This window comes from Mastacembelus armatus, chromosome 9, assembly GCF_900324485.2.
Source record: "Mastacembelus armatus chromosome 9, fMasArm1.2, whole genome shotgun sequence".
NCBI lineage: Eukaryota > Metazoa > Chordata > Actinopteri > Synbranchiformes > Mastacembelidae > Mastacembelus > Mastacembelus armatus.
The window spans coordinates 4,432,767-4,504,855 of NC_046641.1; the positions used below are offsets into that span (position 1 = coordinate 4,432,767).

General features: G+C 41.5%; 2 protein-coding genes across 3 annotated transcripts in view; one reads left to right on the forward strand and one right to left on the reverse strand.

The window, feature by feature from the left end:
* Window positions 1-17,187: 17,187 nt before the first annotated feature.
* hk2 (hexokinase 2) lies at window positions 17,188-56,181 on the forward strand. Of its 2 annotated transcripts, none has more exons than XM_026321209.1 (18): window positions 17,188-17,471; window positions 20,009-20,171; window positions 21,373-21,521; window positions 32,264-32,383; window positions 34,478-34,573; window positions 35,414-35,513; window positions 37,882-38,065; window positions 39,246-39,407; window positions 40,323-40,556; window positions 41,832-42,136; window positions 43,748-43,896; window positions 45,134-45,253; window positions 45,509-45,604; window positions 46,463-46,562; window positions 46,746-46,929; window positions 48,518-48,673; window positions 54,906-55,142; window positions 55,297-56,181. In XM_026321209.1, exons 1-18 carry the CDS (start codon window positions 17,409-17,411, stop codon window positions 55,439-55,441), a joined length of 2,763 nt encoding a protein of 920 aa, XP_026176994.1. In that variant the 5' UTR covers window positions 17,188-17,408; the 3' UTR covers window positions 55,442-56,181. The 2 variants fall into 2 exon arrangements, with proteins under 2 accessions (XP_026176994.1, XP_026176995.1); XM_026321210.1 differs by having other exon boundaries at window positions 39,246-39,398.
* A 13,093-nt stretch (window positions 56,182-69,274) lies between these two features.
* The window catches only part of npffr1l2 (neuropeptide FF receptor 1 like 2), a 24,512-nt gene continuing 21,697 nt past the window's right edge, over window positions 69,275-72,089 (reverse strand). Inside the window, exons 2-3 of the mRNA XM_026321889.1 lie at window positions 71,078-71,177; window positions 69,275-70,445 (exon numbers count right to left, since the gene is read on the reverse strand). Of these exons, the coding sequence (XP_026177674.1) occupies window positions 69,485-70,445; window positions 71,078-71,177 (1,061 nt within the window). The 3' untranslated portion in view covers window positions 69,275-69,484. The remainder of the gene's footprint in view (window positions 70,446-71,077; window positions 71,178-72,089) is intronic.

Genomic DNA, 72,089 nt, shown 5'->3' on the forward strand with positions numbered 1-72,089 from the left:
CACAGTACATATGTATCGATGATTTCCATGGGAGTGATCCTCTCTGCAAATACATGTGCACAATCAAAATGCACCAGATGGTGCAGCTATTTATAGAAACTCTAAAATGCAGGGCTAATGGATTTCTTCCATTGTTCAGACAGCGCACCGGCAAAACTGATGCTGAAAACACTGAAATTGCCCCAGAGTTTTCAGCTACTGCCTGAAAAACTGTCCTGGCCTTATCATTTACAGGGAATGATTAACATCATTAGGATTTATCCACTGGCCACAATAACAATAATAATATCTGTACAAATGTCAGCATATCCAATAGTTATAAAGACATATAAATAAAAGCAAAGAAATGTCAACTACTGTGGGTGAATTATGTATTTGAACTTGGGGAGATGTCCTGTGTTTGTTTGATCCTTCTTCAGCTTTTATGTTACCATAATGACATGTCAAACCGCATAGACATTGATACCAAATTCAGCATCGCACATTTTCATCTGAAAATACTTCACATCTGATTTTGTAGATTAAAATCAGTATTTATATTCAGATTTTTTTCAATTAATTTTCCTTTCATTATTATTTCTTAACAATAATGATTTATACAAGATGTTTTAATGCCAAGGTAAAGCTGTAGTACATCAGTAACATACATAAGGGGATTGTAGTTGTCCATTACTCCTTTCTTTTAAAGTAGCAAAGCATAAAAACTAAAAGCTCACTTTAGTCTCACTAAGTATGTGCAGTACTATGGTGTATGAAGTGCTTTTAAAATAAATGGAAACTTATAGGAAACCAATGTAAGGGCTTCAAAACAGCTCATGGTCAGCTCTCTGTTGTTTATTTTATTTATTTATTTAATTTTTTGCATATTCCATAGAGCAGAGCTTTATATTCATTCAGTCTCCTGGATATAAAAACATGCATTAGTCTCTCTTCATCACTCAGAATGAGAAAATAGAAAAGTTGTATTTTTAAGATGGTAAAAAAACAGAGTTGGTGACACACTCCCCAGGAGCCTTATGTTCAAAACAAAGATATCACCAATATTTCTCTGCTGAGGTCTCAAGGTTGGTTGTTGTTTAAAATTTATGCTTCCTAAAAAGTAATTTGCTTTGATTTCTGTTTCATTATCAATATATACCTCAAAGTTTCAGTTTCTATCTCTAATTTGAATGCTGTGCTTATATTGATAGACCCAAAGAAAATTCAAGAGAAAATATATCTCTTCTGTTCTCCAAAATGCAAAATGCAAGCTAGAAGCAGTTTGCTATCCATCTAACTAGTTATTACTGAGCATAATTCATAAATGTCTTCATCTCACTCATCTTTATAATGTATCTATGCTCTGTTTGAAAGGACTACATTGTTAACAAGTACCCTATTGGGACTTGATGAGCAAGGCAAGCTGCCTACTCTTGTCTGGAAATGTGGTTAATCCAGTTGCTATTTTTTATAGTTAGTGCCTTAACTGATTACAGCTTAACGTCTCATTGTAGGTTCAGATTCAGCATGAAGAAGAAGGCAGGAGCAGCCCTGAGTGCTACATATGTGCTGTAACTTGTAAACCATTATAACAATAGTTGATGAAGTAAGTCTCCATGTGAATGAAGCATGTGTCTGCTTTGTACTGTCCTGGTAATTTGTACACGCTGAAGAAAAAATGAATCCCATAGATGTCACTGTATAATTTGCATTTACAAATTTGCACCTTAACAGGTGTAGGAACAGGAATCACTCTAACACTCTAACACTAATAAAAGACTACACATTAGTTAGCTTGCAGGGAAACCTAAATTTCAGAAGTCATTGAGACTTCCTGGTTCTCACGGAAAGTACACACTGCTTTCACATTGTGAATTAGACTGGTTGAAATTGCACTTATTTTTCTAAGCTATCTCAGGATGTTATATATAGGGATGCTTGAGTAATTGTGTTTTCAGAAGTTTCTTTTACATCTTTGCTATTTATTTGTTCATTGTTGTGATTCATGGCCTATTATGCAAAATAATTGCCAAAGTCTGTTTGAGATTTGAATTGGATTATCTATGGCCATTGAAATAAAATGAACCAATGAAAACTGGTATATTTTTATTTTTATGTCAGTGTTGTTATTCATTCATTCATCCATCCATCATCTATACCCACTTATTCCTTAACCAGGGTCACAGGATCTGCTGCAGCCTATCCCAGCTCTCTTTGTTTGAAAGGCAGGGGTACACCCTGGACAGGTCACCAGTCCATCATAGGGAGGCATTTACTTTCCCTGTTTCTCTGTCAAGTTAATTCCCCTTTTCCTTTGTTAATGCCCAAATAACATAAGCAAATGTGGGTAAACTGAGAAAATTAATTGTAAAAGACTGCAGAAAGCCGGTGGGGAACTCAAGATATAAGGGCAGAGAGTGACTGGTTCTAGCCAGGGAGGCTGACAGGTAAAACTGGGCTATTGACCAGCAGCAGACTGGAGAAATGGGCTGAGCAGGCAGATAACAAGACACAAGTGTGTCCATTCAAGGGAATAATGACCAGGTAAACATAGATACAACACGACACAGACCAGAAAACCAGAGGTTAAAAAAAATAAATAAATAAAAGCCAAAAAAAGACATTTGATTGAGATTATGATAATCTCTTATATATACATTTCCCCCTTCAGTTCTTAAATAAGACATGATCTCTATGAGAGGTCCTCGTCATACTGCAAGTGGCAGGTAGACTAAAACCAGTGATACCACTAATAAGACTGGTAGAGTATGACCTGGACCAGGAGGTCCTCTAGGCCAGTGGTTCCCAATCCTGGTCCTCAAGGACCCCTGTCCGGCTTGTGTCCAACTATCCCTGCACGTCCTGCTTCTGATTGGCTGAACACACCTGCTTCATATAATCAGCTGTATGTATGGAAGGGATAGCTGGAAAATAAGCAGGGCAGGGGTCCTTGAGAACTAGGGTTGAGAACAATTGCTCTAGGTCATGGAGAGACCAGTGTCCTATGTGGTCCTATTGAACTCGACTGACAATAACAAAGGCCCCTTGTGAGTTAATGTGTGAAGAGGTCATGCATTATGTAATACCTCAGCAATTAATAGAGTTAACGGTTTGAGTCATACATAAATTACTGTTCATTAGGGCTGCCATCATGGATCTTTAAGGGTATGGTGTACAAGTACCTGTTAGTTTCTTTTGGGTGTTTTTTCTTGAGCATTATATGACTTGATGGAGTCATCCTATAGTAATGAGGTTGCAGTGGGTTTGATGTCTTAAGGTTAAGAAGAAGTAATGAATTAATGTTAATCTGTAAATAATCAGCAGGCATCAGTTGAATCAATGTCTCTCTAAAACTGAGCAATATCTTCATGAATAGACAGCTGTATTAAACTACATTCATTTTAGATAGGTGCACATAATAAAAATGAACTTATAAATAAGTTTATATAGCAATAAATCATATTATACAATAAGTGTAATCAGTGGAACAACCTTAAACTGAGAACAGTTTGAAGCAATAAAGCTAAATAACTTAAATTCTTATTAGTTCCAGGCCAGTCTGCCTGACTGGTGGCCTGAATCTATGGCATCATTTCCAGGTGGTATTTCTGGAAGTGTCTAAGCTGTCCTAATCTCAGTCAGGTTGCCTGTCTTACTTAAATATATGTCATTACTTATACATAACAATGAATAATTGTAATGGGCCTCAGGTAAGTGAATTTTGTTTTAGAACTTCTACTAATTCTATGTTTTGTAAATTTGATGTGCAATGCACTGAAGTTTTTGCAGCAGACCAGTTAGATCCACAGTGTCAGATTACCCTTCTGTCTCTGTGTTTACTCAATCTCCTTTTCACTTCTAGGGTTGCAGAGCAGACAAATTTAGAAATGCATTTCCTGTGTATCTGTGAGCACCAGTAGGTCAGAGTTTATGTTAAATTTTGACTTGGTGAATAGGATTTTTTGAATAGATTCAGTGACACATAATGTTCAGAAATGGCAAAGTTAGTTCTCTAATGTATATCATTACCTTCTGTCAGGAGCTGCGTAGAGACGCTGGGTGGAAGGAGGAGGAGCAGGACCCAAATGCAGGACAAAGTTATTTTATTAGTCCTGGGATCTCCAGGACAAACTCAAACACGAAACTAGGTACCGGATGAGACGGCAGAAAACAAGGAGAGACCGGGTGGGACGGTCGTCATAAAAAACACACACTAGCTCCGATTATAGGGACTACGGTTAGGTTGATACTTGGCAATGCTTCAGCAACACCCAAAAGGGTACAGGTGGTATAAATAAGGAGAAGTGACAGGCAATTGGGCACAGGTGAAAACTCTCAGTCATTACCCTGTGAAGCTGCTGGGGACCCATGCAGAGGGAAACAGGAAGTCTTTCCAGTCTAAAGGTCCCCAGCTGGAAGTCCCAAAAGGGGACTCATGACACCTTCTTAATATCTTATTTTGATACCAGGCAACAAAGTGTATTGCAACTCTCATACACTAAGTTTGTGATTGCTTTGTTAATAAATTATTTATTAAACACATTAGAAACCTGACATTTATTCCCTTTCTAGGACATGTGCAGAACAGTTTCATTAAACAGAAAAGTAATGTTGCAATACCAGCTCAATACCCTTTCCAGGGTGCTCAAGGGCTCATGGGAGTTTGCCCAACCAGTTCACATGTGCTTCGTGGACCTGGAGAAGGCATTCAACCATGTCCCTTGTGGCATCCTGTGGGAGGTGCTCCAGGAGTATGGGATCCAGGGCCCTTTGCTAAGGGCTATTTGGTCTCTGTACGACCCGAGCAGGAGCCTGGTTCACATTGCCTGCAGTAAGTCAGACCTGTTCCCAGTGCATGTTGGACTCCAGCAAGGTTGCCCTTTGTCACTGATTCAGTTCATTATTTTTATGGACAGAATTTCTAGGCACAGCCAGGGGCAGGAAGGAGTCCAGTTCGGGGACCACAGGACTGCATCTTTGCTCTTTGCAGATGTTGTCTTGCTGGCTTCATCGAGCCAGGACCTTCAGCGTGCACTGGGGTGGTTTGCAACCAAGTGTTAAGTGGCTGGGATGAGAATGAGCACCTTCAAGTCCGAGGACATGGTCCTCAACTGGACAAAGGTGGCCTGCCATCTCCAGGTCAGGGAATAGACCATATCTCAGGTGGAGGAGTTCAAGTATCTTGGGATCTTGTTCACGAGTGAGGGAGGGATGGAACGTGATCGGTGCATCGGCAGCAGAAATGTGGTCATTGTACCGGTCCGTTGTGGTGCACAAGGAGCTCAGCTGAAAGGTGAAGCTCTTGATTTACCATTAAATCCTCTTTCCTACCCTTACCTATGGTCATGAACTGTGGGTCATGACCGAAAGGACAAGATCTCTGAAATGAGCTTTCTTTGCAGGGTGCCAGAGAGCTTCCTTAGAGATAGGGTGAGGAACTCGATCACCCGAGAGGAGCTCGGATAAGAGCCGCTGCTTCTCCATATCGAGAGGAGCCAGCTGAGGTGGCTTAGGCATGTATGGAGGACATTGCATTAGTCAGAAACACTTAAAAAAGCTGCTGATCAGCCTATTCGCTATGGTGGGTCACTGGTTGCCTTTTGAGTACCAGGGAAAACAGCTTAACCACACAGCACTTTGCTGAGATCTAATGTGGCCCTATTAATAATAATAATAATAATACATTTTATTTCATGGCGCCTTTCAAAGTCTCAAGGTCACCTTACAGATAGAAAAGGAAGCATACAGCATGATATACATAGAGTGCATTAAAACAACAGTAACAAGATTACATAAACGGCGGGAGAGAATGTAAAGGCAAAAGCGTGGATTATCTAGGAAGTGGGCGAAGTACAGTAAAAGTAAATTGAAATACAGAAACCCAGATGACAGAACAACAAATATGAAACAGTATGAGACAATATGAAATAGGCAGAGGGTGGTAGGACATCACGGGCTGCTTTGAGAAGTTAAGAGAGTTAGGTGGAAAACGCTATACGGAACAGATATGTTTTGAGTGATGATTTAAAAGTTGATAAGTCCGGAGACGACCGGATGCAATGAGGGAGAATGTTCCAAAGGCGGGGCGCAGTGTGGCTGAAGGATCTAGCGCCCATGGTGGCCAGGCGCGCTGTAGGGGTGCAGAGGAGAGTGGAACTGGAGGAGCGGAGAGGACGAGGCGGAGAATAGATATGAAGTAGTTCAGTGATGTATGGTGGGGCAATAGAGTGGAGGGCTTTGTAGGTGAGAAGGAGGATTTTATAGTTTATACGGAAGGACACAGGGAGCCAGTGAAGTTGTTTAAGGACAGGGGTGATATGATGTGAGGATGGAGTTCTGGTGATGATTCGGGCAGCAGAGTTCTGGACAAGTTGAAGTTTGCGAAGTGATTTGAGAGGTAGACCAGTGAGGAGTGAGTTACAGTAATCCAAACGAGAGGTGACAAAGGCGTTAATGAGTATTGCCGTGCTATCGGTGGTGAGTGAGGAACGGATGCGGTTTATGTTACGGAGATGGGAGTAGGCCGACCGGGTAGTGGTATTGATATGCTGAGTGAAGGAGAGAGTACCGTCTAGGATGACACCCAGGCTTTTAACTTGGGGGGAAGGGGGGACAGTATTGTTGTCAATTTGAATGGAGAAGGTGCTGGTTTTAGAAAGGGTGGATCTGGTGCCCACGAGGAGAATTTCAGTTTTGTCAGGGTTGAGTTTCAAAAAGTTATGGGTGAACCAGGATTTGATATTATGTAAGCATGTAAGGAGGGAGGGAGGGGGGAGGGTAGAAGATGGAGCAGCAGAGAGGTCGAGCTGGGTGTCGTCTGCATAACAGTGGAAATTGATGTTATGTTGCCTAAGGATATTTCCGAGAGGAAGGAGATAAATAATAAAGAGGAGGGGCCCCAGGACAGAGCCCTGAGGCACGCCACAACTGACAGTAGAGGGCTGGGAGTGGAAGTTCTGGAGATGGACGGACTGGGTGCGGTCAGATAGGTAGGAGGTGAACCATGAGAGGACCGAGCCGGCTATGCCGATGGAAGCAAGGCGATGGAGGAGAATATTGTGTGAGATGGTGTCAAAAGCTGCAGTTAGGTCAAGGAAGATGAGGATGGAGACAAGGCCAGAGTCTGCGGCTACTAGGAGGTCGTTGGTGATTTTGACCAGGGCAGTTTCAGTGCTGTGAAGTTGGCGGAAACCAGATTGAAAGTGTTCGTATAGGCTATTGGCGGAAAGGTGGGTATGGACCTGGTGGTGAACAACTTTTTCCAGGATTTTGGAGAGGAACGGGAGATTGGAGATAGGGCAGAAGTTGTTAAGGTCGGCAGGATCGAGACCAGGTTTTTTTAGAATTGGTGAGATGATGGCTGTCTTGAGTGATGGGGGTACGATGCCAGAACTGAGGGAAGTGTGAATAATGTGGGTAAGATGAGGAAGGAGAGAGGGGAGACAGAGCTTGACGAGGTTGGTTGGTAGGGGGTCAAGTTTGCAGGTTGAGGGTTTGGATTTGAGGATCAGGGAAGAGATAACCGTGGTGGGTGGAATGATAAAACTCGAAAGCAGGGAGGATACTGGTAGAGAGGGAAGGGTACAGTGGAGGCAGTTCGCAGTGTCACAGATGGGGGGAAATTGCTGGTGTATATTTTCGATTTTTGATGAGAAGAAATCCAGGAAGTTATTGCACAAGGTGGTGGAGAGTGAAGGGAAGAGAGGAGTATCGGGAGGGCCCAATAAATTTTTGACAGTGGAGAAGAGGGAACGCGTGGAGCCAGAGGCGGATACAATAAGCGAGGCATAGAAGTCAGATTTTGTTTGAGTAATGGTTTGCTTGTACTTCAGTATGTGGTTTAGGTATAAGTCCTTGTGGGTGGATGAACCGGTTTTTTTGAAGAGACGTTCAAGGCGACGGGCTTGGGTTTTGAGGAGGCGGAGTTCGGGTGTGTACCATGGAGCAGAGTGCGTAAAGGATACAGATCTAGTTTTGAGTGGGGCGAAGGTGTTGAGTAGATTTCGTAGCTCACAGTTGAAATTGGATAACATGTTGGAGAGGGACGGTGTGTAATTAGTACATGAAAGGTTGTTGAGAGCAGCAGTGAAGGAGGGGAGGTCGATGTTCTTTAAGTTACGGAAGGTGATGGTGCGGGAGAGGTGGGTTTTGAAGAGAGGTAGTTTGGAGTTAAAGCAGACTAGTTTGTGGTCGGAGAAGAAGGTGTCGAGGGTAGAACATGATTGAACTGTGACGCCAGAGCAGCAGACTAAGTCGAGGGTGTGGCCTAGAGAATGTGTTGGGGAGGTGATGTATTGTTGGAGCCCAAAGCTGTCCAGACAGGAAATTAGGTCTTTTGTAGCGGTGTTGTTGGGATTGTCGAAGTGGATGTTAAAATCACCAAGAAGAATTATGTTGGCTGACAGAGAGATGAGGTCAGCTAAGAGGTCAGACAGTTCGTCCAAGAAGGTCGGGTTAGGTTTTGGTGGGCGGTAGATAGTGGCCAAGAAGGTTGGTGTGTGACCATGAATACGTGCTATGAGAGCTTCAAAGGACTGGAAGGTGATAGTGGGGTGGATGGATATTTTGTATTTAAGGTTGTACAGTATGGCGAGGCCGCCACCGCGTCCCGAGAGGCATGGATGGGTGAGATATGTGAAGCCAGGAGGAATAGATTGATTAAGTTCAGTGAAGTCGTTGGGCTGCTGCCAGGTTTCAGTTAAGCACAGGATGTCGAGATTGTGTTTAAGAATAATGTCAAAGATGAGGGATGCTTTTTGAGAGAGGGCGCGAACGTTAAGAAGCCCAAAATGAGTGTTGTGGAAAGGTGTCGAGTCCATGTTTCTGGGGATGTTAGCTATTGTCAGAAGCCTTAAAACAAGTATACTTCTTTCAGCTGCCTGACTGAAGATGATGTGCATTATAGAAAGAAGCTCAAATATGGTGTACCAGTGTCAATGAAGAGAATGAGAGATTGTTTGAGATCCACTCTGGCTGTATTTGCAGAGCATTAACCCAAGCTACATCATCACGTAACTACACTACACTGCAGGGTGCAGCTCAGAATCAAAGGATCAGCAATGTTGTTTCCAGGCACTGTTTCCATCCATCCATCCATCATCTATACCTGCTTATTCCTTAACCAGGGTCACAGGGATCTGCTGGAGCCTATCCCAGCTCTCTTTCAGGTGGAAGGCAGGGGTACACCCTGGACAGGTCACCAGTCCATCACAGGACCATATATAGACACACAAAGACAGACAACCTCACACACTCACACTCACTCCTATGGACAATTTAGAGTCACCAATCAACCTGACATACATGTTTTTGGACTGTGGGAGGAAACCAGAGTACCTGGAGAAAACCCACACAAGCACAGGGAGAACATGCAAACTGGTTGCAAACCCAGGACCTTCATGCTGTGAGACAACAGTGCTAACCACTCAGCCACCATGTTGCCCATGGCACTGTTTCCTCTTGCACAAATACTATTTCATGTTGGTGAGTATTTCACATACTTTTTAGATTAAACTTGTGTACTATTAAAGAAGAAAATTGTTATGTTTTTGACTGAGGTCCACTCTATGTCAACTCAGAACCTTTTTATAAGACATGTTTTTTAGTTTTTGCTAAAGACCTGTTTCATCCAGAGTTGCAGAATAATTCACATCTAACAAATAGGCAGCACTACTAAAACATTGCAACACTTTACGGTTTTGCTAGTAACCCATAGGTTGTGTGGTTTTATGTAAGTACTTCTTTTTAAACTGATCCACATTTTGTTAGAGGAAAGAAATTTTCTCTTGAATAGTGCTGAGATGGACTCAGTTTGTCAAAAGTGTAGGGCTGAAAAAAATATGAAGGGCACCACATATATTTAACCGGCTCCATTAGTAGAAAATTATACACATTTAGCAAAAAAGGCTACATCCTCAGTTAGTAACGTTTTATTGAGAGTTCCACTGAAGTGAGTGTCACTGTAATGACCAGAGACCACTAAGTGGCTCAAATACAGACAACAGTTAGAACCCATAGTCCAAAATTGTAGTTTTATTAAGGGGCACATACCCTGCAGTAACCCCAGGCAAATACTTGAACAGTCCAAAAAGGTAAAGACGTGTCAAAAACTAGTAGGGTCAGACACAAAAGAGAACAGTTATTTACACAAGTGCCGTTATGCTCAACTAAGTAGTATGAGTATGAATACAAACTGTCAAAAAGGAAGGTCTGCTGGGAGTGTACTCAGGTGAGTAATGAGTTAATGCAGCAGGTTCAGCAACATGGATATTTCATCTTCTTAACTTAAAGGGCTCCTCAGATTCAGATTCCTTCTATTGACATTTACATACACAAAAATGGAATTAGTTTCTCACCAACATCTCAGTGCTTCACACTGCTCAATGTTTTTCTCCCATAAACTGCACCTATAGGGCACTTCACATTTTATGTTCACTGACAGTAAGGTGTTTTTATTGACAGGGCACCTTACTTTTTTTTTCTATATGTTTTTCACAGAACTTCCAGGTCTGCTCATTACAAAAGCAAGCACCTCAAAGTGCACTGGATTACATCTTGTTTGTTTAAAGGTCGCTTTATCTTTATACAGGGCACTAGTATTTTCTTCCCCTGAAAGGGGGCACAGGAGCAAATCAGAGGGCATATTATCTGGGTTGTTCTACAATACGGGAAGATAAGATGGTATTCTATTGGGGTTTTATCATGATGAGGGCAAATTATAGATAATTCTATGACTTTTGTGCAACTCACTTTTGTGGTGTTGGCATCTAATGTGACATATTTTACAGTATAGCTCATTCTGGTTTTTACTAAATTGCATGGATTTTGGATGGTATTGCCTCATGATTTTGTTATCATTTGTTTAATTAGTTTTGGGCTTGGGAATGCAAACCTACAAATCTGTAAACCTGAATTAAAATGGCTGTGTAATAAGCACAAAATTGATTAATGTCTTATACAAAGTCTATCTACAGATACAGTTTATGTGAAAATAATTTCAAAATTGCTAAAAGCTCTTCATGTCATGATCTTTGGTGAGTAGTGCTTTGGGTCATGGATTTCTCCACTCAAAGAACCAGGAATCAATGCAAAGTTCAATAAAGTATTTATTTACAGAGATCAAATATTGAATGATCGATATTGAGTCTATGTGGAAGCTCAGCCCAAGGAAGACAGGGGTAATCTTCGGTCCGACCTTCCTTGGCGTCAGAGTCCCTTCAATGGTAGTAGTACTTAACAGAGTCAGAGAACTCCGTGGATGACGTCACTGTAGCTCCCTCGATGTCCTCTCCCTACGTTCTTCATGAAACTTGGAGAGGAAGGAAGTGATGAGCCGTCAGTGTGAAGCTTTGTTTCGCCGAGGTTAGCACACCTGGTTTTGTAGGTCTGGAAGGAGCGAAAACGTCCCTTCTTCCCCCCGATCCACCTCCGTCGGTTAACGTGGCGTGGAGACGCTGGGTCGGTAAGAAGACAGGAATCGCTGAGTCTCTCCTCTCACTCTTCTCCAAAACTCCTCTCCCAGGGAAAGCGGGATTCCGTCCTTTCTCCGAGGAAAATCGGTGCGTCACTGAAAACAATAGCACTGTGATCTGTTAGCAATGTCAACAGACAACCTGGCAGCTTGTTGCTGCCCGGTGTCTGCCATTTAAGCAGAGAGTCTGCACAGGTGCAAAGCGTTAGGCTAATTAGTCAATCTCATGCGAGTAAGGTACTGCAGCCTTCTTGTCCTTTCAGAATAAGACTCCCTCTCCGGGAGTCTTATTCTGGAATCGTCACAGTACCCCCCCCTCAATGGTCGGCTCCCGACGACCCACCCGGTTGATCCGGATGTGCCTGGTGAAACTGACGCACCAGTCCCTTATCGAGTATGTCCCGTCTGGCGACCCAGGACCGTTCCTCAGGACCGTACCCCTCCCAATCCACCAGGTACTGCAAGCCCCTCCCTCTCTTCCGAGACTTCAACAGACCCTTTACCGTGAATACTGGTTCTCCGTCGAGTATACGGGGTGGCGGAGGGCCCGGGGTTGGCAGAGACAGTGGGCTTGAGACCACCGGTTTTATCCTGGAGACATGGAACGTAGGATGGATCTTTAGATGAGATGGCAATTTGAGTCTCACCGCTGCCGGGTTGATGATCTTTGTGATGGAGGATGGGCCAATAAAGCGGGGGGTGAGTTTGGGTGACGCCGCCTTCAGGGGAATATCACGTGTGGATAGCCACACTCGCTGGCCCACCTTATACGCCGGTGCCGCTCTCCTCCGTCTGTTTGCCTGCGCAGAATAAGAGGACACAGACCTTATTAGTTGCTGCCTGGCTTTACGCCAGGCAAGGTGGCAACGGCGCACTGCTGCTGCTGCGGATGGAACAGTCGTCTCCCGGTCCTGATTCTCAAACACCGGAGGTTGAAAACCCGAAACCACCTGGAAAGGTGAAAGGCCGGTGGCAGCTGACGGGAGACTGTTATGTGCATACTCAACCCATGTTAGGTTACTGACCCACGATTCCGGATGGTTGGCACACAAGGTCCTGAGGCCGCTTTCCAGCTCCTGATTCAGTCTCTCAGTCTGGCCATTAGACTGGGGATGGAAACCCGAGGAGAGACTTAACGAGATGTCCAGTAACTTGCAAAACTCCCTCCAAAACCTCGCCACGAACTGGGGACCCCTATCTGACACGATGTCCTGGGGAAATCCGTGTAACCGGAAGACATGGTCTGCCAAGATTCGGGCCATCTCCGGTGCAGACGGAAGCTGAGGAAGGGGCACAAAATGGACCATCTTCGAGAATCGGTCACAGACTGTTAGAACAGTGGTCATACCTTGGGACCTGGGAAGACCGGTGACGAAATCCAACGCAATGTGGGACCAGGGACGTCTGGGAATCGGCAATGGGTGTAGTAGCCCGGCTGGTGACTGGTGGGACGCCTTCATCCGAGCACAGACAGTACAGGCGTTTACGTACGTGATAGTGTCCTTCCGAACCGATGGCCACCAAAACCGCTGCCTCATCACCTCCAAGGTCCTCGACACCCCAGGGTGGACGTGAAGATGGGAGTCGTGACAAAGCGCCAGAACCTTCGTTCGGAAACGGGCCGGGACAAAAAGGCAGCCATTGGGGCAGGCGGTAGGTCTGGTGTCGCCCGTGGCCCGCATGATGTCCCTCTCTAGGGTCAACCGCGCCGCTCCTAGGCGGGCCGTAGTGGGCAGGGTGAACTTAGGTTCCTCCTCCGCATCAGCTAGTGCATGTAACCGGGACAGTGCGTCTGCCTTGTTGTTCTGGGTCCCCGGGCGAAAAGATAGTTTGAAGTCGAACCTTTCGAAGAATATTGCCCATCGGGCCTGGCGCGAGTTTAGCCTCTTGGCCGTCCTTAGGTACTCCAGGTTCTTATGATCCGTTAGGACCGTAAAAGGATGCTTCGCCCCCTCCAGCCAATGGCGCCACTCCTCCAGCGCCAGCTTCACCGCCAGCAGTTCCTTGTTGCCCACATCGTAGTTTCGTTCATGAGGACTCAACTTCTTGGAGAAGAAGGCGCAGGGATGAACTAAAGAATCCGCAGGGTCCCTCTGCGAGATCACCGCTCCTACTCCTGTGTCCGACGCATCCACCTCTACCAAGAAGGGTAAGTCTATATTTGGGAACTTCAGGACGGGGGCGGTGGTAAACAGTTCCTTGAGCTTGTCAAATGTCTCCTGGGCGTCTGGAGTCCATCCAAACCGTACCTTGGAGGAGGTGAGACGGTGTAGGGGTGCTGCCACCCCACTGTAGTTCTTGATGAAGCGCCGGTAGAAGTTTGCGAATCCCAGGAAACTCTGTAGCTGTTTTCTAGAGGCGGGTACTGGCCACTCTCTAACTGCTCGAACCTTATCCGGATCCATTGTGATCTCTCCCGGTCGGATCACGAACCCAAGAAACGAGGTCAGCGTGGTGTGAAATTCACACTTCTCTAACTTGACGTATAGCCGATTCTGCAACAAGCGCCGCAGAACCGCCCGTACGTGCTGGGAATGTTCGGTCTCAGACCTGGAGAACACAAGGATATCATCCAAATATACAAAGACAAATCGATTAATCATGTCTCCAAGCACATCATTCACCAGGTTTTGGAAAACTGCAGGGGCGTTAGTGAGGCCGAATGGCATCACCAAATATTCATAATGGCCCGAGGGGGTATTGAAAGCGGTCTTCCATTCATCCTTTAACCGCTCATTTAGTCCTAAATAAAAATGGTCATATAGAGAGGGCGCTCCCCAAGGGCTCTCCTCCGCCAACATTTGGAACTGGATGATATATCTTCGGAGAGAACCGTTACCTTGCTTTAGCCGAGCCAGGCGAGTGGTAGCCTCGACCTCTGGTCGGACCGGATCGAATATCTGTAAGAGATGCTCACTGAAGCTAGCGAACGATGTGCAGCAGGTAGCTCGGCGTCTCCATGCAGCCGTTCCCCATTTAGCGGCTTCGCCCCCCAATAGTGAAAGAGCATAAGCGACCTTGGTTTGTTCAGTAGGGAAACTTGACGGTCGCATAGAAAAGTTTATCTCACACTGAGTCAAAAAGGTACGGCACTCTCCTATCTCTCCGTTATAACGAACAGGCGTAGCCAACTTCAACTCCCCTCCTTCGCTAAAACGAGTTGTAGTCTGAGACTCAGGGAGCGGGGTTGCTGCAGGTTCCGGGCGAGGGAGGCGTTGTAGCAGCTGAGTCAGCTGGTCCGTCATCCGATCCACCGATTGGGAAATCCTTCCCAATTTCTCCTCATGACTTACTATGGCGGATTCTACTCCAGATCTCCATGGGTCCTGGGTGGAGGATCCGCGACCCAACCTTTGGCCAGGTTGTTCTGTCATGATCTTTGGTGAGTAGTGCTTTGGGTCACGGATTTCTCCACTCAAAGAACCAGGAATCAATGCAAAGTTCAATAAAGTATTTATTTACAGAGATCAAATATTGAATGATCGATATTGAGTCTATGTGGAAGCTCAGCCCAAGGAAGACAGGGGTAATCTTCGGTCCGACCTTCCTTGGCGTCAGAGTCCCTTCAATGGTAGTAGTACTTAACAGAGTCAGAGAACTCCGTGGATGACGTCACTGTAGCTCCCTCGATGTCCTCTCCCTACGTTCTTCATGAAACTTGGAGAGGAAGGAAGTGATGAGCCGTCAGTGTGAAGCTTTGTTTCGCCGAGGTTAGCACACCTGGTTTTGTAGGTCTGGAAGGAGCGAAAACGTCCCTTCTTCCCCCCGATCCACCTCCGTCGGTTAACGTGGCGTGGAGACGCTGGGTCGGTAAGAAGACAGGAATCGCTGAGTCTCTCCTCTCACTCTTCTCCAAAACTCCTCTCCCAGGGAAAGCGGGATTCCGTCCTTTCTCCGAGGAAAATCGGTGCGTCACTGAAAACAATAGCACTGTGATCTGTTAGCAATGTCAACAGACAACCTGGCAGCTTGTTGCTGCCCGGTGTCTGCCATTTAAGCAGAGAGTCTGCACAGGTGCAAAGCGTTAGGCTAATTAGTCAATCTCATGCGAGTAAGGTACTGCAGCCTTCTTGTCCTTTCAGAATAAGACTCCCTCTCCGGGAGTCTTATTCTGGAATCGTCACACTTCAGTTGCATATGCATTTTAAATCTATACGGTGATAGATTGTTTTCCAGAAGAGCAACATTTCTTTCTATTATTTCACTAGGGCCACAGGAAGCTCTCACCAGCAGAAGCAGCCCTAGAAAACTGGTACATTGTGCTGCTACTTGAAGGCATGTGCAGCATCTGTTTCTGTCAGTCTGTCAAAGGTTGTTGCTGTTGCCTGGCTATAAGATTCAAACTACCCTAAAAATAACAAATTAGACCTAACATGAAAGACTTTGCACAAGAGAAGAATATAAAAGTATCTGGTATGTATGAAGTTCAATGCATTTGTCTAAACATGCATACAGATGACAAATGAAAGAAAAAACTTACAGTACAGTGCCTTAATAAGGTGTTGGACTATCACATGCTGCCAAATATTCCCTTGTTCTGTGTTTTTATGATGATGATGGAAAGCGCTAACACATTGTTTCAAAATCTCCTATAAGTGTTCAGTTGGGATGTAATCTGGTGACTGTGAAGGCTGCAGCATATGACTCACATAACTGTCATACTCATAAAACCATTCAGTGACCCCTCACGCTTTATGGATGGGAGCAACCATCAGGGTGAAATGATTCATCATAGGACAAAGCCAATCACTCAGAACAACTCTGTGTGATTTTCAGTGACCCTTCCCTCTAAGGGGACAAGTGGACCCAAACCATGCAGACAAAATGCCCCCCTGAGAATTTTGACACAGCGCTACTGTAACCCCTCATTGTATGGGTCAAGTATTCATGTTTTTCCTTTGTTACTTGTCTGTATGTCTATAGTGTCTTTTCATTTGATTCATGCATTTCAATCTGAACCCTCTAGTCACAGCTATTTTCTCTTTTCGATTGCTACCACCCCTTCAACCAAACTTTAAAGCTCAGCCTATAAATAGGTATTCATATGATACCTGGATCACTGCGTATTTTATCACGAGGGGTGTCCTGTCATGCTTTCAAGTATGTGCTGAAGAGTGTGACCAGCACAGAGACCGTCTTAACAACAGTTCATGCATGACTTGTTCTTTTTTAGTGACGAATGATAGAAGTTTTGGTCACAAAATGTCTGAGGTTCCCTGAGCAATCTCAAACTGGGGATTTTCTTTGTAATCAAACCATTACAAGCAATACAAAACAATATCAAACTATGAATGACAACATGTGTTGTGTTATGTTATGATAATTTTAACTACTTAATTTACACTTTATATATAGTTGGCTAGTGTAACCCGCAGTAACACGCATCATATTTTTTAAGTTGATCATATATTTTGCCTGTAAAACCATAATCTGCAAAGTGATTACTGCAAACAAAAGCAGAGAAATGAAAAGCAGAAAATTGAACGTAGGGAAGCGGATCTTAGACTAGATCTCCAAACATGGATTTAGATACGATAAGATAAATAAGATAATATAAACTTTATTCATCATAATAAATGTAAGTTATATTGACACATTCACGAGCAGTTAACCAAACTAAACAGGTTGCAGAGTGTACAGAGGGTTTTAGTTGTAGGGTTAATTTGTCCATCCTCCTCACTGACAGGGAGAGGCCACGCCTCACTTCCTCTGTAGCCAATCAGCGCCATGAACTCGAGATGACGTTAACCAACGACAAAGTTGCGGAAGCTGGACATTTTCCTAATACGACTCCGGTTTAACAACAGTTTTAATCCGCACGTTTTAGACACAAAACCAAACTTTAGGTGAATTTTTTTTCTTTTTGAGTTTGTTATTCGAAGAAGTTGTCGTCTTAGTAGGTAAACTTTGTTTAAAGCAGGAGGACAGGCCGGACAGAAGTTGCCACACATCAGTAACGATGTTACCCTCAAGTCCTCTGTCTCATTACTGTCCCGAGCTCCATGAAGACCAAGAGCACAAAGTGAGTACTGGAGTCAGACCCTTGGCTGGGGCGGTTTCAGCCACGATGGGTGTGTGTTTGTGTTTGTGTTTGTGTTTGTGTTTGTGGGGGCCCGAGCATGCAGACCGGAAACTAGCATGTAATAAATGAAGAATGAGAGGTTTCCGTGTTAGCTGGGTCCAAATGCCGCTGACCAGCCTGGGTGCTCTGCTGACAGCTCTAACTGCAGGACCACAGCACCCCAAGGACTGAAGCTTGTGAAGAGACACACAGTGAGACTGTTACATGGTCAAGCACTACAAAATGGCCTAACATGACTTCACAGGGATTTAAACTATTGTGCTTGGATTAAACTGTTCTTTAATTAAGTTGTGTAACGTTTTATTTGACGATCTGTGTATATGCAGTTCCCATTTAATGGACACTATGGGTGGGAACAGTAGGCTTTTTTCCACAGCAGACTTTCTGACTTCTCATAGCAGGTACAGTATAGATCAGGTGGAATGAGGTTAGGTTTCTTTAATACTTTAGGTGGCCCAGAATGCCATGTCACAGGTCAGCATGCACAGAGTTTTGTAAATGATAGCTTGACATAAATAATTGGTGTCACTAATGGGATGTGTGCTTTTCTTGTATACATGCTTTAACATGTTTAAATACCTGCAATAGAAATGGTTCACGGACACGGATCACGGCACTGGGCAGGGACGTCTATGACAACATTTGGGACAACAAAGTGTTAAGCTCTAGCCTCTTTCCAAATTGGTAGTCATGCCTAACAGTTAGACTGCTGTTCATCATACACGTTAACCCCTCACACACACACACACGCACACACACACACACGCATGGATTCATTCTGTTTATTCTGTTCACTTTTCAGAAGAAATTAATTTCCTTTTTACATTAATTGCAGATTCAGTTTTTGAATATGAATAAATGCATTTCGCAGAAGAGACAACAAATCTTTTTCAAAGAAAATATTTTTACATGTAGTTGGAAAAACAAATGTCTAAATGATAAAATGATTGCTGAATTTCATTTTGCTGCTCCAGGTTCAGAGTCTGGGGAATGGGCATGCCAGAAGAATGGGAAAGAATTTTTTTCCTGCACTGACAAGTCAAAACTGCCACAATGTAAAACTCTTTACAAACACCTTAATCCTATGATACTACACTGCATGTCACTGGTTGTCACGCTTGTTTACCTATTTAATTTTCTTTGATTTTATTAAGTACAGTTTTCTGATACTTTCTGAATAATGGTTGACTGGAACTCATTTATCCAGTTGTGATGTTGTTTGTGCCTGTAATCACTTTATTTTCCTTTCTGTCATTCCAGTGGACTAATTCAGTTTTTCCACTACTCTAAAATTCATCCATCCAATATTTTCAAAACTGATGCTTTCTCTGTGGCTGCTAACATGCACTAGATATACTGTATAGCTGTGATTTTATGTGCAGTGGAATAAGTTGATGGTATTTGAAGAAATTCTCTTGGGATTAATTAATTAATGTACACATTTAAAACAAGGAAACAAGTTTTCTGTGTCATACTGTTGTGGAAAATATACCTGTGTTGTGAATTTAAGCTTTGATTTGTGCTGTTGCCACTTCCAACCGTTCTCAGAAATCTGAAATGATGTAAGATGGACAGATTAAATGCTGACTTTTGTACAAAGTAAATTGTCATTGGAAACAAAAAAAACAACATTTTGTTACTTGGTGAATGATGGGCTTACATTTTTATCCCAAACTTGCTTTGTCAGGGAAAAACATGTCATTAATCATTTTTGAATGCCATAAGAACAGGTGGGAAAAAATCTGGTTTGAAATCGTGTCAGCTGTGTATGAAAATGGACAATACCTCACAATCTTTTCTGTTAAACCTTCAGTGTACGCACTGTTTTATTGTAAAACCTATTGCCTTAAATGTCAATTGCTTCCAGGCCTCTGAGCCATAACCCTTGTATTGAGTTTTGTCAAGCAATGCAAACATTGCTTTTGATGCTCTTGTGACTGGCTGTTTCTTTGGTTAGTGCCTGTCAAAACTTTTTCTTGACAGGTCTAAAGTTCATGACATTACTGCTTCCAAAATGTGGCCTTGAAATGGAAACATCTCTCCAATTTTGGAAACAAAATAAAAGTGTAAATTGGGGAGAGACGGACATACTGATACTGGAGCAGCAGGAAAAGTGTCTGATCTTGAGCTAACCCATTTTGCAGAGCACTTTTTATTTACCATAATGATGTGTTGCCCAGACTGCACTACACTGTTGGCTGCCTTTTAAATACTGTGGCTGGATATTCTATTTCCATTCTTCCTAGATTAGGTAAAGTTGACAGTTACAGCTGGCAGCAGCTGTATATCACGAATTCAAGAAAAACATCTTTTGAGTGAACAAAAAATGTTTAGTTTCTGTTTCAGGTACAACCTGCCACTAACATTCATGTTGCTGTTGGTTAGTTTATTTTGTTAATTGTAATGACAATGTGTTCACTATTTAAATTAATTACTTACCTTAAATGCAACTGTTTCACCTCTCCATAATATTTTAGGTGGACAAATACCTGCAACATCTTCAGCTGTCAGATGAGACTTTGATGGATGTGTCAATAAGATTTCGACGAGAAATGGACAAAGGCCTGTGCAGAGACACCAACCCCACAGCTGCTGTCAAGATGCTGCCTACATTTGTGCGCTCCACGCCTGATGGAACAGGTACCACTTTCACATAGGAAACCTTTATAAAAAGTGCATCCACTGAACACACATGCACCACATTATGAATTTCCTTAACCCCAAGACTTGTACATTTATTACTTGCAGCAACTACTGTGCAGCAAAATGATGGGATGATGGTTGTTGTATGTAGTTCACTCTTTACCAAGTACAACACAATAGTGACTGTGTGACAAACAAACAAAATGACTTCCGCGATCTGCTGAGATGGCCGTCCTTCCACCAGGTTTGCCCATGTCTGCAGAGGACTTCTGAGGTGCTGTTAATGGGTTGGGTTGCCCTTCAGCCTGGTTATTCAGTTTGGCTGGACAGCTCACTTGCAGTTATTAAGGCCATTGTGCTTTTGGGAACACATAAACGTATACAAATTATTTTATACAATGTTTTTTGCTCTGATGAAGGTCTCCCAACAGTTTTGTCATGCAGGTCTACAGAGAGTTCAGTTGAACTCAGTGACTTGGTTTTTGTCTGGAAATGCAGTGTGAATTGTGAAACGTTATGGACACAACTGTGTGTCATTCTAGACAGCTGAGTGGATGAGTGGTTAGCACTGTTGCCTCACAGAAAGAAAGTTCCTGGTTCGAAACCCATCAGGAGTTTGCATGTTCTCCCTGTGCTTGTGTGGGTTTTCTCCAGGTACTCTGGTTTCCTCCCACAGTCCAAAAACATGTATGTCAGGTTGATTGGTGTCTCTAAATTGTCCATAGGAGTGAGTGTGAGTGTATGTTGTTTCTCTTCATGTGGCCATGTGATGGACTGGTGACCCTAAATAGGAATAAGGGTATAGATGATGGATGGATGTATGTTGTTCTATGTCCAGTCAATACAGCTTTCCACTGCTTGATTTCCATTATGTTTCAGACACATAAAAATCATAATTAAAGCAAACAGAATGAATTTGACTAAGAACAAACAAAAACAAATGCAAACATTTATAAAAACATTTTTTACAATTGCCATTATGGGCTATTGAGCATAGATTTATGGGCATATTTGCTGTACTACGATGCACCAGTAAAAAGGGAAAAAGAAGAGTATCCTGGCTAATGGAAATAATTACATTAAAATCAATGCTTGTCTCATGTTTTTTGAGGGCAGAACTCTTTAATTCTATATTGAATGTGTGTGTGTGTGTTTTTTATATGTGATTTATAATTTTTGTTTTGTATTTTGTTCAAAGAACAAGGTGAATTCCTCGCTCTTGACCTTGGTGGATCCAACTTCAGAGTGCTCCTGGTTAAAGTCATGGCTAATGGAGAGCAAAAGGTGGAAATGGAAAGTCAGATTTATGCCGTTCCTGAACACATAATGAGAGGCAGTGGGACAGAGGTAAGAAGCATTATACTGTACATTACACAGAGCTAATACGTACTGTACACAACACCATTTTATTGTAACCTATTACATGACACTAGTCATTAAATGTTGAGATCATATGTACAAAGTGTACATGGTGACCCTCATTCTAATCGACACAAAACAATGAGTGTTACTATTACTATTTCTCTCTCTCACTCTTTATTTATATATCTATATCAATATCGAATCACTTTCTGTCTATGTGTGTATGTGTATACAATTTGTCCGTGTGTGCATATGTATATACAGGTTTTTAAAAAAGTTTTAGATGGTTTATCTAATGATTAAATTGTTACAGATGAATGAAAAGTCATATCTTTTCTGTTTTGCTATTCATTTTTATACATTTTAGTGTGAACATGCAAGAATGTCTTGGTGTTCCCCATATATATATGTACAGTGGGTACGGAAAGTATTCAGACTTTCAGAGTTGGTGCTGAGGGGGTTAGAAATCGGACCAATGAGTGCCCACTCTGGTACTTCAAGTTCAAAAACGAAGTTTATTCGGAAGGAAACACAAAACTCAAAGGAAGCCCAAACATGAACATAGAACCCAAGAGACATAGTTACAACAGCGAGAGGGATGAAACAACACAAACCAAGGAGACGAGACAAGAGGGTCAAGGTCACACTCACCGAGGGGGAACAAACATGGTCAAAGGCCTGGGGGTCACACACACGTCGGGGACACACCAGACTCACACAAACAGACAAGGTCAAAGGCCTGGGGTCACACACACCTCGGGGACACACCAGACTTACACAAAGAGACAAGAGTCGAAGGTCTGGGGTCACACACACCTCGGGGACACACCAGACTTACACAAAGAGACAAGGTCAAAGGCCTGGGGTCACACACCTCGGGGACACACCAGACTTACACAAAGAGACCAGGGTCGAAGGTCTGGGGTCACACACACCACGGGGACACACCAGACTTACACAAAGAGACCAGGGTCGAAGGTCTGGGGTCACACACACCACGGGGACACAGCAGACTTACACAAAGAGACAAGGGTCGAAGGTCTGGGGTCACACACACCACGGGGACACACCAGACTTACACAAAGAGACAAGGGTCGAAGGTCTGGGGTCACACACACACCACGGGGACACACCAGACTTACACAAAGAGACAAGGTTAAAGGCCTGGGGTCACACACACCTCAGGGACACACCAGACTTACACAAACCAGCACACAGACTAAAAGGACCAAGCAAGAGACACACGACAAAACTAAGACATGAACAAGGCAAACCTAAACACGAGGGAGACAAAGCATGAACAAGAGGGACTAAACATGAACACCAGTGAGCTAAGCAGGAAGACAAGACATGGTAAAACACATACAAAACAGAGGTAGGTAACTTAACTTAAACTTGGGGAGAACAAAAACCAGTCCATGATCAAAATCTCAAAAAGGAAAAGGCAAGGCAAGTCTGGGCAGTTGGTAATCAAAAGATGTCTGGCAGGGATCGCAACAAAAGCATGTTGAGCAGATGATCTAGCAAGGAACTGAGACTAAACAAAGGAATATAAAGGAAAGAACACAAACGAGGCACCGGTAAAAACAATCGACTAAATGGGTCAAAGTAAAATGGAAAAAGACAAAACAAAACCAAATCCTAAAGGAACCTACAAAATAAAAGCACAAAACAGGAACTCAGAACATGGATCCTGACACAGACCCCTTTAAATTTTTCACTCTTTGTGTCATTGCAGCCATTTGCCAAAATCAAAAAAGTTCATTTTATTTCTCATTAATGTACACTCAGCACCCCATCTTGACAGAAAAAAACAGAAATGTAGAAAACTCACATGCTGTCCATTTCTTCTGATCCTCCTTGAGATGGTTCTGCTCCTTCATTGGAGTCCAGCTGTGTTTAATTAAACTGATTGGACTTGATTAGGAAAGGCGCACACCTGTCTATATAAGACCTTACAGCTCACAGTGCATGTCAGAGCAAATGAGAATCATGAGGTCGAAGGAACTGCCCAAGGAGCTCAGAGACAGAATTGTGGCAAGGCACAGATCTGGCCAAGGTTACAAAAGAATGTCTGCAGCACTCAAGGTTCCTAAGAGCACAGTGGCCTCCATAATCCTCAAATGGAAAAAGTTTGGGACGACCAGAACTCTTCCTAGACCTGGCTGTCCAGCCAAACTGAGCAATCGTGGGAGAAGAGCCTTGGTGAGAGAGTAAAGAAGAACCCAAAGATCACTGTGGCTGAGCTCCAGAGATGCAGTAGGGAGATGGGAGAAAGTTCCACAAAGTCAACTATCACTGCAGCCCTCCACCAGTCGGGTCTTTATGGCAGAGTGGCCGGATGGAAGCCTCTCTTCAGTGCAAGACACATGAAAGCCTGCATAGAGTTTGCCAAAAACCCCATGAAAGACTCCCAGACTATGAGAAATAAGATTCTCTGGTCTGATGAGACCAAGATTGAACTTTTTGGCATTAATTCTAAGCGGTACGTGTGGAGAAAACCAGGCACTGCTCATCCCCTGCCCAATACAATCCCTACAGTGAAACATGGTGGTGGGAGCATCATGTTGTGGGGGTGTTTTTAAGCTGCAGGGACAGGACGACTGGTTGCAATTGAAGGAAAGATGAATGTGGCCAAGTACAGAGATATCCTGGAAGAAAACCTCTTCCAGAGTGCGCAGGACCTCAGACTGGGCCGAAGGTTCGCCTTTCAACAGGACAATGACCCTGAGCACACAGCTAAAATAACAAAGGAGTGGCTTCGGAACAACTCTGTGACCGTTCTTGACTGGCCCAGCCAGAGCCCTGACCTAAACCCAATTGAGCATCTCTGGAGAGACCTGAAAATGGCTGTCCACCAACGTTCACCATCCAACCTGACAGAACTGGAGAGGATCTGCAAGAAAGAATGGCAGAGGATCCCCAAATCCAGGTGTGAAAAACTTGTTGCATCATTCCCAAGAAGACTCATGGCTGTACTAGCTCAAAAGGGTGCTTCTACTCAATACTGAGCACAGGGCCTGAATACTTATGACCATGTGATATTTCAGTTTTTCTTTTTTAATAAATTTGCAAAAATTTCTACATTTCTAGTTTTTTCTGTCAAGATGGGGTGCTGAGTGTACATTGAGAAATAAAATGAACTTTTTTGATTTTGGCAAATGGCTGCAATGACACAAAGAGTGAAAAATATAAAGGGGTCTGAATGCCTTCCGTACCCACTGTGTGTGTGTGTGTGTGTGTGTATATATATATATATATATATATATATATATATATATATATATATATCTTCTTTTCCTTTTGGCTGCTCCCTTCAGGGGTTGCCACAGCGAATAATCAGCCTCCATTTAACCCTATCCTCTGTATCCTCCTCACCCACACCAACAATCCTCATGTCCTCCTTCACTACATCCAAGAACCTCCTCTTTGGTCTTCCTCTAGGCCTCCTTCCTGGCAGCTCTAACCTCAGCATCCTTTTTCCAATGTATTCACTGTCCCTCCTCTGAACATGTCCAAACCATCTCAATCTGGCTTCCCTGGCTTTTTCTCCAAAACATCTAACATCAGCTGTCCCTCTGATGTCCTCATTCCTGATCCTATCCATCCTCGTCACTCCCAGAGAGAACCTCAACATCTTCAGCTCTGCTACCTCCAGCTCTGCCTCCTGTCTTTTTCTCAGTGCCACTGTCTCTAAACCAGACAACATTGCTGGTCTCACCACTGTCTTGTCCACCTTTCCTTTCATTCTTGCTGACACTCTTTTGTCACACATCACACTTGACACTTTCCTCCACCTGTTCCAACCTGCTTGCACACGTCTCTTCACTTCTTTTCCACACTCTCCGTTGCTCTGGACTGTTGACCCTAGGTACTTAAAATCCTCCACCTTCTTCACCTCTACTACCTGTAACCTCACCGTTCTACTTGAGTCCCTCTCATTTACACACATGTACTCTGTTTTACTGCGGCTCAGCTTCATTCCTCTCCTTTCCAGAGCAAACCTCCACCTCTCTAGATTTTCCTCCACCTGCTCCCTACTCTCACTACAGATGACAGTGTCATCTGCAAACATCATGGTCCACGGAGATTCCTGTCTAGCCTCATCTGTCAGCCTGTCCATCACCACAGCAAACAAGAAGGGGCTTAAAGCCGATCCTTGGTGCAGTCCGACCTCCACCTTGACCTCCTCTGTCACCCCTACACCTCACCTCACCCCTGTCTTACAGCTCTCATACATGTCCTGCACCACTCGAACATATTTCTCTGCCACTCCAGACTTCATACAAAACCACAGCTCCTCTCTCGGCACCCTGTCATACACTTTTTCCAAATCTACAAAGACACAATGCAGCTCCTTCTGGCCTTCTCTGTACTTCTCCATCAGCATTCTCAAAGCAAATATTGCATCTACTGTACTCTTTCTTGGCATGAAACCATACTGCTGCTCACAAATGCTCACTTCTGACCTCAGCCTAGCCTCCACTACTCTTTCCCATAACTTCATTGTGTGACTTATCAGCTTTATTTCTCGGTAGTTTCCACAACTCTGCACCTCTCCCTTGTTCTTAAAGATGGGCACCAGTACACTTCTCCTCCATTCCTCAGGAATCCTCTCCAAGATCTTGTTAAGTAACCCAGTCCAAAACTCTACGGCCACCTCTCCTAAACACTTCCATACCTCCACAGGTATGTCATCAGGACCAACTGCCTTTCCATTCTTCATCCTCTCCAACGCCTTCCTCACTTCATCCTTACTGATCTTTGCTACTTCCTGCTCCACAACAGTCACCTCTTCTACTCTGTGCTCATTTTCCTCAGTCATCAACTCTTCAAAATATTCCTTCCATCTTTCCAGCACACTTGTGGCACCTGTCAACACATTTTCATCCCTGTCCTTAATCACCCTAACCTGCTGCACATCCTTCCCATCTCTGTCTCTCTGCCTCGCCAACCTGTTCAAATCCACCTCTCCCTTCCTTAGAGTCCAACCTATCATACAAATCCTCATATGCCCTTTGTTTGGCCTTTGCCACCTCTACCTTCACTTTACCTTCATCTCCCTGTACTCCTGTCTGTTCTCTTCTGTCCTCTCAGTGTCCCACTTCTTCTTAGCTAACCTTTTCCTCTTAACACACTCCTGAACTTCCTCATTCCACCACCAAGTCTCCTTATCTGCTTTCCTCTTTCCAGTTGACACACCAAGTTCCCTCCTACCTGTCTCCCTGATCACTTTAGCTGTCGCTGTCCAGTCATCTGGAAGAACCTCCTGACCTCCCAGAGCCTGTTTCAGCTCCTCCCTGAAACCCACACAACACTCTTCCTTTTTCAACGTCCACCGCTTGGTCCTCTGCTCTGCCCTTGTCCTCTTCATCTTCCTCACCACCAGAGTCATCCTACACACCACCATCCTATGCTGTCTGGCTACACTCTCCCCAGCCACTACTTTGCAGTCACCAATCTCTTTCAGGTTGGAACGTCTGCACAGGATGTAATCAACTTGTGCACTCCTGCCTCCTCTTATATGTCACCCTATGCTCCTCCTTTTTCTGGAAAAATGTGTTCACTACAGCCATTTCCATCCTTTTTGCGAAGTCTACCACCATCTGTTCTTCTGCATTCCTGTCCTGCATACCAAACTTACCCATCACTTCCTCGTCACCTCTGTTTCCCCCTCCAACATGTTCGTTGAAGTCTGCCCCAATCACCACTCTCTCACTACTAGGGATACCCTGAATCACCTCATCCATCTCCCTCCAGAATTTCTCCTTCTCTTCTAACTCACATCCTACCTGTGGGTCATAACCACTGACAACATTCAACATCACACCTTCAACTTCCAGCTTCAGACTCATCACCCAATCTGACATTCTCTTCACCTCCAGAATATTCCTAGCAAAATCCTCTTTCAGGATAACTCCTATTCCATTCCTCTTTCCATCCACACCATGATAAAACTGCTTGAACCCTGCTCCTAATCTATAGGACTTGCTACCTTTCCACCTGGTCTCCTGAACACTCAAGATATCCACCTTTCTTCTGTCCATCATATCAGCCAACTCTCTAGTTTTCCCTGACAAAGTTCCTGCATTCAAAGTCCCTACTCTAAGTCCTATACTCCTACCCTTCCTCTTCTCTCTTTGCCTACCAACACGCCTTCTTCCTCTCCTTCTGCGACCAACAGTAGTCCAATTTCCACTGGCACCCTGTAGGACAACAGTACCAGTGGCGGTCATTGTAAACCCAGGCCGTGACCGATCCGGTATGGAAGTCATATTTGTGATTGGCATGTTTGATTTGGCTGAAATTTTATGTCGGACGCCCTTCCTGAAAACAGCCCTCTGCATTTACCCGGACTTGGGACTCAAAGACCTTATTTATAAGTATGTAACCAGTGTTAAACTTGAAGCCTTTACATCTCTGTTTTTCCAGAAACTCAAGATTGTATGCTCTTAAATTGATCATGCAGGACCTCCTAGTTGTTAAAATATTTCTTAGAATAAGCTCATGACTAGTAAACCAACAAATTGAGTTTATATTTAGTTCTCCATAGCAAGAGTGACCTATCATTTTCAGTGTAAATTAGAACTAAATAGCCAAACAAAAATAGCTGTACTTAGAAATGCATAAGTCTCTCCGTGTCTTGAGAAAGGAAGGTTATTCTCTATGAGATATAGCCAAGAAACTAAAGATTTTTTTTTAAAGGTGTACACCATAGTCTCCAGTGACATGTTACAATCAGAAGAGCAGATGGAGTGGAAGGTCCAAGTGCACATCTGCCCAAGAAGAGGTCCAAGTACTTACGTGTGTCCGCCTTGAGAAACAGACGTATCACTTCTCCTGAACTGGCTGCATTGTTGAATAAAATGAGAGAAACCAGTGTGCACAAACAGGCACAGGAGACTCAGGTCACCTGGCCTCATGGGCAGAGTTGCCAAGGAAAAACCCTGTTAAGTTTGGCAAATCAGAAGAAAAGGTTGCAGTGGGTCAGATGCACAAAGATTAGTCTTTAGATGGCTAGGACAAAGTCTTATGGACTAATGAGTTTAAGTTTGAGGTGTTTGGATAGAAGCGTCTCGCAGAGCTGATGGATGCCTGCCTAACACCATCAGTGAAGTATGGATGTGATGATCTAGGGATGCTTTGACAATGGGAGAGTGGGTGATCTGAATCGTGTGCAAAGCATTGTCAATCAGCCTGGATACCACTTCATACTGAAAAGGCATTTTTCATTTTTCAGCAAGACAGTGCCCCCAAGCATTCTGCCCAGTTGTGTAAGAATTATCTGGAGCAAAAAGTAGCTGCTGGAAAACTCAGTGATGGCTTGTCAGGCAATTATTATTACAAAGGGCGGTTTTTGACCATTATTCTGTGCTCAAATATGGTTAAAAATGAATAGCTGGTCATTTTTTGTGTTTTGTGACCGTTTGAATTGATTCAACCAACAAAAGATAATAAAAATACATAAATGTGTGTGTTTCCAAATTTTTTCTAGCCTGTGTGTGTGTGTGTGTGTGTGTGTGTGTTGTGTGCGTGTGCGTGTGTACATATATATATTTGGCGCTTTTATTTATTTCAACATGTAATTAATGACAGATTTAATTAATTATTTTATGATTTATTTATTTATTTCATTTTGGCATTTTTGGTCCTCCATACAAGAGGGCATCCACTACTTAAATCACCAAGTATTATTATTAAATATCAAATGTACTGCTAACCATCCTTTTAATTTATTCATAGAAGACAATAATGTGAAGACAATACCTAAATAAAAACATCCACCAATCTCCTCATTCTAAATCAACATTTTTTAACATTATCTAAGCCTCTTTTAAAAGCATTTGTCTTGTTGGAAGCATTTATATACTTGGCTCCAAGGAAGTGGAATTTTGAACATATCTTCTAAATAATGTTGAAACCTATATGGGGGAGCACAATAAACACACATTAAAATCATACTCTTCTACGAAAAAAAATTGTACCTCTTGCCTATTTATTTTTTCTTCATTTTTTTCTTAAGTAATAATTGGTTAGCTTGTGGGACTCTTGAGGCAGCTGAGAGGCACCGGCAGGCCAAGTGTGCAGCAGCCCAGGCGGTGGTGTAGGCAAAAAGTCGGGTCTGGGAAATTCTGGCAAACTAACTGGCGACTCAGGAGGAGGAAGCAGTGCTCTGCCCACACTGGTTACAGTGAAGGAGGGGAGCTGTTGACCTCAACTGGGGACATTGTTGGTCGGTGGAAGGAATGCTTCAAAGATCTCCTCAATCCCACCGACACACCTTACATAGAGGAAGCAGAGGCTGAGGATTCGGAGTCTGATCCATCTATCAGCTGGGCCAAAGTCACTGTGGTGGTTCAGAAGTTCCTCGGTGGCAAGGCACTGGGGGTGGACGAGATCTGCCCTGAGTACCTTAAGTCTCTGGATGTTATTGGGCTGTCTTGGCTGACACGATTTTGCAACATTGCGTGGTGATCAGGGACAGTACCTCTGGACTGGCAGACTAGGGTGGTGGTCCCTTTTTTCAAGAAGGGTGACCGAAGGGTGTGTTCCAGCCACAGGGGTATCACACTCCTCAACCTACCCGGGAAGGTCTATGCCAGGGTACTGAAGAGGAGATTTCAGCTGATAGTAGAACCTCGTATTCAGGAGGAACAATGTGGTTTTTGTCCTGGTCGTGGAACGCTGGACCAGCTCTATACCCTCTCCTGGGTGCTTGAGGGTTCATGGGAGTTTGCCCAACCAGTTTACATGTGCTTTGAGGAGAAGGCATTCAATCATGTCCCCTGTGGCATCCTGTGGGAGGTGCTCTGGGAGTATGGGGTTCGGGGCCTTTTGCTAAAGGCTGTCCATTCTCTATAAGAATGGAGCAGGAGCCTGGTTCACATTGCCGACAGTAAGAAAGACATATTTTTATGGACAGAATTTCTAGGCACAGCCAGGGGCTGGAAGTAGTCCAGTAGGGGAACAACAGGACTGCATCTTTGCTCTTTGCAGATGATGTTGTCCCGCTGGCTTCATCGAGCAAGGACCTTTAGCATGCACTGAGATGGTTTGCAACCAAGTGTGAAGTGTCTGGGATGAGAATGAGCACCTTTAAGTCCGAGGACATGGTTCTCAACTGGAAAAAGGTCGCCTGCCATTTCCAGGTCAGGGAAGAGACCCTGCCTCAAGTGGAGGAGTTTCAAGTATCTTGGGATCTTGTTCATGAGTGAGTGAAGAATGGAACATGAGACTGACAGATGGTGCAGCGGCAGCAGCAATGTGGCCGTTGTACCGGTCTGTTGTGGTGCACAAGGAGCGGAGTCAAAAGGCAAAGCTCTCAATTTACCAGTCAATCTACGTTCCTACCCTCTATGGTCATGAGCTCTGGGTCATGACCAAAAGGACAATATCTCATATACAAGTGGCTGCAATGAGTTTCCTCTGCAGGGTGGCTGGGCGCTCCCTTATAGACAGGGTGTGGAGCTAGGTCACCCGGGAGGATAAGAGCCGCTGCTTCTCCACATCAAGAGGAGCCAGCTGACGTGGCTCGGGCATCTGTTCCGGGTGCTCCTGGACGCTTCTCTGGGGAGGTGTTCGGGGCATGCCCCACCGTGAGGAGGCTCCGGGGAAGACCTAGGACACACTGGAAGGGAGTATGTCTCTCAGCTGGCCTGGGAACACCTCTGTATACTCCTGGAAGAACTGAAGGAAGTGTCTAGGGAGAAGGAAGTCTAGGCATCTCTGCTTAGACCACTGCCCCTGCAACCCGGCCCCAGATAAAGCGGTAGAACATGGAATAGGATAAAAAGGTAATAATTTCTGTTTCTAACCCTATTCTAACCTTCCATGCACATGGGATTATAGTAAATTATATCCAAATTCTGATCAAGGTATAGAGATATAGGTCACTAGAGGTATAGGTCACAAAATGATCTCAGAAATTCTCTCAAGTCTGGCAGGAATTGTCGGTGGCATGGAGTGAATAGCCAGCGCCCTGTTCACCTTCAATACCACGACTGAGGTGAGACCCTTGAGCAAGGCACCAGACCCCCAACTGCTCCCCGGGTGCTGCAGCACTGGCTGCCCACTGCCCGGGTGTGTGTTCGCGGTGTGTGTGTGCACTTTGGAATGGGTTAAATGCAGAGCACAAATTCCTGGTATGGTGACCCATACTCGGCCACATAAGTCACTTTCACTTCACTTTCAAAATGTTTCATAACAATGATACATTTTTTCCCCAATAACATCATTTTATATGACACTGAGCATTTAAAGTACTGTAGCTTCTTTGAAATGTGTGTTTATTGTGCTTATTTGAAGAGTCCACACCATCATGCTGTGAGAAAAAGCTTTTACAGTATTCTTTATGCAACAGGGCAGCTGTGGCTCAGGAAGTAGAGCAGGTCGAACACGAACCAGAGGGTTGGTGGTTTGATCCTTGGCTTCCATGGTCCACAGGCAAGACACTGAACCCCAATTTCCCCCCGGTGGCTGTTCCACTGGTGTATGAATGTATGAGTGTTTGTGTGAATGGACAAATAGTGTAATAGTGCTTTGAGTACACTTGAGTGTAGAAAAGCGCTATACAAATATAAGACCATTTACCATATCAGAGCTTACATGAACAAGGTCTACACTGCTGGTATACTCTGTTTATGTGCATACTTTGCATGCACAGTATAAAACCTGCAATTTCTTCAGTCTTCTTTAATAAGAAATCTGACCTTTTCTCTGTCCTATAGTTGTTTGATCACATAGCTGATTGTCTGGCTCATTTCGTGGACAAGATGGGAATAAAGGATAAAAAACTTCCTCTGGGCTTCACCTTCTCTTTTCCTTGTCAGCAGACTAAGTTGGATGAGGTGAGTCATGTAAAAGTTCTTTTGTCATTTTCAAGTACCATATTTTCCGGGTTATAAGTCGCACCAGAGTATAAGTCGCATTTAGCAAAAACAACAACATATAAAGTTGCTTTGGTGTACAAGTTGCATTTCTAATTATGCTAATCGTAGTTTTAAATTAACCTATAAAGAATGTATGGTTGGCATAACAACAAGCAGAAGTGTATTATGAAATTCATCCGTTTCAAATAACGTTAAACAACTGTGCCAACATCGGGGTGGGGGGAGACGAAACAGTGTGTCCTCCTCCTCTCTTGTGTTGCCTGAATCCCGACACTCACTCCAAACTGTGTTTCAGCTGCAGACTTTATTACCTGCACTTTGAAGTCTGCAGTATAGCTCTTTATTTTGGGCAACATTTTCACTTGTGTTACACTAGGAGTTAGAGTTTAGCATTAACATAAGCCTTTTTAATATTATCTTCGACTGAGTCAAGAGTGCCATCTAACGCTAGAGACTACTCAACAAAATTATTGTAAATATACACCTATAAGTCACTTTGTCGTATAAGTCACAGGACAAGCCAGAGTAGTAAAAAAAAAGTTTGAGGCCAAAAAGTACAATAACAGAATCATATGTAAAACATGGTCATTGCCATCTTTTCAATGAAAACACTGGTGAAATATTACAGAAGAACAATAACATGCTTTTACAACTATGTACCTTTTGAGCTGGAGTATTCAGGATGGAAAATCCTTTTTCACAAAACAATGCCTGTTAATTAATCAACAGTTGTGAGCATAATAATGTTTATAATGTCTGGATTCTGAATTATAAATATCATAAACAATTTTCATAATTTCAGGGCACCAGATCCCTTGATGGCTTATCAACCAATCATGATCATGATGCCAGTCATATATGTATTTTAAAGATTTATTCAACTATTTACAAAGGATGAAAACAGGGAAAATTCAAACAAATTGGATAAACTAATGAATTAAAACACCTCAGAAATTCTATATAAACAGGTGATTTCCTAGTGGTGGAAAAGGGATTTTGAAATCAATTTATGTTCAGATTTGAGTCTGAGGTATAAATGTTTAGGAGGAAGCTAACTGGTAACTAGGGAGACCAGCTGAAATAAGTTTAAGACAATCAGTACACCCATAGTTACTTCCCACTGGGATCAAGTTTACTGAGGTTCAGGCCGTCCCTCTGTGGGCTTGTCCGACTGCATCCTTCGTGGTCAGGTCACTTTGGTTGGTCTGGGGGCCTGCCCAATAAGACCAACCAAAGTCATAGTCCCATGGCACAGTCTGAGCACTATGTGACATAGAAGGTTTAAGCTTCTGATTAGAGCAGTGTTAATCTGGATTTAAGACTAATTAATCTGAAGGATGGAAGTAACGTTTTCTTTTTTCCATCAAACAAGTTTAATACGTATAAGTTTTTAGATCACTTGATAGTAGAGCTGCAGTGAATACCAATTTGTTTAATTTTTGTCACTTACATTATCTGACCTGCTCTGCCTAGGGATCATTGTTCCACACAGACCATAATCTCCGTCGCCCAACGCATTTCAGTATCAAAATTTTGCGCTGTGGCAGAGAGCAAAGTAGTGAACCATATTGGCACTTAAATATTGACACTTTGGGCCCAATTTGGACATTTTCACTTAGGGGTGTACTAACTTTTGTTGCCAGCGGTTTAGACATTAATGGCTGTGTGTTGAGTTATTTTGAGGGTACAGCAAATTTACACTGTTATACAAGCTGTACACTCACTACATTGTAGGAAAGTGTCATTTCTTCAGTGTTGTCACATGAAAAGATATAATAAATTATTTACAAAAATGTGAGGGGTGTGCTCACTTCTGTGAGATACTGTATATATTTTTACTAGGATTATAAAATATATTTGTTACTTTTGCATGGTAGTTTCTGCCATTTTTTGAAAAATGTCAGTGAGATTGTTATTTGTGAGGTCAACATGATTACTATGGACAGTGTGTTATGAATTAATTGTTGAAATATATATTACGGCTTAGATGGCTTAGATGAGAAGGGTATATAGTCTCAACTCTGTCCCATGTCATTATTTTCATATTTACAGAGTGTTTTGATGTCTTGGACCAAAGGCTTTAAGTCAGGTGGAGTAGAAGGAAAAGATGTCGTTAGCCTTCTGAGAAAAGCCATCCAAAAAAGAGGGGTGAGTGTACAAATGATCATTATGTGTTATTTTAATACCTTCATTCATTTCATACATTATCAAAAGTGTGCAAATTTACAAAGACCTAGATATCTTTATTTTTTGCCTTATTGGTACAATCTCCATTTACTCTGTGGTTATGAGGTTGTAAAAAAATCTAACATAATAACAATCTGACTATAATTTGGTCTACAAATTAAGGTCAGATGGTTATTATGCTGGACCTGAAAGAACTAAAGGACTTGATTCAGATGAAGGGCATTGCTGTTGTGATTCTCTGTAATTGTAGCTTTTGAGAAATTTGCAAAATAAGCTCAAAAGCAATAGTGACAGCACTTGCTGACATGCACCAGGGCATTGGAGATGCTCCTAAATCTGATCAGGGATGCGTCTCCAAACACAGTAATGCTGGAGGCGGCATTTCCCACCAGTGTTTGAACACAGCCATTTTGTTATCGTGGTCCACAACCTCGCTTTAGTAGTGAATAGGCAGCAGTGTCAATAATACGTGAGTCCAAGCATAGTGTGTGATGGCCACCATGCACTAAGTGAGATGATGCTATGAGCTCTAAGGACAGAGATGTTGATACCATCCTGTTTGCCATAATGCTGACTCCTCCGTTTTAAAATAGTGTTTCTTTCTATGGACACAGTTTTATGCTAAAAACAAAACCAGACTTTTTAGAGTGCTGTATGGTCCCTGTCGACCCACTTGATTGTGTGTATTTGTCACTGGAAATAGTTGTTGTACCTGTACATCGGGAATTGTATACCTAGTATTATTTGCTAAAATGTCTGTGCTAGTAATAATTTCTATAACTGAATTAAATCTCACTGCAGGATTTTGACATCGACATTGTGGCAGTAGTCAATGACACAGTGGGAACCATGATGACTTGTGGCTATGATGATCAGCACTGTGAAATTGGCCTCATTGTAGGTGAGTCCAGTCTAACTGTGAATGTATATCAGTTAGGTTTGGGAAGGCAACTGTTGGAGATTTAACATGAACTAATGAGCAGCAACAGCATTAAGAAAAGGCCGAGGGGAGAGAGAGTGCTAGTGTGGGTGCGTGAGACAATAAGTGCATACATATACAGACGTAAGGAAAAAAGTGAAAAAAGTAAATTTAAGTTTATCAAGATATGTAAAATCAATCAATTAAAATACATGTTGATGCATTGCATTTAAGCATAACTGGAAATTGACTGAACAAGGAGGATAAAAAATCGAAGGTGAGCAGCGTTTTGGATCAGTTGCAGGCAATAAAGGGAGGTGAGATTAACACAAACATAGTTAATATCACAGTAATCAAGCCTGGAGCTGATGAAAACATGAATTGCTTTTCAAGGTCACTACAAGAAAGAAAAGGCTTCGCTTTAGGCAATCGGTGAAGCTGAAAGAAGTTTGCTTTTATCTGTCAACTTTCATTTAAATGAAAAACAAATTGTAACAGCCAGAGTTTGATGTCTTTAAGACAATCAGACAGTGACTGTAGTGCCTTAGTCCCATTAGGCTTCAGCGGTAGGTATATTTGTAGACCATCAACACAACAGTGGAAGGAGAGGTTGTACTGATTAAATATTAACCCCAGAAGGAGAATGTACAAGAGAAGAGGGCCAGGAATAGAACCCTGTGGTACCCCAAATGTATGGGGGGCAGAGGATGAAGAGAGGTCACCAGTTGTGACAGAAAAACATCTAACTGCTAGTACATTTGGAACCATTGGGCAGGTTGTTCCAAAGTCAAGAGGCCCTTGACAGTAAAAGCCCATCCTGTGTGTGAGCAACTTTAGGCTGAGCTGAGACAGACAGGAAGGGGCTGCAGAGGGTGGTGAATTAAAGCACAGAAAATTATTGGCCACCCTCTGCCCACCTTGGATGACATCTACCACTCTTGCTGCCTCACCAGAGCAAGAAACATCATCAAGGACATCTCACACCCCAGTCACCATCTGTGCAAAGCTGCAAAGCCAGGACCAATAGACTCAAGAACAGTTTCATACCTAAAGCTATAACTTTGCTGAATGCAAACATGCACCAACTCCTTCTGAATGGACAATACTTTTAACTCTTTTTTCACTCTTTCATTTATTTATAGTAGAGCTGTAGCGAATCCTTGAGGAAATCAAGGAATTCGATTACAATAATGCTCAGAGAAAATTCTCTTCCTCAAGGATTCCTTTAATTACTATCATTGGGATCTTTGACTGTAATCACTGTTGTACAACACATTTCAGTATCAAAAGTTGGCGCTATGGCAGAGAGTGAAACTGTCCGTTACCGTTTGGGGTTGTTTCAGACTTAAAAAAGATGACAACATGGTGCAATGTATGTATTGTAGAGTAGAACGGGCAAACCACAACAGCACTGCATCAATGCTTCAACATCTGAATATAAAGCATCCAGTTGGAAACATGAAGTAGTGAACTAAATTAATAATTCATGTTAAACTGCAAGTAAACAATGCACCAAATAAGCTAACTCCTAAAGCATCCAGTTGTGAACCAGACTGGCTCACCCAGCGGAGCTGACGCAAAGGTAACGTTAGTGCCTGTCTTCTAATCAGCATCCTCTGGTGACGACAACGTTGATGTTAGAGTGATTGTTAATTAAGATAAACTCAGCAGCTCTAGTTAGAATGGATGTAGTTGTGTAATCTCGCGAGTTAATATGGATGACTAGGTATAGCTTAGGTCTAAAGTTATGTTGTGGAAACGTTTAAAAATGCAAAAATCTATTTTACCTGATTACTCGATTAATCACGGAAATATTCAGTAGAATACTCGACTCCAAAAATAATGGATCGCTGCAGAACTAATTTATATATATTTTACCGGTTATGCCAGTTCTGCTGAATGTTAATGTTGTTGCTGTGTTGAATGCCGGTGTTGCAATGTTGAATGATGATTTTGTTGGGCTGAATTTTGATGTTGTAATCCATGCATTTTACGGTTGAGCTTTTAATTTTAATTTTTCATTTTTTTAATTGACCATTTAAGTTTTTTCCTAATTGGCAATAAATTCTATTATATTTTATTCTAAACACACATCCAAGACTCAGAGGGTTCTGAGGATGTGGGGAACAAAAGTATGATTTCAGTTTGTGCATTGTTGTCTAAAACCACACTGGAAAAGAGGTCATTTTACCAGATACACTGTAAAAGCTGAATTGTAACCAATTATTCTAAAACATTTGATTAAAAAAGGGAGCTTAGAAATCGGTCTAAACACTGCAATCAAGTTTTTAAATTTTCTGTCGTATGTTTGGATGAAAGTAACTATTGTGCTAACATCACTTCTCTCAAGGAACGGGAACCAATGCCTGCTACATGGAGCAAATGAGGAACATTGACCTAATGGATAGTGATGATGGGCGAATGTGTGTTAATACGGAGTGGGGTGCTTTTGGAGATGATGGTGCCCTGGATGATCTGCGCACTGATTTTGACCAGGATTTAGATGCAGGCTCACTAAATCCTGGCAAGCAGCTGTAAGTGTTGTTGAACTTATCAGACTTGATATTGCATAAAACATCTCCCAGTAGTGACTTTGTTTTATTCAGCAAATTTCTTCAGTTTGTATTAGATATAGGCCTTTCTTTCTATTTACCATTAAGTCATTGTATTAATCAGATTTTGATATAACACTGGGGTAGCATGATGGTGCAGTGGTTAGCATTATTTCCTCATAGCAGCAAGGGTGCTCTGGCTTGCTTTCGAGACATCTACAGTTAGGCTGACTGTGAATTGCCTGTTACTAGATCTAAGTGTGAATCCATCAGCATCTTACCCTGGATCATGCAGGGTCACAGGGAGCTGGAGTGAATGCCAGCTGACATTGGGTGAGAGGCAGGGTACACCATGGGCAGATCACTGTCACAGGGCATGCAGAGACAGACAAACACTCACACCTATGGGCAATTCAGAGTCACTAGTTAACCTAAACCCAGTAACTCAAAAAGTCCCCCCAATAAAGGAAAAATTAGGCAAAATTAAAATATTAAAAGTTTTGCCATTTGGAATGAATCATTTATCTGTTATCACTTCAAATCTATTGAAGTGATAATAAAAAATATACTAAAGTTAAAAGATAGAAACAGCTGTGTATAATTCTCTGAAACAAATCCATTCATGCATCAGCTGTACTGCTTGTTCTGTAGAAGGTTGTAGGGATGGACTGGAGTCAGACCCAGCTGACATTGGGTGACAGGTACAGATCACCAGTCTACACAAGCTATTCAAAGTGATGCTGGCTGCAGGAAAGGCTATGGTTTAAAAAATGTTTAGGTAATTCGGGCCTAGTGTCAAATACATGTATGGAAAATACATATAAAATAATGAAACAGATTAGATATGTGCTGCTCTATAGATTGACATTGCTTGAACTACTAAAATTAATGAACTTTTCTGCAATGTTCTGAATTATTGAGATGCACCTGTATATCTGAAACCCTGAATTCATTAGTTTAATACATGTCAAAAATTCAGTTCAATTATGTTCTCAGTTTCCTCCATTTGTGTTTGTGCATGTGGAGATAATGTTAAGATAATGTCAAGATAATGGTCTTGTAGGTCAGTTTAGATATGACTTCAATTGGTTTCTTGATGACTGTTTTTAGTAAATACAAGTGTGACGTTGTTTTTACTTTTTTATTTTGTGTTGGTTTGCAGGTTTGAAAAAATGATCAGTGGGATGTACATGGGGGAACTGGTCCGCCTTATCCTGGTGAGGATGGCCAAAGAACATCTGCTGTTCCAGGGCAAGACTACAGCAGAGCTCCTCACCACTGAAAGCTTCAACACAAAATACATCTACGCCATTGAGAACGACAAGTTAGTTTGTATATATGTTTGAATGAGAAACTCACAGGAAACTATGTCACGATACAGAAATAGCTATAATGGGGCAAATAAGTATTTGATACACTGCTGATTTTTCAAGTTTTAGATTCTGTCTCTCACAGTTGAGGTGTATCTACAATGAAAATTACAGATCTCTCCATTTCTTGTAAGTGGGAAAACTCGGTGGTGTATCAAATACTTATTTGCCCCACTGTACTTAAAATAAGTGAAAAAGGATGAAAAGGTTACTTTGCATAAACATGAAATTGAATTAATACTGTCATACTTGTAGACCATTCAAGTTAGATGCAGTCAGGCCATGCTGTCATTTTAAAATGGTGCTGATACAAACATTTTCAGATAGAGGGTACTGTTAATGTTTTCAACCTTTCCATAAACCTGGGAGTTCTTTCTGTAACTGCCCTCTAGAGGGTCAGGCAAGGGTCCACCATAAGGATTGTACTGATATATGACCTTTGTTACAAAATATTTTTATCATATCACACAAGTACCTTAACTGTAGTGATTACAATACAGATAATACAATACAATAAAGATATTTGTTCATTTTTTTCAAGAATGAGAAAAATACTAGTAAATATCAGTGTTTACACTTTGCTGTAAAACACTGCATCATTTTTGTCACAGTTTGACAGTTGCAGAAACTTTGGGTTTAGCCATTAATCTTGCACCATGAGTAAACAAGTAGCTTCAAAGAAAAGTATTATATGAGCTGTTTTCAAGTCTGTGTGTACAAATTAATAGCTCAAACACTTCCTTGGCATATCTTTGACAATTTTACAGTGACTATCCGTCCAGCTGTTCATTTACATAACCCGCTGTTTAGGGTCGCAATCAGCAGTTGAAGTTGTACTGATTGTGATTTCTTTCTGGTAATACCTACAGAGATGAGGAAGGTCTGGCAAGTGCTGAGAAGGTGCTTCGAGACCTGGGTTTGGACCCTACAGTTGAGGACTGCATAGGCACTCAGAGGGTGTGTCAGATAGTGTCCACACGGGCTGCGCATTTATGTGCTGCTGCACTAGCTGCAGTGCTACGGCAGATCCGGGATAACAAAGGAACTGAGAAGCTGCGTACCACAATAGGAGTGGATGGCTCTGTTTACAAAAGTCATCCAGAGTAAGTGACCTTGAACACCATCAAGTTGGCGTATCTTCAGACAGGAGGTGATCTGATTAACAAAATGACAGTTGTTCTCATAGGACTATCCACACAGTACCAGTGTAATAGTCTGTGGAGCCCAGTGGCCATAATCATTTAGGGTTTTTGAGCTCAGCCCTGAACATATTCAATCCTGTCAAAGGTGAACACTATCACTAAGTTAACACTAGCTTAACTATAAGGCCATGGGCTGATCTTGGAGCAGAATTACTGCAGTGGTCTCCAACACTGGTCCTCGAGAGCCGCTGTCCTGCTTGTTTTCCAGATATCCCTTCCCTACCAACTGCTGATTACCTGCATCAAGTGTGTTCAGCCAGTCAGAAACTGGAAGGGCAGGGATAGTTGGAAAACCTGCAGGACAGTAGCTCTCGAGGACCAGGGTTGGAGACCACTGAATTACTTCGTTGGAGAGTGGGGTAGTAATGCAGTGATGCACACGAAAGAGGAAGCGGGAGGAAGGTGCAAATTCACTGACTAGCAGTCATAAAAGCATGAAACATTCGGGTCAGAACACCCAGTGTACCCTTCTTGGATATCTCAAGAAGAAAATGAAGGTTTGCAATGTAAACCAGTGGGAAAATTTTCTGCCAAATGCAAGATGTCCCCCATGTTACACACAGTGCTTTATGTCTCATCAAGTGAAAGCATTTGCCTCCCATTATTGTGTGGCCATGCAAGGATATCAGACAATTATTTCTTATTTCTTATTAAAACTTTAAGCTCCTTGAAAAGAGGAAAGCTAATTCTCAGGCAAAGTACAGTTTGTTAAGTTAATATTTACTTTATATGGAGACTGAATTGACAGTATTTACTTTATATGGAGACTGAATTGACAGTGCCCAAGGTGAACCGAAAGAAATTTACAAAAAACAGGGTAAACAAACCTCAGTGTGCCACAATGAATGATATATGTAACTGTATGAATGAGGAAATGATGGACACTATGCTGTGTTAGTGGCACAGTAAGAATGCATATGGATACAGCAGATGGGTCAGAAATGTAATAGTTTAATAGAGGAAAATGTTATAGAGTCACCAATAATAATGTCCTCTCACCGTTTTCTGAACTTTCAACACCCATGATGAACTATAACTACCTCAAGCGATATGGCATAAATTAGCATTTTTGCAACTTTGATGTTGATGTGATGTGAACTTTGATGTTTAGTGATCTTGCCTGTGCCAGTGAAAGGGGATTACAGAACAACACAAATATAGATCTCCTTTTCCTAGGTTTTCCAGGAGGCTGAACAAGATGGTGCGGCGACTTGTGCCAGACTGTGATGTGCGTTTTTTGCAGTCCCAGGATGGCAGTGGAAAAGGTGCAGCCATGGTAACAGCAGTAGCATACCGCCTTGCCGCTCAACATGCGGAGCGTCAGCACATCCTCGACACATTACGTCTGAGCCGTGCACAGTTGCTGGAGGTAAAGGAACGAATAAGGAAGGAGATGGTACGAGGCCTGTCGAGACAAACCCACAAACAAGCGAGCGTGAAGATGCTTCCCAGCTACGTCAGGTCAACACCAGATGGAACAGGTATGAAGAAAAAATTTTTAGGTTCAGAAGAAAAGCACAAGCAGTCACAGCTGTCTTGTAAAAGAATATTCTTTGTTCTGGCCAGAGAGCTACAAGTATACAGTGGTTTGAAAAAGTGTTGGCCCCCTTCCTGATTTCTTATTTTTTCGCATGTTTGTTACACTTTGTTTAGTACATTTTTTCACACGGGAGTTTTGGACCAGTGGTCTGTGTTGCTTTAGCAGAAAACAGGAATAAGTGGTGTCTAATGCCTACTGACACAGACATCACCACACTGGAGACAGTGCACGAGGTAAGGGGCCCACTAAGTACCTTCACTGATTCCCTGTGTGGTGAAAAAGAGACAACACTTTCATTCCTGTGATGTGCAAGATACAGATGTACAGGACAGTGAAACAGATGCTATGCTACCCCTCAGCATGAAAACATAAATCAGGAAAGATCTGGAGATGAAATACGGCAATGAACAGTTACAAATCCTTATTAACTCAGCAACCTTCTTTGATACTAGATTTAAGAACACATTTGTAGCTAAAGAGAAGGAAGTACTTATGCAAAAGGCTGCCACAGCTGATCTCAGTCACCTCAGTCAATAAATGGAGTCAACTCATGCAGAGCAGGAAGAACAAACAGGTGCCAAAAAACAAAAACAAGACTTAGGTAGCCTCTTGTCAACAATTGTATCTGAGAAAAAGAAAGAGGTGGAAAAACAAGATGAATGTCAAGCTGGGAGAGAATATCTACAGATGCTAGCAGCTGACAGACTGAAAAAAAAAACTCCACACATATAAGACCATGGAAGAGACCAGTGCCATAGAAAACCCACTTTCTTGGTGGAAAAGGCATGAATCAAGCCTCCACATTCTCTCAACATTTGCCAAATATTACCTTTGCATTCCAGCATCAAGCTCAGCCTCTGAGAGAGTTTTCAGTACCTCTGGCCTGATCTGTAGCCCACCAAGGTCCAGACTATCAAGTGACAGCGTTAGTTTTCCAGTCCAAAAATCTGCAGCTAACAAAGGAGGTAGCAAAAAAATAGACTGAAAAGATATGTAGATGTGAACCCATTTTATTCAGTCTTCTTTTTTCCCCAAAATCAAAACTGAACCTGTACCCTCTACTATGTAGGTTTTTTTTTGTTACATTCTGATAGATTTCCTTTGCATCATGTGATAAAGACTGAAAAGATATGAAGAGATGATCCTATTTTAATTTCAGTTTTTTGTCTTCCAAAATCTTCTGTATAGGTTTTTTTTTTTTTTTTTTTTTTTGTTACATTTTCTTTGCACAATTGTTCATGCAGAGTATTTATTAAAAATGTTTTCAATTCATTTATATTTTGAAACTGGTTGTTACCTTTAGTATTGATACCCCGAGGTATTAGATCCTAGTTTTGTACCGAAGTCAAAATTGCGGTTTTGAGCCATCCCTATTCCGTATCATACTTCACTGGAATGATAGTGAAGCATTTTTGACACATGCATAACTTGTGATTTTCCACAGTATCACTTTAAGAGACAAACTTTCCATTTGATGTGTTATTATAGTTTTCTCTTTTTGTCATGCTTTGATGCATGTGCTTAGGGTTCTTGTCTTAACTATCCTTATCAGAGCATGGTGACTTCTTGGCTTTGGACCTCGGTGGCTCCAGCTTTCGGGTGTTGCTGGTGCGACTGCGAAGTGGAAAGAGACAAATTGTGGACATGCACCACAAGATCTACAGCATCCCACAGGAGACCATGCAGGGCACAGGGGAAGAGGTACTACATATCACAAATATTTTAGTCTTTCACCTAAGTGATTACAGTGACCAAGAAGATAAAGCTGTCATGTTTGTGAGGTTGAATCATCTCTTTCAGTGGTTGACACTTTTCCTCTGACAAAAAGTGGTGACTGTTAAAAATAAATTTAGTAAAAGCTTTGATTTTACAGGTAGAGATTTTTGTCTGATGCAGTGGCACATTCACTGCAATGAGCTGTTGTGGTTAACACCTATTTGATTGTTTACTGTCAGTGCAAACATTTACTGTGCACCTTTTATCCTGCAAAAGGCTTGTCAGTCTCCTTGAGACAGTGATATGACTGTCCCCACTCACATTCAACACAATGTTTACTGCATCCTCAGCTGTCCTGACCGGTCCTCTTTACATTTCACCCCAAATCTGTCCTTTACTTTTCCAATCATTGCTTTCTCTAATCGACATGTCACTTACCCTCCTAATACTATCTATCTGAACACAAGATAGCAATGAAATTAATTCATACCTTGATTTTAGAAATTGTCATTGGTTTCGCTTTCGACATGTAAATGTAAGGATGTTTCCAAAGTTGGATTCTGCGCACGTGTTAGTGAATGAAAGAGCTTGTTTTATTTTTACAGAAATCTGGCTGAGTGCTCACTTATCCATTGATATATTTTTGAAATAATAAGACCTGATTTAAATAAAGTAAATGAGGAGAAATACTACTATAATTACATAAAGGAAATCAACTCAATGCCGTGCCATTGCATAAGAATTCTGATGCTCTGGATATCTGTGTTGGAGGGAGTGTACAGCTCAGTCTCATCACTAATCAGCTCTCAACATTACAGCTTCTTGGACAGTAATAATGACTCTAGCACAAATATGTATTACAGATTATGTTTTGGTTTTTTTTTAAGCTGACAAAATGAGACTTGCTCTGGCATTTTGCTTTTCTCATTCAGTCCTATGGCCCTCTTCCTGTCACAGATGCTAAAAAGAAAAAAAAAAAACATCTAGACCACTTAGGTAAACGATGGACAGCAGTGTGTGTTCTGACAACTTTTTATCACAGCCACCATTAAGGTTTCCAGTGGTATTCTGTGCTGCAGTAGTTCTGATCACAGCTGTGACCTGCAGGATCCAGACTCCCCACACACATCTTTGACCTGGGTGCCAAATGAATGATTTGCATTGCCTTGTATAGTTTTTATCATAGCTTACATTTTGAATATAACTGTCTCTTATGTGCCAGCTTTTCAGCCATATTGTGCACTGCATTGGTGACTTTCTGGAATACATGGGCATGAGAGGAGCATCCTTACCTCTGGGATTTACATTCTCTTTCCCCTGCCATCAAAGCAAACTTGATCAGGTAAAGTTTTATTCAATATGCATCATAGGTGCCATACGCTGGCATGATGTATGATGGGTCATTTTTATCATCATGACCGTAGAAAGGGCATTTATTTTGTTTATATTTTTGAGCCAAACTACCACAGTATTGTGTTTCTTTCACTAAAGACAGCATTTACACTTATCTGCACTACCAGTCAGAACCTCTGACACATTTTTCCATTCAATTGAATACCTTGCTCATGAGGACCCATCACTTCTGTCATTTGTCCAGGGCATTCTTCTGAAGTGGACAAAGGGTTTCAAAGCCAGTGGCTGTGAGGGACAAGATGTTGTTACGTTACTTAAAGATGCTGTTCACCGCAGACGGGTCAGTACGCACATCACAAAAACATTATAATTCTGTATTTTCAGACTGCTTCAGTTTTTCCCACATTTTGCTGTGTTGTAGATGTGTTGAATTTTAAACTTCAAATGAATAGAGTTGCCCAACAAGCTGCACTTAGTCCATAATGTCAGAAATTTAAAAATTTGTAAATGATCTGCAAAATATTCAGACCCCCAGTTCAGTACTTTGTAGAAGCCTCTTTGGCAGAAATTGCAGCTTCAAATCATTTTGTATGTGTGTAAGATTTGCACACCTGAATTTGCAAAGTTTATACCTTTTTTCCTGGCAGATCCATCTCCTGCTCTGTTTATGGGCTGCATCTGAAGTCCCATCTTCACTTTTCTACACTGATTTTCTGTGGGGTTTAAGTCTGAGAGTTCAGTTTCCTCACACCTATTTTCTCATGATGTGAGAAACTCATAGTTCTGTGGAAGTTTCTTGTCCTCTTTAATAAATTTGCAATTCATTTTGCAATTGGCAATTCAATGTACAAAACATCAGTCACCAATGCTTGATGAACACCATGGTCTTCTAGGGCAGTGAGAGCAATAGCAAGTTTTTTTGTTAACACAATGTTAGCAGCAGAGGTCAGACTAAAGTACCTCCTGTCATTTTTGTCCCCTGCCTCATTTTTATGAAGATCCGCTCTGCTCTGCCTCTGATTAGTTGCTACTCATCTTTATTGATTAAGTTGATTTAACTTTGCTTAGTTGATTACAGTTAGCCAATCAGAAGCAGAATAGGGGCAGGTCATACTCACTTATTTTCACAATTTGAATGTTTTTTGGTGTATTTTATTTGAATTTCCAGTTGAAAATAATTGGTTGTTTCTGTTTCCAGGAATTTGACTTAAAGTTTGTGGCAGTGGTTAATGACACAGTGGGAACCATGATGACCTGCGGCTATGAGGACCCCAAATGTGAGGTGGGGCTCATTGTAGGTAAGTCTGTCTAGCCCCCCATATCCCTCTCCGTCCCTCTAGCTTTTCTTCTCTGTGCCATTTTTTAACATTAAAGTCAATTGTCTATGAGCAAACATGGAGTGGAATTAAGATGTTAAAAAGCTGACTGATGTTTTACTCTCATGACAGTGCCTATAATACCTCTCCTCGTCTTTTACTCAGGCACAGGGACCAATATCTGCTACATGGAGGAAATGCAGAACATCGAACTGGTGGAAGGTGACACTGGCCGTATGTGTGTTAACGTGGAGTGGGGAGCGTTTGGTGACAATGGCGAACTTGATGACTTCTGCACCCAGTTTGATCACATTGTCGATGATTGCTCTAACAATCCTGGAAAACAAAGGTACTGGATGGGTAATTTATGGCATACAGTACTAAATCTACTGTGCTATGCCTTTGGAAAACAAGGCTTGCATAAGACAGCATCACATGTAGTCACAAATACAATATAAATTAATAAGAGAAGAGTAATGGAGAAAGAGTCTAGGGACAGAGAACAGCTGCCTATTCAGTACCACAGGTCTGCACTGAAAGAGTTGCCTGTTGCGTCACAGCAAGAAGTTTGTGTGTTGAGTTTGCATATTCTCCCTGTGTCTGTGTGGGCTTTCTCCAGGTGCACTAGATCCAAACATATGAAGGCTAAATTGACTGTTGACTCTAAATTGCAGTAGGTGTGAATCAGTTCTTATTGAGATCTTAGTGAGATTCATTGTTCATGCATGTCATTATCCACATGCAGAGAATTTGAAACTAATTTTTATGATTTAATAATTTGAGTTCCTTGGGTAACCCTTTCAGCCCTACATACCAGACATATTTACATGCATATTGAAGATTTTAAAAAATCTTTTATTAAAATGTAAAAAGGTTATTTTAATGTAGTGAAGTAATTCAGTAATACAAAATGTGCTAATGTACATGATCAGTCACTCAGATTAAATTCCTGGAAATATCTGAATGCAGCAGAGTACGGACCCTCTGCAGTCTCTAATCAGAGATACAGCAGTGCATTTCAACTACTCTGGCCCCATGAGCAGATCCCTTCAAGAAAACTCAACATTAATCATGTAGTTATCTAGTATGTGCTTGTCCGTTTTTCATCTTCATTTCTTATTAAAAAATTAAAATCATCTGCAATGTGCACAGAACACTGCTGATACTTGTTCTTTTGCTAATGGGAAATGAAATAGGAGGGAGGAGGTGCATTACATGTACTGTAACACTGGGCCTCTGGCCAGAAATCAAACTGTGTGGCTTGCAAAATAGCGAAACACCCAGAAAACTACTGTATAGCACGAATAGAGGTCAAAACACCACAGGTTACCTTTTCAGATATTTTTATATAATTATTTTGGGCCAGTGTTAGCGTATCCAGGGTTTTGTTATGTGCCAGTTGAATACAGTATTCACCGTCAGCACAACATTATCACCGTCAGCACAACCTTATCAAAAGAATGAGGAGGAAAAAGTCACTGGTAGAGAGCAATTCACAAATGGTGAGAACTTGGATAATGTGTGCTATAGATCTAATGCAGAGGAGTCTCCTGTTCCTCTGATGGATTTATTGCCAGTATTCTTGCAGTAGTGAGGCCGCCAACCAATGCTAACACCTCCCACTCTCAGACACTTGCATGAACATTAATCATGCTGTGACATGATAGTGTTCATTAATTAAAGAGGTGCTGACAACATTGCACAGGATTTGCTTACATTCATGAAATTTATAAATTTTGAGCTTTTCTTTATTTTGACAACTCTCTTTTTTATTTTTAAGGTAAGCAAAAAGATGCAGCTCATCATTTTAATTATGGATTTTGCAATAGTAGAATAAAATTAATATATTTGAATTAATCTAAATAGTATTATTAATGTGAATATTATATTGTCAGTGTCTGTGTGCTGTTTTCAATTTGTGTGTCTTCTTCTGACAGGTATGAGAAGATGATCAGTGGCATGTACCTAGGGGAGATAGTGAGGAATGTGCTAATGGACTTCACTGCTAAGGGTCTGCTGTTCAGAGGCAAGATGTCTGAGCGACTCAAGACCCGAGGCATCTTTGAGACAAAGTTCCTATCTCAGATTGAAAGGTGAGTCTTACACTGTCAGTCTTCAGCTCACTCCTGCACCATGGTAACTGTGTGACAAGAATCAAATGAAAACTACCATCTGAGATTATATTATAAAAATCCACACAGTAATAGATTGATACCATTTTACAGTGTTTATATTTCAAAGACTTAATTATAACAAAACAGGAGGTAAGTAATGAGGAGCAGAGAAAGAAGCTGGAGAGGCTGGGTGAGCGACACCTAGGCCACATGAGGTTACATGAAGTTGCATCCATATCTGCTGTTTATTTAACAGTGTATTAACATTTGAAGAAAGGTCCTTTTTGTAATGTATGTTTTCTGCAGGGGTTGACTTTACTATTTTTCTCTTCATGAATCAGCAAAATATGGAATTTTCAGGACTGGCCAAGCTTTGTATTTTATTTTCCTACATTATAGTCACTCGCCAAGTCTGTTTACTTCAAGGCACTGTTCCTTATCCAAACTCCCTATTGACTTGCAGTATGAGCACAGGTAATTTTCCAAATTTTTCCAGTAACGGCAACAGCAATGAGTGTTTTCATAACATTCACTGTGCACAATTGCAGTAGCATAGATTACACAGATTTACCTTCTTCTTAACTCTCGAACAGAGGAGGCTGGATTTCCTAAGAATGTCTCTTAGAACAAAGTACAGAAAAAAGTCCTGTGGCTGTGGGGGGAGGCACAAATGTCGTAGAGGCTTAGAACCAAAAGAAAAAGCACAGATTTACTACCGAATCTTGTTACTCAGTATTCTTCATTATGTAAATCATGAGATTCAAAATATTGAAACCATCAATTCGACAGAAAAATGTCTCGTAATGTCATGCAAGTGCATGTCTGAAAGCATGTTGGTTTAATGTGCCAGTAACTTTTGCTTTAGGTGTAAAATTCTAGTAAACAAGTGCCTTTTTAATGCAATAAAATTTAAGATTAAGATTATGTGTCATCACACATAAAATAATACAGATGTTTTTTTTTAGTTACATATTGACATGAATCAGAACCGGACCCAAATGCAGATTCACAAAAACAAAGAGTTTATTAACAAAAATTCACTGGAGAGCTAAGGAGGAAACAAAGGAACGAACAGGAACTCAGGGCATGCAAAGTTCTACTCACAGGCAATAGAAACGCCGCCTTCACTGGGAGACGGATGACCTGGGAGAGATTGAGAGACGTGGTAAGTAACAAGCAAACCACAGCGAGGTTTTCAGGAGCCTGATATTCCACTACCACATGGGTGAACCTACGAATTGGCACTGTGGTAGTGAAGATCCAGGGCTTTTATGGTCATAGGTGCAGGTAAGTTGCAGGTGGAGCTCATTAGAGCCCCACGGTCTCCAGCAACGCACCTGCAGGTAATCAACAGGGCGAGACAGAACAACACACACAGGGAAAAGGGAGAGAGACACAGGAGGTGTCCCCCCTTATGATCGCCACCAGGCTTGTCAGGGTGTTGTCGATGTAACTTCCGTCCCATCATGGCCGAGCGTGGGACCTAGGACTGTTTCTCTGGTTCGTAGCCCTCCCAATCGACCAGGTATTGGAGTCCCCGCCCCCGTGGTCAAATATCCAGGAACCACCACCTCTATCTCCTGGGCCTCAAGCAGGGGCGGCTGATAACCAAGGGAGTCCTCGAAAGGGGTTCGGCCAGTGGCAGTACGCACCTGTGTGTTGTGAGTATATTTGATCCAGGGTAGGTATGTGCTCCAAGTTGTGGGATTTGATGCCACTACGCAACGGAGGGCTGCCTCCAGGTCCTGATTAAGCCTCTCCGTCTGGCCGTTGGTCTGAGGGTGGAAGCCGGAAGATAGGCTCACCGAAGCCCCCAGGCTCTGATAGAAAGCCTTCCAGATTTGAGACGTGAACTGGGTTCCTCGGTTGGATACAATATCCTGAGGAATGCTATGCAACCTAAAAACGTTCTGAAAAAGCAGGTTAGCCATCCAGAGTAGTCCAGCCGGTGGGAATCCTTTCCCCGAGCACAGACCGAACAGGATCCCACATAGTCTTTGATGTCCTGATCCATAGACGGCCACTAAAACCGTCATGAGAACTTGGCCGTACGGAACCACTGGAGCACTTGTAAACGAACAGTGCTGGGAACCTAGAGGCGGTTAACAGGTCCAGTTCAGGGATCGGGATCAGTGCGTTGGGCCTGTATCACCTGGTCCTCTGTATTCAATGTGATTGCCGCTATCACACAGCTGGGAGGAAGCATGGGCTCGGGCTTTGAGTCCAGTTCCAACGGGGCAAACTGTCAGGAGAGGGCATCTGGCTTGATGTTACGGGTCCCCGGCCTGTAAGTTACTGTGAAGTTGAAGCTAGTAAACAAACAAAGCCAACCAGGCCTGTCTAGCCATGAGGCGCTTAGCAGATTGGATGTAGGCTAGGTTTTTGTCCACACTATAAAGTCCTGTTCTGCACCCTCAAGCCAGTGCCTCCACTCTTCTAACCCCAATTTGTTGGCTAGCAGCTCCTTATTTCCCACGTCGTAGTTCCGTTCTGCAGGGGACAGATGGCGAGAGAAAAAGGCGCAGGGGTGTAATTTATTGTTGGACTCGGACCGCTGGGAGAGGATGGCGCCAATCCCCACGTCCGAAGCGTCTAGCTCGACAATAAAGTGGCACTGGGGATCTGGCTGGGTTAAGATGGGAGCTGAGGTAAAGCAGATCTTCAGGTCCTTAAATGCTGCTTCCACCTCTGGGGACCAAAGGAACTGCACCTTGGGAGAGGTGAGTCTGGTAAGGGGTTGGACCACACTACTAAAATTTCGGATAAAGCGCCTATAAAAGTTGGCAAACCCCAGGAACTGTTGGGAGTCCCAGACGAGTGGTTGGTCAGGGCCACTTGGCCACCGCCCATAACTTGTTCGGATTGGCTCGCACCCCGCCCTCCTCAATAATCATCCCCAGGAAAGAGATTGTTTCCTGGTGAAACTCACATTTCTCTGCCTTGACGTATAATTTATTCTCTAATAGGTGCTGCGGCACCTGCCTGACATGTTCCTGGTGTTCCAGCAGCGTGCGTGAAACAAGTATATCGTCCAGATATACAAATACAAATTGATTAAGGAAGTCCCACAGCGTGTCATTAATAAACATTTGGAAGATGGCAGGGGCATTGGTGAGGCCAAACAGCATCAGCAGATATTCAAAATTCCCCAAGGGCATCTTGAACGCCGTCTTCCACTCGTTCCCCTCCCTAATTCGAATGAGATGGTATGCATTGCGCAGCTCTAGTTTAGTGAATATTGTGGCACCCTGAAGCAACTCAAACACTGATGTTAGTAGAGGAAGGGGGTAGCGGTCTCGGACCGTAACTGCGTTCACCCCCCGGTAGTCTATACAGGGGCGCAGAGTCTTATCCTTCTTTGAAACAAAGAAAAACCCCTTGCCGACGGGAGACGATGAAGGGTGGATTATGCCAGATGCGAGAGATTCCGAAATGGACTTCCCCATCAACTCCCTCTCCGGGCGTGAAAGGCTGTAGAGCCTACTACTCGGTAATTCGGCACCAGGGAGGAGGTCGATGCCACAGTCATAAGGCCGATGGGGCGGCAGGGAGAGTGCCTTGTCTTTACTAAACACAAGGGCTAGGTTGTGATAACACTCCGGAACATCTGTTAAGTCAGGTGCCTTCACTGGGTCGCCTATGGGTGGGGAGGATGGCGTCAGCACTGCCCATAGACAAATTTTGTGGCAGCGCAGACCCCACTCCTTTGTCTGACCCGTGACCCAGTTGATATGCGGGTTGTGTCGCCGGAGCCACGGGAGTCCCAGAATTGGAGGGGCCAAAATAACCTTAAAAGTTGCCTACTCCCGGTGATTTCTCGAGATCAGTAGCGTGAGTGGTGAGGTGCTCTGCGTGAAATGTGCGAGCAAACGCCCGTCCAGAGCATATGCTCATAGTGGGCGCGCTAATGGTTGAAGCAGAATCTGTAATTGATGTACCAATTTTATATCAATAAAATTGTTGTCTGCCCCTGAGTCCACCAAAGCGGGCAAGGAACATGTCCACCGGTCGACTACGAGAATGGCCGACAATAACCTGGGGTTACTCAGACTTCTCGTAGCACGCCTTGCCAGTACCCCCAGGTTCACTGGCTCGGCCGAGCTGCATGGGTTCCTCTGGGTCCTCGGAAGGCCGGTGGAGGCTTGTCGAGGTTTGGGGCAAGGCTTGTACAGGCTTATCCATATGTATCGCCAATTGTACAAAAGAGACAAAGTCAGAAGAATCATCCCGACAGGCTAACTCGTCTTTCAGTTGTTCTGTCAAGCCCTTCCTAAATAGTTCTTTCAACTGATTTCCTGTCCACCCTGTGTCTGCTGCCAAGGTTTTAAATTCTATGGAATAGTCCACAACCCTCCAGTTCCCCTGTCGGAGTGCGAGTAGACGCTGGGCCATGTCTCCGGCATGATCTGGGTGGTCGAATACCTGCCGAAACAGAGCAGTGAATTGTTCAAAGGTAAAATCAGTTAGAGTGACTGAAGAGGATTCCGCCTCAGCCCAGGCGAGTGCTTTTCCTTGCAGCAATCCCAAAATAAAACCTGGGCCATGAGATCCTGGTTCATCTTCATCAAGGTTCGAAGAGCCTGCTCGTGTTCCCTGAGAAGGGCTCCCTGTCAGGACAGAGCTTCCTGAACTGAAAAGCCTCCTACCGGTAATATGGTAGGAGGCCAGTACCCCTATCATTAAAAATGGATCTGCTGGGTCCATTCTTTGGCCAGTTCGTTCTGTCATGAATCAGAACCGGACCCAAATGCAGATTCACAAAAAAAGAGTTTATTAACAAAAAATCACGGGAAAACTAAGGAGGAAACAAAGGAACTCCAGGAACGGACAGGAACTCAGGGCGTGCAAAGTTCTATTCACAGGCAGCAGGCTTCACCAGGAGGCGGATGACCTGGGAGAGAGTGAGAGACTTGGTACTTAACAAGCAAACCACAGCGAGGATTTCAGGAGACTGATATTCCACTACCGCGTGGGTGAACAGATGAACTGCCACTGTGGTAGTGAAGATCCAGGGCTTTTATGGTCGTAGGTGCAGGTAAGTCGTAGGTGGAGCTCATCAGCGCCTCACAGTCTCCGGCGACGCATCTGAAGGTAATCAACAGGGCGTCTCGCTGATAACACAGGGAAAAGGGAGAGAGACACAGGAGGTACAGGAGGGCCGGTACTGCCGCCTCATTACACATATGAGGCCTGACACATATGGCATGAAATGACATGGCTATTTGATTACTGTACTGTACTGTGAAAGTTTTGACTTAACATTCTTTTGGTTGCCAGGGATGGACTTTGAAATGCATTTTGAAATATTTACCAGCACTTTTGAGTGATACCTTAATTACTAGAATCTGCAGTGATTTGACATTTAGCAACTCTTATTATTCCAAATCACCAGGGACTGTATTGTAAAAGTCCAATCAACAGCTTACAGATACATTCAGTTTACTGTACCTGAAAGAGAGAGGTTTTTTCATAATTGAAAATAAACACTTTAATCATACCATGCTCTCATTGAATCATTTGTCTTCAATTTTGACTGCATGGTCAGCTTAATCGTGCTAAATTTAAATTTAGCTTTAACACTCCTGCTGCAGTATAAGTACATTGTACATAAGTACATGATATTTGGGGTTTGTTATGATTTCAATAAACAGTGATCATTGAGAAGATGAGCAGTTGTGATACAAATGTTTAAGTTAAAGCTTAACTCACTAAAGAGAAAAAAAGGAGAAACTACAGAAAAAGCAGCAGCAGAATATAGGCAAGCTTATACTGAAATATTAAAAATCATAATATTGCCATCATACATCTGAATCAAATACTGTATGTGTGACTGACTGGGCTTATTTTTGTCTGTATCTTCTCATTTCCAATGATGACCTGCCTTTGTCAAAACTTTTTCACAAAATCACCTTACGTTCTTCCTGTCTGTAGTGATAAGACACAAATACACTAAGGCTGCACTCAACTGAAGTAAAGCTCATTTTTTCAACTGATTAATTCCATGAGCTAATGATAAAAGCTTTATCTTTTAAGCAACATCAAATTGTCTTTTTTGTTTGGATGAATGCAGTTTAGCATTGTTTAAAGAAAGATCACCCTCCTTTCTAGCAATGATTGTAATTGAACTCGCTTTAAAGAAAAAGCCTGTCACACATGTTGTGTGTTATCTTTTTCATGTGTATAACCTTTGTAATTCTCTCTGATCCCAAAGAGACCGTCTGGCCATGAGACAGGTCCGCTCAATTTTGCAGCACTTGGGCCTCACAGGCTCCACATGTGATGACAGCGTACTGGTAAAAGAGGTCTGTACTGTGGTTGCCCGCCGTGCAGCTCAGCTCTGTGGTGCTGGTTTAGCCGCTGTGGTTGACAAGATACGAGAGAACCGCAACCTGAACCGACTCTCCATCACTGTGGGAGTAGATGGCACTCTTTATAAGACGCACCCTCAGTAAGGACTATTTATATCCTAAAGTGACTTTTTTCCTCATTTATAAATATCACACATTCTACCTGCGTTTTATTTATTTACTTACTTTTCATTTATTGATTGATGTTTTTTCATCACAGCTGTCTTTCTTTTTCCTCCCTCACTTATTCTAAAGTTTCTCTAGCATCATGCAAGAAACATTGCAGGATTTGGCACCACAGTGTCAGGTGACTTTCCACAAGTCAGAGGATGGAAGTGGGAAGGGAGCAGCTCTGATCACAGCTGTGGCCTACAGGGTCCAGAGTGAAGGGCAGCAGTGAATCCTTAACACTGGGGAGTACATGTAGAGCCAGAGCTGCTGCTGTCTGACTGGCCTCCTGTACCAGGTCAACACTGAGACCTGAGACCTGTAGTACTGAAATGTTTAATCTGACTTATTTTGTGTGTGTTTGTTCTTTTGTAATGTTTATGGTGGGAGCCAGCCTTGAGGACGGTCTGAAGCATCTAAATTTTATTTCAGCGGGTGTGTTAGAGCAGGAGCACTTTCTGAGAAATATGACCATTCTAAGCTCTAAGGAAGATCCTTATGCTAACAGAACATCCTAATTTATCTTAAAATGACCTGAGCACATCTGCGTACTTTTGCTTCTACAAAACTTTACCATACCTTTCTTAGGTGATCTGACCTAACCTGAAAAAATGAATTTTATTGCAATAAATTTATGCTTATGTTTCATGTCTATTTTAGGAATGCTCCAACAAAAGATTTCAATTCTTCTTATACAGATGTTAAGGTTTATTTTTTTTCTTCAGACCTTAAATTAGTTTTCCTGTGCATATAAAATATTTTTTAAAAGCCAGTAAAAATATGTATTACACTCCTGCACTTCTCTTCAACAATATGTGCTAACGATAAAAAAGATGAGGTGACAGAGGTGACAGAGACATAACTGGAACCAAAGTTTATTCATGTTATTTATTACTAGGACAAGTCTCAAACATCTGCAGGTAATCACTACTATCTCCTGCTGTATAGTCATATCAATGCAGCAAACTTATTCTAATGCAAATGAAAAAGAAAAATATACACATCAGATTATTCAGAGTAGATTTTGGGAAACCACATTGGACAATGAATAGCACTGTTGTGACGTGAGCTTGGGGGAATACAAAGGGTACAGTGAAGGATTGGTTCTAGTCTTGTTTTATTTTTTATCTTGTATTAAATTTATCTGGACTTTTTGGTTGGTGCATGTGACATCTTGTAGTTCTTCAAATATATGTACAGTTGTGAGAATCTGAAGTAATGTTAACACCATAACCACCAGCACCTATAATCTATAATCACTACAGTGAGTCTGTGGAACAAACTGGGGCAGTGCATGGGTAACATTAATATCCCTTTACTGTATCATACAATGGGAATATGTTTTTACTCTACTGATCACTCCATAATGTTTTATTATAGAAAATACAGATTGTCACAAAGACTGTTCAATAAAATTAGTGTCTGTTAAATGTAAAATGGATTTGTTTTCCTATTCACATTGAGGAAGTGTGCTGATAGATGTTTCATCATGGCAGTCCGTGCTGTGAGCAATAAGAACTGCTTTGTTTAGTTCAGTTACACCAGCACAGTCTTCTTAAAAATCATCTGTCTGGTCTCAGCTTTGCCCACTAAGGAACAGCTTTACAAATATTTTCTCCTTGTTACTTTGTTGTTTTCTCTCCTCGTTGAGTACTCTTGATTTTTTTGTCTCGACTGAAATAAAAGGCTTCGTTGGAATCAACCTCATGTTACTTTGTACTAGGATTTATACAAAGATACTTTAATTTACTGGGGTTTTATTGTAAAGGATTTTTAAGAGTAAGTGCTGTCACCTACACCATTGTGGTAGAAATGTAGAGAGGAAGAACTACAGCTAATCCTGGGGTTGTCTGAAGTTAATACAAAGGGTAAAATGCAAATTGTTTTGCTTTTCATGTTATTATTACAGAATAAACAAAATTCTGTCAGTAATGTATGCAACATATTGATACAATGATACAATGTCTTTGAACGTTGCTGTAGTGTCTTTGTGATGGATTTTATAAGCAGTCCATTCTCCCCATTGCATTAAATGCTGATGCTGTTTAATTCTCAAATGTGTGTCAGAATTTCTCTACATATCTCTTCAACAGTATCCAGCCAGTGTCTAAAGGTATGGGGGTTTTCTTTGCACCATTTTCCTAATAGGACTTTAACCTCCTATGACCTGGCGTCCACATACGTGGACATCATATTTTTTTGTTATCTGCACTGTAAAACTTCATTTTGTGTCATTTTCTGTCTTTCACAAAGGTTAAGTGTGATCCAACTGTTCCCACAGACAAACAGGACATTCCTATTTTGAAGTAGTAGTTTTGGAGCATTACAAAAAAAGCAAAAGCAATAACAAAACATAAGCACATTATTTATTGGTTCCATCTAACCCCAAATAGCTAGAAGAAATCGAAAATGCAAGCCAAACCAAAGCTCGGGTCTTAGGAGGTTAAAAGAGACATCTGTCCTCGTGGTTTTTCCATGTAAAGGTAATATAGCACTAGATTTAATCTTTATGCAATGAAATGTAGAGGCCCCTTTTCTCATCACAAAACCTTTCAGAAGTACAGAAGTCACTGACAATAATCCATTGGCATACAGTCTTACAGTCACAAGGGAAATCTGGTTTTATCTCTTTCAAAATAATCTCTTAACTTTCCAACACTGTAAAAACTTTGTCAAGACAATATTGTTTCTTTAAATTTAAATGTTCTCCTGGCAGTTACATTTGCTCTGGTGTTCTTACCGTAGTGTCCATTCAATGGCAGCAGCTGCATCTGGTAGTGCCTGTTGTGTTTTTCTCTTTGTATGGAATGCTCTTTGTATTTCTTTTCAAGGGTGTTCTATTCAATTCAATTCAATTCAATTTTATTTGTATAGCGCCAAATCACAATACAAATCATCTCAAGGCACTTTACAAAAACTAAAACTAAAAACCCAACAATTCCCTTATGAGCAAGCACTTGGCGACAGTGGAGAGGAAAAACTCCCTTTAACGGAAGAAAAAAACCTCCAGCAGAACCGGGCTCAGTTTGGGCGGCCATCTGCCTCGACCGGTTGGGGTGAGTGGATAGAGCAGAGAGAAAAGAACAGCAACAATAAACAACAAATAGACACTGCAAGTTGGTGGGGCCAGTAACTGCACATCAGCGATAAACAGCTCCAGGACCAGGGACACCTGCAGAAGGTACAGAGAGAGAGAGAGAGAGAGGGAGGGAGAGAGCACAAACTAGGGGAGAGAGAGAGCACAAGGTTAGTAACATTCAATGGTGGAATATACATGAGGTCGGAGAGAGGGGGGGGGGGGGGGGGGGTAGGGTAGGGGAGCTCAGTGCACCGATGGTCCTCGGGCAGTCTAGGCCTATAGCAGCATAACTAACTAAGGGATGGTTCAGGGTTGCCTGAAGCCAGCCCTAACTATATGCTTTGTCAAAGAGGAAGGTTTTAAGTCTAGCCTTAAAAGTACAGAGAGTGTCTGCCTCCTGAACCCAGGCTGAGAGCTGGTTCCACAGGAGAGGAGCTTGATAGCTAAAGGCTCTGCCTCCCATTCTGCTTTTGAGAACTCTGGTAACCACAAGTAGGCCTGCACTCTGAGAGCGAAGTGGTCTATTGGGATAATATGGTACTATGAGGTCTTTAAGGTATGAAGGTCTTTAAGGAATGTTCTGAGCTAACAAAAGTAACATTGCACCATTTAGAGAGGTCTGCTAAGGTCTGTATCATAAATCATTTTCACTACACTCTTTTGTAGGTCTACAAAAACACGGTTTGCTTTCTGCTCCTTTCTGCTTTCTGCTCCTATGATTTACAGAAAATTTCTCCTCTGATTTATCTGGTTGATCTTAAGGCTGAGAGTTTGGCTTTAGCTGGATTCAGATTTCTTTTTTTTAAGTGCATAATATGCAGCCTAATTAGTGTAATTGTACTATGATGCCTGCCATTATAACCCTTATAATGAGCCTTCATTTCTTTGAAAAGCAGATGCCACATAAAGAAAATTAATTAAGCTGATGTTTTTCTAGTTGTAGAAGAAAGAATGTAGCAGGTTCAATGTTCCCACAATCTGTGTACTTTTTACTCCTAATTATGACATATTTCCAATGTTAGCATTAAGGTGTACTAATTGAGAGATCAGCCAACAAAATGAATCAAGAAAGAAGTTAGTAAAATGGATGTTAGTATAATGTTATATAGTTTATAAAGCACTAAGTGGTTGTGGACCAAAATATATTCAAGATGTATTAGTTCCCTATGAGGTTTCCAGACCCCTCAGGTCATCTGGGACAGGTCTACTGTGTGTTCCCAGAACCAGAACCAAACAAAGTGAAGCAGCAATCAGTTACTATGCTCCTCACTTGTGGAACAAACTTCCTGAACACCTGAGGTCTGCTCAAACTGTCAGCTCATTCAAATCAGGACTGAAAACACTGTTGTTTACTGCTGCCTTCAAATAATTGTTCATCCTTGTTTTCTTAATGTGCTTTCACATCTTATCTGAATTAACTTTATTTTATTTAAATTTATTTTATTTTAAATATCTTTGTTTTTAAATGCTCTTTTCCATGCTTTTAATGTAATTATATGCCTTGTAACACACTTTGAATTGGTGCTGTACAAATAAATTTTCCTTGCCTATAAAATGGTCCTTTTTGTCTGAAGTTTTTTGTCTCTGTAGTCATTGTCACATCTCTTTGTGGCTGCTTTGGAGCTCTTCCAACTTTTGCATATTTTCGTGCTCACTTTGTGTCTCTGTGTAGTCGTTGTGTCTCAGGTTTTGCATCCATCTCTTTGCAGTTGTGTGTTTCTCTTGTGTTCTTTTTGCATTTTGCATACTACTACTACTCCTACTGAGCTTTAATTGAATAAAACAACCACACCTCGGTCAACAGATACAAGTTACCTGAATAGCCTCAGTCAATAAACAGTAGGTCTTTGAATCCTTTATTTAAGCACCACGCAACAAAAGGACCATACAGATGCACATATAATGAGCATATTAAACATTAACGCATATTATCGACTTCCACATACAATCTCACATTGACATGGCAAATTATTGTCAGTGTAGCCGCTAATGCTTTGCTGCCACTCACACATAACATCAGGCACAATCACAAACCAAACGCAGCAGTGTCACCACGTCTTTTACACTGAACACGTAAACATCTTGTGCTACAGATTACACTGGGATGCAAAGAATTACAATATTCACTTTTTAACCTGCTGTCCATTCTTGGACTGACTTTTCAAAAAAATATTTATCACTAGTACATAAATAGAAACAGAACTACAGTATTACGGTCTGCATCATAGCACAAGAAGACCATGAACAACAACAATATACAGAAAGTCACAATTTTGCATTTCTAGTCAAAAACATACAGTAGTCTGCAACATCTGCTTCTCCTGATGTGTCATAAGATAGCAGTGACTGAAAGAGTCATTATATAACATTCAACATCTGGAATACATTCAAAGGAGTTCAACAGTAATAACAAGAAAGTCCAGTAATATGGAGAAATCCCAGCAACAAACACTTAGTCCACAACACCCAAGTTTCAGATTTCCAATTCAAAGTAAATACATGACTATAGCTGGACTATATATGTAAACAGCAAGCTAACATACTCAAGTGGCATAAATATGAATAAATATGCAATATAGTGATGCAAGAGGCCTGGTCAAGGAACTACAAAAAAAAGGACACAACCTGGGAGCACATTCAAGTTACCACACCAGTTACTGGTTACCAACAAACACTGCACCAAAGCACAAGAATCCACTTTAACGTACATATTTTAAAGCAAAGCAGTAAATCCTTTTAATATACTCAATTCTTTGGTTGTTCATTTTGTAAATAAATATATACAATGCAAATATATATTTTTTTGGATATATAAAGTTGTACTTCTTTATTTTTATATTTTATCATCTTTCTTTCTGTGTCAGACTCATGTTCGAATGCAAACTTTGCATTTGAATTGCTTGGAATATAGCTTTGTCCTAACCGCATTTTTATAATCATTTATAAAAATGTCATAAACCAACAAAGATTTAGAGCAAAGAGTCATTTACTCTGTTAACAACTGAGATCCTGATACAGTATTTTCAGGGCTACTGTTGCCAAATCTATTTCCTGTGTATTTTCTAAACATCAATCACTTTCCACAAATGTGCTGTTTTGGGGTTAATTAATGATGAAGTGCCCATAGGTGTTAATGTGAGCGTTTGTCTGTCTTTGTGTCGCTCAGTGGCAGCTGGGATTGAGTCCAGACCCCTATGACCCTGAATTGGACTAAGAGATAGAGAGAATGTATGGATGAACTAATATTATAATCTTTAATCATAATGTTTAATATATCTACCCTGACTCAAGCAGTAAAAGCTAAGATTGCCTGCCTTGCAATTATAGTTTCTTGTATGAGTTTTATCCCAATGTAAATGGCCCATCAATAGAAAAAGTATCACTGCATCTTTGTAAAAAAAAAATAAAAATTTGGCTAATTAATTAACAATTAGCTACATTCCAAGTCGTCTACCTCTCCAGTAAATATGATTCCAACTGCATCATCGTTGACAATGTTGAAGCTGCCTCCATCTTTTAAATGTTGCACAGACGTTCAGTTGGGTTTTGCACAAACAAAACCAAGTGCATAGAAGTAGTAACAGAATGGTTTGTTCGCCTGATAAGATCATAATTAAATATTAAATTAATTATAAATGGGGGCGTGGTCAAAATAGTTTGTTTTTTTTCTCAATATTTAATTATAAAAGTGGCCGTGATCAAAATAATGTTTTTTTTTGTTTGTTTGTTTTTTCTTTTTTAAAAAGTAGGTCAGGGCGTAGTAATGGTTTACTGTTTTCGTTTTTAGATAAGAAGTGACGTGTGGGTCAAAAGGGGTGTTGCCTTGCAGATGATATAAATCGTTAAAATATTTCTCCTACTCCTTTTTTAGGAGTTGTTATATGTAATTGAATGAGGTTTACTGTTGGGTGTTTCAAATGTGTGAATGACAACATTTAACTCGAGCTTTTCAGGGTGCTAATAATTGTCAATGGCTGTTTACAGTTGTGGGTTGTGGGGTCTTCATTTGCATACAGTCTTGTAATTGTCGATTGAAGTGTGGATTTTTGGAGTGTGGGGGATTCTTCATTTTCTCAGTGAAATTATCTCTGCTTCTCTGTTGGTGCTGCTGTATAAAGAATCACATAGTAAACTTTACAAGAGTAAACCACAGCAGTAATACTAGATAAGAAACATTGCATCAAGGCTTTTCATTACTATAAACTAAAAGCCTGATGTTTGTGTGACTCGATTAGGATTAGAAGAGGGTTAGAAGTTTTTTCTGTGATGGACCCCGGAGGGAACCCACAGTCAGACAGTTACCAATTTGAACAATGTATTTCCTGTCTTCAAAACAGAGATGCCGATCCAGACCTCTAACCCTTGTAACAGGATCACATGGTCCACTAGCTTTTCAGTACTGTGGCACCAAAACTGGTCGTCAACACAGAAACAGACACAAAACCCCACACATATGAACACAGGCAACCACCCACTCAAGCACAAGCACACAGACCATGTGTGACACTGGCAATAGTTAAAAGTAAACTTACATTTCAGTGAAATGAACTAAAAAGAGAGAGGAAGAGATAGCCTGTGTGGAGACTCAGTAATCACAGGTTGGCCATGCAGACAGGCTGACTATTTGAATGTAAATAAGTATTACTTATATTATCTGTTTATTTGTTTTGTGCACTTTGTTTCCAATTAAATTCTAATTCATGCAATAAAGCATGTTGATCTGACATTGAAGTGACAGAGAAAGGAAACTATGGATATTAATAAAACTCATTATTACATTTTAATATTCACACTAAAGTATGAGAAAATTTTTTTAAAAATGGGCAGAACAGTTACTACGCTCAAAGAATTGCTATTGGCCCGCTCACCGTAATGCTTCGATCATGATTGGTTAATGAGCCTGCCATTCAGAAAACTGGCCAATGACAACAGTGCGCGCTGTGAGAAAAGACACCAGTTTGTACTATTCCTGTGGGAAGCTGGTGGCGCCAGGTCTGACCCAGTATAACTGAATCGGTCACTGGCTGGCCGTCACTAGTGGATTACTTGGATTAATACCTAATGTTATATTATTTTATATCTGTTTGCCAACGTCCTTTTTGAGTTGTGCGATGCCAACAGAGACCAAAAGAAGAAGAAGAAGAAAAATGGGACATGGACTGACAAGAATCAGGTGGTGGACTGCACTTTATAACTGTAATCTAGGTAATATCAGGTTAGAAAGCGTTTCCCTATTATTTTCTGTAAATTCATAACCTAACATAATGTTTGCCTTCATGTCAAATTGTTATGATAGCTTATTGTTAATGAAATAAGCTAGCTAGTTTAGCTAAGTTAATAAGCTAACGAGTTAACGTTACTGCACCCAATGCATAACACAGCAAAGATATTAGCCTTAACTACATCTCCCAACATGCACCAGACCCATCTGCTTTGTGAGGTGCAGGTTGTCCGCGGAACTTTGAACGTGCCAATTTGCGTCCAGCTCTACCCCGGTCTGTGTATAATGTCAGAGGTCTGTTGACCAGCTTAACGCTATATGCATGTTGCTAACGCTAAACGCTAACAGTAATCGGTCCGTAGCTCTGCTGTGTGTATAACGATATCAGAAAATTTATACTTATGAATTAGCTTAATTCAAACGTGAAGGAGGATTAATGCTTAATTTGCCCAGTTGTGTAATAACAGCAGCAATGTTGGTGACATTCATTGAAAAGTTGTTGGCTGAGTTTGAATGGTTTTCTTTTTCTGTGCACTGACTAAACCATCCTTGTCAACTTTATGTCAGAATCAGAAATGTATCCCCAGGGGGAAGCTGGGGATACAGCCTGCTCGTGCCCAGTCAGCACTGGGAGTGTATACTCATTCTCTTTTAATTTAAGATAATTTTGTTTTATTTTATTCTTTGGGAGGTGGAAATATTTTTTACTACTTTTATTTTAATTCTTGCCTATGTACTTTTAACTTGTCTTTTATTTCTGTAAAGCACTTTGAATTACTCTGCGTATGAATTGTACTATACAAATAAACTTGCCTTGCCTTTATGCACATAAGTACCTCTCTCAGGGTTCCATCATAGTTTGGCCTTTGTGTTTAACCAATTCAGCAGCAATGTTGTAGTTTGATTATGTATGCATTATCATTTATTTCAGCACTGTAGTAATGTGGTACTTGGAACATCACATGTGTTAGTGCTTGCAGCAGCATGATGTCGCCATGGTGAGCAATGTCAGCTCAGACCAAGAAAAACCTGAGTTCTTCTTCAACCAAATTTTATCAAATGGGTTTAATTTGTCCATAGTGTTTAAAGCCTGTGGTGTGTTAGCTCTGTGATGGACTAACTCTGCTTTTCCCCAGTACATGCTGGAATATGTGCAAGTCATTTCATCACCATGTGTTTCATTTTTTAGGTGTCTGCAGGCCCAGATCTGTCAGTTTTAGAGTATGGCCACTATAGCTTTTCATTAATACACACCTGTTGGGGAATTAAAGCTACAATTAATGCAGTACGTGATAATAGCATTGCATGAGGACATAACATAGCCAACAATTAGGAGTTTAATTAGCACTGAGCAATTATTCTTAAATCTGTACATCTATTGTATGACTGACAAATATTGTGATTTACGAAAAAAAACATTATAAATTGTGTTTTAATGGTAAAATGATAAGATAAAGTGCATGAATAGGTTGAGAGGAATCAAAATTAATTAATTACATATATTCAGTAAGTAAAATGTCTTTTCAGTTCTTTTGACCATTCCATTTCTATGTAGAACAAATTCTGATCTGATTACATAATTGCCAACACATACTGTAAGTTTGCTCTATCTGACTGAATGTGGATAGGGCATTTGGATAGGGTATTTGTGGACAATTAGATTTCATGAGCTCTGTGTTTCTCAGTTTGGTTTACTAGGCTATCTAAATAAGGTGACTTGACTAACGGATTGGAGCAAAAGATCGGAAAGCATCCATACATCCATGTCCAGAATCTGGAAATCATATTGGTTTTCAAACATTTTCAACACAACATAAGGTTATTTTCCACTCTACTGTAAGATAATATCTCCACTTGTCAGCATACTCAAGTACATGCCCACCTCGCCTCCACCCATGCTCCCCTTGTTTGCCTGTGTTTGGGTTATCATGGAGTTGAGGCGAACTTGTCATAAACATGGCAACGGCTGTAAGCCATCTCATGTAATGCAAAATTATATAGATACACAAACACAAAAAAATATTGTTGTAATTGTTAGGTTATTATGGACATAAACCCTTATAATTTGCCACATAGTCAATTATGGTTTAAATATAAAATGTGAATGTAAATATATCAGCTTAATTTTACATACATTTTTCTGTAATTCAAGAAAATGGAAAATAGTATGTGAAATAAATAGAGTAAATTTACTGTTAAAAATGAAAAATGTTAATTGTAGCTAAGAGCTTTAACTCATTCACGTGTCAGTAGTGGCATGTCTCAGTTAAGGTTGTTTTTGCGTCCAGTAACTATGTATATGTGAAAACCCCCTTTAAAGATCTTCCTCGCATGTAAAACATTTTTATTTCCCCAAAAATCAGGTCTTCACTCCCTTCCTGCTCTGCCTTGTTGCTTTACTTGTGAATTTGGTGTGACTTTCTTGCAACTGTATACAACTCCTATAGTAACACTATACAAATACTTTGACAAATATATACATATATAAACAAATATGTAAACATTTCTGTCCTCTAGGTTCTAAAATGTGGGAATTCACTGCTTTTCTTTATCTTACATTATAGTTAATGACATATTGCCCTGTATGATTACTGTGGCTGGTACCTCTGAGCCAGAACTAGGTTTATATAAGAATAAGAGATCTAGCCATGGTAACATTTTCCACTGAAGACTTAAAAGACATACAGGACATGCCAGAGCAAACTACATACATGATACATGATCATAGCTCACTTAACAAGAAGCTTCAGCACAATTGGCTAAGCATCTCCACTGGCAAAAGGATTTTAAAAAAATGATTTTTTTTAGGGAAAACTCAGAGGCACAGATAGTGAACAAATGCTCGCCGTGTTTGTGCCTGTGCTGGAGACCAGGCTAAAGACTTGCCCAGAGAGAATCGGGGGTAGGGGGCTCTGCAGGGTTGGCCAAGTGACTCAGGATAAAGCTGGCAGTGTATAAGAGTGAACAGGAGAGTGTAAAGTGTATGTACAGTACAAAAGACATACAGAAACATACACAGTCTTTTTCTGAAACCAGATTACATTTACTATGTTTTAAAAGCATTTTGAATGACATACATTAACCATTAACTTTGTATTAGTCAGCTAGTAAAAGTAGTTTATTGAAACTCACACATTCACAGTAAAAAAAATTTTGGTATTTTTCAGTCCTAAAAATAATTCATAGGAATATTATTAAACAGTTCATGTGGTATCTATTATACATCATGATCTTCCTGGACAGTAGTAGTGACGTTTGCTCCTAGTCTGATGCTGCTGACTGAAACTCCACAGAAAAAACTTCTAACCCTCTTCTAATCCTAAGTCACACAAACATCAGGCATTTAGTTTATAATAATGAAAAGCCTTGATGCAATGTTTCTTATCTAGTATTACTGCTGTGGTTTACTCTTGTAAAGTTTACTATGTGATTCTTTATACAGCAGCACCAACAGAGAAGCAGAGATAATTTCACTGAGAAAATGAAGAATCCCCCACACTCCAAAAATCCACACTTCAATCGACAATTACAAGACTGTATGCAAATGAAGACCCCACAACCCACAACTGTAAACAGCCATTGACAATTATTAGCACCCTGAAAAGCTCGAGTTAAATGTTGTCATTCACACATTTGAAACACCCAACAGTAAACCTCATTCAATTACATATAACAACTCCTAAAAAAGGAGTAGGAGAAATATTTTAACGATTTATATCATCTGCAAGGAAACACCCCTTTTGACCCACACGTCACTTCTTATCTAAAAACGAAAACAGTAAACCATTACTACGCCCTGACCTACTTTTAAAAAAAAAATAAAAACAAAAAAAATTTTGATCACGCCCACTTTTATATTTATTTATTATATTAACCACACCCCCATTTATAATTCATTTAATATTTAATTATGATCTTATCAGGCGAACAAACCATTCTATTACTACTCATAGAGCATAGTGGGTAGTTCATGGGAGGCTGGGAGAATACAGCGCTAGGCTGGTATCACACAGTGCTGGTCATAACAAAATTAGCACTGCCTTTAGAGTAGTTGCTTGTCTTATTTTTTATATTTGGGTATTATTTGTACTTTTTAGTTGTTCTCATTCCTTTCCTAGCATGCATCTGGCTGGAGGTTATACTGAATCAAATTGAGGTAGCTGGTCAATAGATTTTGTGTGAACTATTTCATGATATAATATGAAGCACTTACATTTATCTTTCTACATTTTGCAAAGTTGTAGAGGTAGAATTTTTCTTAATGTTTGAATGTGACTACTGGATGTCTTACAGTGTCTTTAGACAGTAGTCAGACCCCTTCAACTTAGCTTACATTTTTGTTTTTTAGATTTACTTTAAATAGTTAAAAATCCCATTTGTTTGTTTGCTAATCTTTACTCTACAATGATGTGGATTTTTTTTTAGATAGAAAAAATATGTGATCACTGTCTTAGTTGCATTCATTAATGCAGTGACCATTTGCTGGATTTTACAGTATAAACAGGCTATGTATTTTATAAGGCTATATAGTTTAATGTGATGAATGACAGCTGTAAATGATCATCATGGAATAGTTGAAACTATATCTTCTGCATTATAATTTGTATGTACAAAGTTTTGTAGCCAGATAGATTGTCCTCATATTTTTGTATTTTCATATTAACTGACCTGAACAAAATGAAACATATTCAGGCAAACAAGACATTTACTGTATCAATGAATAATTTTAACACTAATGATAATAAGGTAAAAACACCTTAAATTACATTTGATGTTGTAAAAACACATGGCATTACATTCTGACTTGGTGGTATAGGTTATATACCGGTTGGCAGTCCTTGGTGAAGCAATGCAATTGCAAGGTTAATTTGACTTGGTCACTCTTGTCTGTAGTTCTACACGCCGAGCGCATAATGGTTGTCTCAGTAGATGGGCCACATCCTTCGAAGGCTGCATTCAAAAGGCCAGTGGCGTCACGCCGTCTCATTTTGAAGGGTCCTTTAAAATGCAGCCTCCCCTGAGAAACAAAGGCTTCAACTGTTGTGGCACCACCTACCCCCTCTCCAGGAGTCGTTAGAGCTGGCTGAGCCCTGGTCACTTTTTTCAGTATATAAGTAAATACATAACAATACAAATGTTTATAAACAAAAGGCCTATATATACAAAAAGAATAACTCAACAGTATGGGCGAAAATGCCTTTGTACACCTATAGATCTCCATAGCAGCCAGCTATTTTACTGACAGGGAGAGGTGATCATGTATATTGGAGCTTTGATGTTTGCCCAAACTGAAAATGGCACCAGAAGTTCTTAGCTGAAACATACTACTAAGTGAAAGTGATCTGTTGATTAAAATATCAAAAACAACCTATTCTCGAGTTTAATCTGGATTTGCTTAGCTTGGCTTGCATCTCCTTGACATCTGTGAACTGTACTGTAAAGCACTCGGCTCTGCATTGTTTACAGTGGTAGAGCTGAGCACTATGTTAACCTATGGCACTATTAAATAAGACTACAATTACCTCCAGGTGCATGGACAGCTTCAGTGATGCCATCTGTGGGGGCCGCAGGTGGCGTAGCAGTAGTGTGCCCATCCATATACGCAGGAGATGCCGGTTCGACTCCCGAGCCGGCTGGCCGTCATGCATGTCTGCATGTCTGCATGTCTGCATGTCTGCATGTCTGCATGTCTGCATGTCTGCATGTCTGCATGTCTGCATGTCTTCCCTTCCTAGTTTCCTGTCTCTCTCCACTGTCCTGTCAAATAAAGGCAAAAAACTGCCCGAAAAATAATCCTACAAAAAAAAGTGATTCCTTCTGTGTTGTTCCTGATGGAATGAACGTGTCATTAAAGATGAATTCCAAACAGCGGCCACATTACACTTATTATCGGATAATTATAATAGTTGCTTCTTTCTTCAGACTTGAATGGAGCATCTGGCTTTGTTTGGTTCATGTCTGGGTATCAGTTTGCCTTAACTATCCCACGCCTGGTACGCAGAAACTGCTAGTGAACTAGGTGCCATTTCTAACCCCCGATCTAAAGCACTTCTTTCTGAGTGGACCATCACAGACCCCACCCTTGCCCTGTTTACCGCTACTGTGTCAGTCAGCTTGTTGTCGTTATGGACTCGATTTCTCAGGCCCAGTACAAGGTGGTTGTGATTGCTAGTGGCATCTCTGAAGTCAGTGCCTGCACAAGGTGCTCGCACAGACCTTCCTTTCCTGCACCTCCTGGCCATCCTTCTACACAGCTTGCACAGCATAAGGCAGCAAAAGGGCCTGGACTTACACACTGCCTGGAAGCCGCTCTTAAAGTTCTCATTGTAGTAGCCATAGATTATGGGGTTGACACTGGAGTTTGAGAAAGCCAGCCAGTGAGCAAAGGGGAAGATGTAGCTGGTCAGAAGGTCAAGCTGGTCCTTGTCCAAGCATTCATAATCTGTCAGCATCATGAGTGTCCAGAGTGGCAGCCAGGACACCATAAAAAGCAGAGCCACTAGGATGAGCATCTTTATTACCTTGATCTTTTTCTGTGATATTGGCTGACCAAGTCTTCTACCTTCCACTTGGACTGTACCACTGGCCGGCTGTGGCTCTCTGTTCGCTACCACAGAGGAGCACAGTTTGACTCCGATGCTCCCGTACATCAGGGCGATGACGGTGAGGGGTACCATGTAGATGTGAGCAAACAGAACTGCCGTGTAGACCTTCCTCATCTGAGGATTGGCAAAGTTTTCATAGCACGTGTACAAAGGGAACGTGTGGTTAAAGTTGTTGTTGTACACCATGTAGTGGAAAGGAACCTTTTCCACGGTCAGTGCCACTGCAGCGGGACACATGATGACCACTGCTAGCACCCAGATTAATATGATGGCTGCCTTGGCAACAAGTACAGTTGGCTTGGGTTGTAGAGGGTACACTATACAGCGAAACCTGGCAAAGATAAGATAATTACAACTAATTACATACAGCAGCACCAACCCTGTTCCTCTAGATCTACTGCCCTGATGGGTGTTTAGCCAGTCAGAAGCTGGACATGCAGGGATATTTTGAAAACAAGCAGTACAGTAGATCTACAGGACCTAGGTTGGTGATCCTCAATTTACAGTATCCAGCTAAGCAGAAACATCAACCATAGAGTGCAACAGGTCATGCTATGTAAACTACACCCATAATTCTTTGTTCGTCCTTGACTTTCTAGTGCGTGAGGCACTTTGTTGACAATTCAGTCTTTTTACAAAAAACTAAAAAATGCCCACAGGCTGCTGTGTGCTATGATTTGCCACCATCAAGTTAGTTAGCTATTTTTACCAGCTGCCAAAAAGAGAACCTTAAGAAGACAAAAGTGGGTAAGATGTGAGGCATTAGCAGGAAATGGGAAATCTGGGATTCTGACACAGAGACTCATGCAATAGAAAATCCGTGGAGAGCTATGAATTGTCTGTAAATCTTCATTTATTCCCCAAATTATGTATCAGTCAGGTTTGTCATTGATTGAATAATCAGTGTCTTAGGCTTACCACCAGTTTTGATGCTATTAAGATGAAACCACACCATACACTAACCTTTCGACAGCAATGGCCACCAGGGTGAAGACCGATGCAGACACAGACACGCCCTGCACAAAGCCGCTCATCTTGCATACTGTGTTGGAAAAGGGCCAACCTGAAGAAAGAAAGTAAAACTCCATAAATAGCAGTACTCAAGTTCAGTAGTTATGCAGTTAAATTATTCATTCATCCATTGAACATTCTTAGAAATTCTTAGTGGTTCAAATGTCACTCATGCATGACTTGAAACAGTGATTATAATGTGATATTTCAGGCTGTCTACAGATATTCACACCAGCTTTTAAATCTGGAAAAGGACAAAGAGAGATGTGAACTTAAAGTGGGTGAAATTTAGGGTGTAATGGGATTTAGAATTAGATTTGCTTAGTGACATTTTGGGTACAGTCAAACTCCCTTATTTGATCGTTCCTTGATCCTTGATCCTTGCTTGACCCAGAGGTGGTTCTGGTTCGCTATCTTGAGGATTGTCTCAAAGCTTCTAGACCTGTGAGGATAAAGGTGCAAAGAGGCTGAGTGGAAAAGCCATGAAATGAGGAAACACAAAACCATTCTTCACAGAAGGCTGTTATGGACCGACACCAGAATCATTCTTATTGGCCAAGTTTGCGCACACAAAAAGGAATTTGATTCCAGTTCCCTAAGCTCTCTTATTAATTTCCTCAGTTCCTCTCTCCTTGTATTTCTTTCTTGAATCCTTTCCTCACATTTTGTGTGGGCTGCACTAACATCCACAACAGAAATGTGGATGCAGTGAAGGGAGTTGGGATTTGCCCTACACACTTAAAATTTGAAGGCATGCCTTTTTCTTTTTTTTTTTTTTGTGTGTAATTCAATTGCAGACAAACACTGAGATGTGACAGGTTAGACAAGGACCTGTCTCCTCACATCTCTTTTCCTTCCTTTCCTTAAAATCATATCAATCAGAAAGTCAGGCTTCAAAGACACCTGACATGGTGAGTATACTCTCCACCTCATTTCCTACAAGGAACATCAGTTTGATTGACTA

What these genes read in the sequence shown, in the direction of transcription:
- hk2 (XM_026321209.1), top strand. Translation starts at nt 17,409, where the DNA reads ATGTTACCCTCAAGTCCTCTGTCTCATTACTGTCCCGAGCTCCATGAA. An exon ending in TGCAGGGCACAGGGGAAGAG is followed by an intron (nt 43,897 to 45,133) that starts GTACTACATATC and finishes CTTATGTGCCAG; the next exon opens with CTTTTCAGCCATATTGTGCA. An exon ending in CTTTATAAGACGCACCCTCA is followed by an intron (nt 55,143 to 55,296) that starts GTAAGGACTATT and finishes CTTATTCTAAAG; the next exon opens with TTTCTCTAGCATCATGCAAG.